Source organism: Hordeum vulgare, chromosome 4H (assembly GCF_904849725.1).
Source record: "Hordeum vulgare subsp. vulgare chromosome 4H, MorexV3_pseudomolecules_assembly, whole genome shotgun sequence".
In the NCBI taxonomy this organism is placed as follows: Eukaryota; Viridiplantae; Streptophyta; class Magnoliopsida; order Poales; family Poaceae; genus Hordeum; species Hordeum vulgare.
Genome location: NC_058521.1, coordinates 496828001 through 496900089, shown reverse-complemented (window position 1 = coordinate 496900089; position 72089 = coordinate 496828001). Strand labels below are relative to the sequence as shown.

The window sequence follows — 72089 nt, the reverse complement described above, 5'->3', positions numbered from 1 at the left end:
GGGTGTCTGGATGAAGCAGTTCACGACGGATCTTGGAGTGGTGCCAAGTGCACTAGATCCAATAACCTTGTTCTGTGACAACACTGGTGCCATTGCCTTAGCAAAGGAACCTAGGTTTCACAAGAAGACCAGACACATCAAACGACGCTTCAACCTCATCCGCGACTACGTCGAGGAGGAGGACGTAAATATATGCAAAGTGCACACGGATCTGAATGTAGCAGACCCGCTGACTAAACCTCTTCCACGGCCAAAACATGATCGACACCAGAACTGTATGGGTGTTAGATTTATTACAATGTAATTCACATGGTCATGTGAGGGCTAGATTATTGACTCTATTGCAAGTGGGAGACTGTTGGAATTATGCCCTAGAGGCAATAATAAATGTATAGTTATTATTATAATTCCTGTATCAAGATAATAGTTTATTATCCATGCTATAATTGTATTGAATGAAGACTCATTTACATGTGTGGATACATAGACAAAACACCGTCCCTAGCATGCCTCTAGTTGGCTAGCCAGTTGATCGATGATAGTCAGTGTCTTCTGATTATGAACAAGGTGTTGTTGCTTGATAACTGGATCACGTCATTGGGAGAATCACGTGATGGACTAGACCCAAACTAATAGACGTAGCATGTTGATCGTGTCATTTTGTTGCTACTGTTTTTCTGCGTGTCAAGTATTTATTCCTATGACCATGAAATCATATAACTCACTGACACCGGAGGAATGCTTTGTGTGTATCAAACGTCGCAACGTAACTGGGTGACTATAAAGATGCTCTACAGGTATCTCCGAAGGTGTTAGTTGAGTTAGTATGGATCAAGACTGGGATTTGTCACTCCGTGTGACGGAGAGGTATCTCGGGGCCCACTCGGTAATACAACATCACACACAAGCCTTGCAAGCAATGTAACTTAGTGTAAGTTGCGGGATCTTGTATTACAGAACGAGTAAAGAGACTTGCCGGTAAACGAGATTGAAATAGGTATGCGGATACTAACGATCGAATCTCGGGCAAGTAACATACCGAAGGACAAAGGGAATGACATACGGGATTATACGAATCCTTGGCACTGAGGTTCAAACGATAAGATCTTCGTAGAATATGTAGGATCCAATATGGGCATCCAGGTCCCGCTATTGGATATTGACCGAGGAGTCTCTCGGGTCATGTCTACATAGTTCTCGAACCCGCAGGGTCTGCACACTTAAGGTTCGACGTTGTTTTATGCGTATTTGAGTTATATGGTTGGTTACCGAATGTTGTTCGGAGTCCCGGATGAGATCACGGACGTCACGAGGGTTTCCGGAATGGTCCGGAAACGAAGATTGATATATAGGATGACCTCATTTGATTACCGGAAGGTTTTCGGAGTTACCGGGAATGTACCGGGAATGACGAATGGGTTCCGGGAGTTCACCGGAGGGGGGCAACCCACTCCGGGGAAGCCCATAGGCATTTGGGGGGGTCACACCAGCCCTTAGTGGGCTGGTGGGACAGCCCACCAATCCCCTATGCGCCAAGAGAGAAAAAAATCAAAGGAAAGAAAAAAAAAGGAAGAAGTGGGAAGGGGGAAGGACTCCCTCCCACCAAACCAAGTAGGACTCGGTTTGGGGGGGGAGAGTCCTCCCCCCTGGCTCGGCCGACCCCTTGGGGATCCCTTGGACCCCAAGGCAAGGTCCCCCTCCCTCCTCCTATATATATGGGGCTTTTAGGGCAGATTTGAGACGACTTTCTCACGGCTGCCCGACCACATACCTCCATAGTTTTTCCTCTAGATCGCGTTTCTGCGGAGCTCGGGCGGAGCCCTGCTGAGACGAGATCATCACCAACCTCCGGAGCGCCGTCACGCTGCCGGATAACTCTTCTACCTCTCCGTCACTCTTGCTGGATCAAGAAGGCCGAGATCATCGTCGAGTTGTACGTGTGCTGAACGCGGAGGTGCCGTCCGTTCGGTACTAGATCGTGGGACTGATCGCGGGATTGTTCGCGGGGCGGATCGAGGGACGTGAGGACGTTCCACTACATCAACCGCGTTCTCTAACGCTTCTGCTGTACGATCTACAAGGGTACATAGATCACTCATCCCCTCTCGTAGATGGACATCACCATGATAGGTCTTCGTGCGCGTAGGAAAATTTTTGTTTCCCATGCGACGTTCCCCAACACATTAGACTATGTTCATGACAATTAGTTCAATTAATCATATTACTTAAGAACTCCCACTCAAAAAGTACATCTCTCTAGTCATTTGAGTGGTACATGATCCAAATCCACTATCTCAAGTCCGATCATCACGTGAGTCGAGAGTAGTTTCAGTGGTAAGCATCTCTATGCTAATCATATCAACTATACGATTCATGCTTGACCTTTCGGTATCATGTGTTCCGAGGCCATGTCTGCACATGCTAGGCTCGTCAAGCTTAACCCGAATGTTCCGCGTGTGCAACTGTTTTGCACCCGTTGTATGTGAACGTTGAGTCTATCAAACCCGATCATCACGTGGTATCTCGAAACGACGAACTGTCCCAACGGTGCACAGTCGGGGAGAACACAATTTGAGCTTGACATTTTAGTGAGAGATCACCTCATAATGCTACCGTCGTTCTAAGAATAACAAGGTGCATAAAGGATTAACATCACATGCAATTCATAAGTGACATGATATGGCCATCATCATGTGCTTCTTGATCTCCATCACCAAAGCACCGGCACGATCTTCTTGTCACCGGCGCCACACCATGATCTCCATCAACGTGTCGCCATCGGGGTTGTCGTGCTACTCATGCTATTACTACTAAAGCTACGTCCTAGCAATATAATAAACGCATCTGCAAGCACAAACGTTAGTTTAAAGACAACCATATGGCTCCTGCCGGTTGCCGTACCATCGACGTGCAAGTCGATATTAACTATTACAACATGATCATCTCATACATCCAATATATCACATCACATCGTTGGCCATATCATATTACAAGCATACCCTGCAAAAACAAGTTAGACGTCCTCTAATTGTTGTTGCATGTTTTACGTGGTGACCATGGGTATCTAGTAGGATCGCATCTTACTTACGCAAACACCACAACGGAGATATATGAATTGCTATTTAACCTCATCCAAGGACCTCCTCAGTCAAATATGATTCAACTAAAGTTGGAGAAACCGACACTCGCTAGTCATCTTTGAGCAACGGAGTTACTCGTAGCGATGAAACCAGTCTCTCGTAAGCGTACGAGTAATGTCGGTCCGAGCCGCTTCGATCCAACAATACCTCGGAATCAAGAAAAGACTAAGGAGGGCAGCAAATCGCACATCACTGCCCACAAAAACTTTTGTGTTCTACCCGAGATAACATCTACGCATGAACCTAGCTCATGATGCCACTGTTGGGAAATGTCGCATGGGAAACAAAAAATTTCCTACGCGCACGAAAACCTATCATGGTGATGTCCATCTACGAGAGGGGATTTCCGATCTACGTACCTTGTAGATCGCACAGCAGAAGCGTTAAGAAACGCGGTTGATGTAGTGGAACGTCCTCACGTCCCTCGATCCGCCCTGTGAACCATCCCACAAACCGTCCCGCGATCCGCTCCGATCTAGTGCCGAACGGACGGCACCTCCGCGTTCAGCACACGTACAGCTCGACGATGATCTCGGCCTTCTTGATCCAGCAAGAGAGACGGAGAGGTAGATGAGTTCTCCGGCAGCGTGACGGTGCTCCGGAGGTTGGTGGTGATCTATCCCAGCAGGGCTCCGCCCGAGCTCCGCAGAAATACGATCTAGAGGAAAAACCGTGGAGGTATGTGGTCGGGCTGTCGTGGCCAAGTTGTCTCAAATCAGCCCTAAAACCTTTGTATATATAGGTGGGAGGGGAGGGGACTTGCCTTGGGTCTCAAGGATCCCCAAGGGGTTCGGCCGAACCAAGGGGGGAAGTCCTCCCTTTCCAATCCTAGTCCAACTAGGATTGGAAGGTGGAGTCCTTCTCCACTTTTCCACTTCCCCTTTTTTTCTTTGATTTTTCTTTCTCCTGCGCATAGGTCTTCTTGGGCTGTCCCACCAGCCCACTAAGAGATGGTGTGGCACCCCTAAGACCTATGGGCTTCTCCCGGGTGGGCTGGCCCCTCCCGGTGAACATCCAGAACCCATTCGTCATTCCCGGTACATTCTCGGTAATTCCGAAAACCTTCCGGTAATCAAATGAGGTCATCTTATATATCAATCTTCGTCTCCGGACCATTCCGGAAACCCTCGTGACGTCTGTGATCTCATCCAGGACTCCGAACAACATTTGGTAACCAACCATATAACTCAAATACGCATAAAACAACGTCGAACCTTAAGTGTGCAGACCCTGCGGGTTCGAGAACTATGTAGACATGACCCGAGGGACTCCTCGGTCAATATCCAATAGCGGGGCCTGGATGCCCATATTGGATCCTACATATTCTACGAAGATCTTATCGTTTGAACGTCAGTGCCAAGGATTCATATAATCCCGTATGTCATTCCCTTTGTCCTTCGGTATGTTACTTGCCCGAGATTCGATCGTCAGTATCCGCATACCTATTTCAATCTCGTTTACCGGCAAGTCTCTGTACTCGTTCCGTAATACAAGATCATGTGAATTACACTAAGTCACATTGCTTACTAGGCTTGTGTGTGATGTTGTATTACCGAGTGGGCCCCGAGATACCTCTCCGTCACACGGAGTGACAAATCCCAGTCTTGATCCATACTAACTCAACGGACACCTTCAGAGATACCTGTAGAGAATCTTTATAGCCACCCAATTACGTTGTGACATTTGATACACACAAGGTATTCCTCCGGTGCCAGTGAGTTATATGATCTCATGGTCATAGGAACAAATACTTGACACGCAGAAAAACAGTAGCAACAAAATGACACGATCAACATGCTACGTTCATTAGTTTGGGTCTAGTCCATCACATGATTCTCCTAATGATGTGATCCCGTTATCAAGTGACAACACTTGCCTATGGTCAGGAAACCTTGACCATCTTTGATCAACGAGCTAGTCAACTAGAGGCTTACTAGGGACAGTGTTTTGTCTATGTATCCACACAAGTATTGTGTTTCCAATCAATGCAATTATAGCATGGATAATAAACGATTATCATGAACAAAGAAATATAATAATAACTAATTTATTATTGCCTCTAGGGCATATTTCCAACATGTGGTGACCCCAAAAAACAACGTCAATCGCGTAAACCTAGGAAAACACTTAAATGAAAGAAATCTACCAATGCATGAACAACTTTAGTTGCATAATCATTAAATTAGGAGGCTTAGCTACTCCCTCCATCACGGTTTAGAAGGCATGTTTGGAAATTTTCTTGAACCTAGGTGGTTTTTGATTGGCCGTGAGATGGGCTGAAAAATAGCATTCACACCACGCATGCATATGGAAGTAGTACAACAGAGTACTAATTAGCTGCTAGAAGTAAATGCAATGCACCTTAAACCTTGCCTATTGTGGATATGCACGTAAATTTAGCCATGCCTTCTAAACTGTGACATAGAGAGTACAACAAACTAAACACCAATGCATTGGGGGCTTTAGTTGCTTAACTATTTAATGTGCTTAACACCTTATCTTAGCACCAATGTTCCTTTCCCTTATTGGATGTGGAGCCACCATCACAACTTGTGTATTTCGTTTTCCTAGGATATCCGGGATACACGTCATCCTCTGTTCGTTGAATTTTGAGGGTGTAAGTTGATATTTTTGTCAAAACTGATGGAGCTTGATAGAAAATAGTAAGGTGGGACTATTTACTTTGCAGGAAGATCCTTTTTCTTGCACAAACATGAGTTAACTCGATTGTGTTGGAAATATGCCCTAGAGGCAATAATAAAATGGTTATTATTATATTTCCTAGTCCATGATAATTGTCTGTTGTTCATGCTATAATTGTATTAACCAGAAACCGTAATACATGTGTGAATACTTAGACCACACCATGTCCCTAGTGAGCCTCTAGTTGACTAGCTCGTTGATCAATAGATGGTCATGGTTTTCTGACCATGGACATTGGATGTCATTGATAACGGGATCACATCATTAGGAGAATGATGTGATGGACAAGACCCAGTCCTAAGCATAGCACAAGATCGTGTAGTTCGTTTGCTAGAGCTTTTCTAATGTCAAGTATCATTTCCTTAGACCATGAGATTGTGCAACTCCCGGATACCGTAGGAATGCTTTGGGTGTATCAAACATCACAACGCAACTGGGTGACTATAAAGGTGCACTACATGTATCTCCAAAAGTATTTGTTGGGTTGGTACGAATCGAGACTGTAATTTGTCACTTTGTGTGACGGAGAGGTATCTCTGGCCCACTCGGTAATACATCATCAGAATGAGCTCAATGTGACTAAGGAGTTAGTCACGGGATCATGTGTTATGGAACGAGTAAAGAGACTTGTCGGTAACGAGATTGAACAAGGTATAGGGATACCGACGATCGAATCTCGGGCAAGTAACATACCGATGGACAAAGGGAATTGTATACGGGATTAACTGAATCCCGACATCGTGGTTCAACCGATGAGGTCGTTGTGGAACATGTGGGGTATCCAGATCCCGCTACTGGTTATTGGCCGGAGAGGTGTCCCGGTCATGTCTGCATGGTTCCCGAACCCGTAGGGTCTACACACTTAAGGTTCGGTGACGCTAGAGTTGTAATGGGAATTATATGTGGTTACCGAAAGTTGTTCGGAGTCCTGGATGAGATCCGGGACGTTACAAGGAGCTCCGGAATAGTCCGGAGTTGAAGATTTATATATGGGAAGTCCAGTTTCGATCACTGGAAAGGTTTCGGGGTTTATCGGTATTGTATCGGGACCATCGAAAGGGTACCGGCGGTCCATTGGGATGGGCCACCTGTCGCGGAGGGCCATGTGGGCCGAAGGACGGTGGGAACCAGCTTCCTGGTGGGCTGGTGCGCACCACCCAAGGGCCCAAGGCATCTAGGGCTTGGAACCCTAGGGCGTGGGGGTGCCTCCCACCAACTTGGGAGGCAAGCCACCCCTTGGCCATCGCCGTCCCCTCTAGAGGGATATAGGGTGTCCGGCCCACTCTCCCCTTACTCCTATAAATTGTTGTGGGTGAGAGGGCTGCACGCAACCTGAACCCTCTCCCCCTGGCACAACCCTACCCCCTACACCTCCTCCTCTGTAGTGCTTGGCGAAGCCCTACCGGAGAACCACAAGCTCCACCGCCACCTCGCCGTTGTGATGTCGGAACTCTCCCTCAACTTCTCCTCCCCCCTTGCTGGATCAAGAAGGTGGCGACGTCCTCGGGCTGTACGCGTGTTGAACGCGGAGGCATCGTTCGATCGGTGCTTGGAACGGATCTTCCGCGATTTGAATCACCGTGAGTATGACTCCATCAACCATGTTCTTTGCGACGCTTCCACTTAGCAATCTTCAACGATATGAAGATACTCTCCCTCTCTCTCGTTGCTAGCATATCCTAGATTGATCTTGGTAACACATAGGAAAATTTTGAATTATTACTATGTTCCCCAACCATGGTATTAGAGCTAGGTTTGTGCGTAGATTCTATGCACGAGTAGAACACAGGTAAGTTGTGGGCGATGATTTGGTCAGTTTGCTTATCATTACTATTCCTATCTTGATTCGACGGCATTGTGGGATGAAGCGGTGTCACGCCCAAGATGCGACCCTATCCTCAATTTGGCACGAGGGCCTCGTCAGGGATAGAAGCGCATCTCGTCGTGTTGCAAGAATGGATATCGTTACAAGTACATGTAGTGAAAAGAAGAGATATATAAAGAGTTGGCTTACACTCGCCACAAGCTACATCAGAGTCACATCAGTACATTACATAATCATCAAGAGTAAGAGCAGGGTCCGACTACGGACGAAAACAAACGACAAAAGAAGAACGACGTCCATCCTTGCTATCCCAGGCTGCCGGCCTGGAACCCATCCTAGATCGATGAAGAAGAAGAAGAAGAAGCAACTCCAAATGAGCAATCAACGCGCTCGCGTCAAGTAACCTTTACCTATACCTGCGACTGGTGTTGTAGTAATCTGTGAGCCACGGGGGACTCAGCAATCTCATTTCCAAAGGTATCAAGACTAGCAAAGCTTAATGGGTGAGGTATGGTTAAGTGGTGAGGTTGCAGCAGCGGCTAAGCATATATTTAGTGGCTAAACTTACGAGTACCAGAAATAAGAGGGGGAAGATCTACGCATAACGGACGTGAACTACAAATGATCAAATGAATGATCCTGAACACCTACCTACGTCAGACGTAACCCCATCGTGTCCTCGATCGGAGAAGGAACTCGCGAAAGAGACAGTCACGGTTACGCACACAGTTAGCATATTTTAATTAAGTTAACTTCAAGTTATCTAGAACCAGTGTTAAACAAAGTTTCCACGTTGCCACATAACCGCGGGCACGGCTTTCCAAAAAGATTTAACCCTGCAGGGGTGCTCCAACTAGTCCATCACAAATTACCACAAGCCGCATAGAAATCCTCAATCACGAAGCTCGCGATCTCGTCGGATTCCCTAGTGGAAAACCTCAACTCTGAGATTACCCAAAGCATCACCGGAATCCCGATGCACAAGATATCTCGTCAAAGGTAAAACTAATCCAGCAAGGCCGCCCGACGTGTCGACGATCCCGATAGGAGTCGCGTACCTCGTTCTCAGGACTCGACGGATGAGCGATGGTTACCACGCCAAACGCCGAGTTGCCCCAGGTAGCGTTAATAAGCTGCTCTGTTTTGGACCAACACTCATGAGGAGCACTCGCCCGGGGGTTGATTAAATTATCCTCGGGGCCCGGGAAGTCCCTATGCAAGTTTATTAGGTGATTAGGCAAATGTAGTACGAATGTTGGGCCTTGCCAGACCAACTTTAATCTAAAACGAATTATCAAGGGGGTCCCATAACAACCCCGATCGTGTTAGGAGCGCTCAATTATGGAACATAACACCGGTAGCCGAAACTAAGGGGGCAAAGGTGGAAGAAAACACCAGGCTAGAAAGGCCGAGCCTTCCACCTTTTACCAAGTATATAGGTGCATTAAATTAAATAGCATTTAATATGGTGATATAACAAGGAACCCATGTTTTCACATGGAAGCAATGCACCTGCAACTAGCAACGCTAACAACATGGTTAAGCAAGCAGTAACATAGCCAATCAGTGGTTTGCTAGGTTGAACAGGTTGATGGTTTTCATGGCATTGTTGAGAGGCTCATATTTAACATGTGGTAGGCAACGAGACATAATCGATAGCATCGAAATAACTAGCATGGCAGTGATAGTAATGGTATCTGGGGAAATGATCATCTTGCCTGAGATCTCGCTTGGAAGAAGAATGCCTCCGTGAAGCAGACGAACTGACGTAGACGAACGAGTCCTCACAATCCGGCACGCTGCGGAACTCTATCGAGACGAAGCAAACCGGAAACACAAATCAACACCCGAAATTCACCACATGATGCACTACACATATGATGCATGAGCTACTGAATACATGCAAGTCACGGCATGACAATTCACACAATCAAACACTACACATTAAGTGAAGTTCAATATGCAATGAGTTGCATATTGACGAAACTCCACGTTTAAGTATTTCGTTCTATCCCGATTAGATACACGGCAATATTAAATGTGGTTAAACATGGCAAGAGGTGAAGCGCAACTAAACTACCTATCTAGGCATTTTAAATGAGGTCGGAAATGACGTATAGCACCTCCGAGACGACCTCACATGTTAATTTACAATTCTGTCCAGATCTGAACTAATGCATTTAATTAGTTGTTAAACAGCAAAACAAATAGGTTCACGTGATTCTACGCGTCAAGGCAAGCAGTCTACACATAAAGATCATCTCCAACGGAGCTACGGATCAAAAGATACAAGCATCGCAAGATATGATGGCATGAATGCAATATGTGTGCAACGACGGTCACGAGCACTTCAGCACATGCAACCAGCAAAAGAAAATGAAACTACACGAGATTCTAAGCAAGTTTCATGTAGGGCACGACCAAAATTGAGCTACGGTTCAAAAGATACGAGCAAATCAAGAAGTCACTACAATCTGCCAAAATCAGCCACATAGCATTTTCTACGCCCCACAACTATGGCTACACAACTCCGATATGCTCAAGCAAGGCATGACACGAAAGAGGGAAAGAAGCACTACTACAAACAACTAACAACAACTATCATGGCATCATGGAGCACTAGGACAGGAAGACACAAAATGGCATCTCACACACTATTTCAGACTTAGTGAAAATTACACCTCATGAAAGTGCAGTTTTCGATCTGAAGCAATATTGACAGCAGCAAAATCCTAAGCTACAGGTCTCCAAATGGCATGAAAATTTACAGCATGCTAGAGAAACGCAAGGGGTACAACTAACTCCATTGGGCCAACCTCAAAAGAGCTACACATCACAAGATGCAAGCAAGACAAGACAGCAACAAAATATAACAGATTCCAGACTTAGAAATATTTCAGCACGTCCAAAACAGCACTATTTCTAGCAACTTGAGAGCAAGCAAAACACACCTAAACATGCATTTCTATTGCAACTAAAAATACCAGGGGCTAAACCAAACATCCAAGAACAACTCTCTAGTTGACAACTAATTCAAACGAGGCACAGAATAAATCCTACGAATTAAACAAAAGGGCAACTTAGAAAAATATCTCGCGAACTAATGCTAAAAACTAATTGCACAGAAAAATCCATGGTATTTTTCTACCCCGGAAACATATAAAATATGTGGGGTTTGCAACACAAAATAATGCCACACAAATATGCGGGAAAATAACCTATACACGGAAAAATAAACTACCCGCAATTCCCTACACACAAAAATACAAATGACCGCTCTAAAATGCATAGAAAATGGTCCCTAAAACATGGGCATTTCTAAAACGGCATACGGGCAATACGGTCTAGCGCGAAAAATAAATACGGCCTAAATCCTATTGGGACAGCACGCTAATCTATGCATTTGGCACGTTAAACTACGCCGAAAAAGTTATGCAAGTTGCACCGACGTAATCTACGCGTAAAACTACAGGAAAACCGTATACTACACGTTCCGATCCGACTAACGGAATAAAAGTTACGGTCGTCTAAATATACGTCTAAAATCTGGAATTTAATTAAATCCAGAGAAATTCCCTAAAAGGAAAAATACTACCGGGCCTAATCTAAATGCTAATGGGCCACAGGACCTGGGCGCAGCCAAACTAAAATGTGCTCAGGCGAGGGAATAGAGGTGGCTCACCCATGGGCTCGGCCCAAGTGCTGGGGAGGAAGAGGCAGGCCAGGCGTTGGGCCGGTCGGGGCGCTGGCCTGGGCCGAGGCGAAGGCCGGCTGGCGCTGGAGGAGGCCCAGGAGCGGGGCAAGCCAGGCCGGCTCGGTCAACCCCTCGCCCCGATCTAGATCGGCATGGGGAGGCGACGGCGAAGCAGGGACAGCGACGGGGCCGGACTGCGGCGATCGGCGGCGAGCTGGGGCGCTTCGGCGCGGCGGCGGCGAAGCACAGGCGATGAAGGGGCGCGCAGAGGACCTCGATCGGCGGCGGCCAGGGAAGATCGAGGTTGGCGCGCCATGGCGGGGCTGCTGCTGCTGGCGGCGCGACAGGGTCCGAGGCAGCGGGGCTCCGACCGGTGGTGGCTCCGGCGAGGCCACTGGCTGATGTGGGGCGGCGCGGTGAGGCACTCGCGGCGGCTGGCGGCGGCGCGACGGGAACCAGGGGAGGCGCGAGGGGAGGCCTCGGGCAAGGCGGCGGCGGCGGGTGGGCTCGGCTGGGCCCGATCTGGGCCTGGCGGGCCGACGGCGCGGGGGAGGAGAGAGAGAGCAGGTGGGAGGCTAGGGTTTCGGGTAGGTGGCACGGATTTCGAGGCACAGGGGGAGTGGCTCTCTAATTAATGGCATGGGGGCTATATATAGACAAACGGGGGGGCTCGGTTAACCGGAATCGCGTTCCGGATCCAACCGCGGGGTCGGATTCGGACGATTCCGAACGCGGGTATGGGTATGCGGCCGTGTAGAGGGGATATCCGGAGACGAGAGGGAGAACGGGCGGCGCGGCACGAATTTTAAAACACCGACAAACGTCCGATGGTAGCCCGAATACGGTGCTGCTATGGTTGACCGTTCGGGTACCAGACGGTCTCCGATCGCGACGAAATTCGACAGGCGGCCTAGCTATATATAAATAATACCGCACGACAAATTCCAGCTCAATCGGAGAAAGTTTTATACACGCTTTAAAAACCGAGTTACGACGGTGCCGCGGGCGCGTGCGTGTGCGGTCGGGCTCAGAACGGGCAATGACGAGAGCCGGCAACTACTAACGGATGCAAGTTCGAAAAACGGGCGACAACAGGATGCCGATGCAATGCTGATGATGCGCATGATGCGATGATGATGCAACAAAACAAAACTAGACACACGACGAAAACGGAAAGAGAGGGGAATCTTCTGGAACGTCGGTCTCGGGCTGTCACAAGCGGCCCGAACCGACTTTACACGTACGCTTACGTGAGACTGGTTCCACCGCTTGACATGCACTTGTTGCATAAGGTGGCTAGCAGGTGTATGTCTCTCCCCCTTTAGTCGAATCGGATTCGATGAAGAGGGTCATTATGAAGGGTAAATAGCAATTGGCATATCACCGTTGTGGGTGTAACGTAGGTGAGAAACGTTCTTGCTAGAAACCCATAGCAGCCACGTAAAACTGGCAACAACAATTAGAGGACGTCTAACTTGTTTGTGCAGGGTATGTTGTGATGTGATATGGCTAAAAGGATGTGATGAAATATTTGTGATGTATGAGATTGATCATGTTCTTATAATAGGAATCACGACTTGCATGTCGGTGAGTATGACAACCGGCAGGAGCCATAGGAGTTGTCTTGATTTATTGTATGACGTGCGTGTCAATCAAAAATGCCATATGATTACTTTACTTTATTGCTAACCGTTAGACATAGTAGTAGAAGTAATAGTTGGCGAAACAACTTCATGAAGACACGATGATGGAGATCATGGTGTCGTGCCGGTGACAATGGTGATCATGTCGTGCCCCGAAGATGGAGATCAAAGGCACATGATGATATTGGCCATATCATGTCACTTTATGATTTTCATGTGATGTTTATCATGTTTTTACATCTTATTTGCTTAGAACAACGGTAGTAAATAAGATGACCCCTCACTAAAATTTCAAGAAATGTGTTCCCCCTAAGTGTGCACCATTGCGAAGGATCGTTGTTTCGAAGCACCACGTGATGATCGGGTGTGATAGATTCTAATGTTCGCATATAACTGGTGAAAGCCAGATTTACACAGGCGAAACACTTAGGTTGACTTGACGAGCCTAGCATGTACATACATGGCCTCGGAACACGAGAGACCGAAAGGTCGAACATGAGTCGTATAGTTGATGCGATCAACATGGAGATGTTCACCATTGATGACTAGTCCATCTCACGTGATGATCAGACACGACCTAGTCGATATGGATCATGTATCACTTAGATGACTAGAAGGATGTCTATCTGAGTGGGAGTTCATTAAATAATTTGATTAGATGAACTTAATTATCATGAACTTAGTCTTAAATTGTCTTTACAATCTGTATTGTAGATCCAATGGCCCATGCTAATGTTGCCCTCAACTTCAACGCGTTCCTAGAGAAAACCAAGTTGAAAGACGATGGAAGCAACTATATGGATAGGGTCCGTAACTTGAGGCTCATACTCATAGCTTCCAAGAAAATATATGTCCTTGATGCACCGCTAGGTGACGCACCTGAATTCCCGGCAACTCAAGACGTTATTAATGTCTGGCAGTCGTGTAGTGATGATTATTCCCTGGTTCAGTGCGGCATGCTTTATAGCTTAGAACCAGGGCTCCAAAAGCGTTTTGAGCAACATGGAGCATATGAGATTTTCCAAGAGCTGAGAATGGTTTTCCAAGCTCATGCCCGAGTCGAGAGATATGAAGTCTCCGACAAGTTCTTCAGTTGTAAGATGGAGGAAAATGGTTCTGCCAGCGAGCACATACTCAAAATGTGTGGGTTACGCAACTGCTTGTCTCAGCTGGGAGTTATTCTTCCGGTTGACTCGATTATTGACAGAATCCTCCAGTCGCTTCCACCTAGCTAGCAGAGCTTTGTGATGAACTACAATATGCAAGGGATGGAGAAGTCCATTCCTGAGTTATAATCGATGTTGAAATCAGCGGAGGTGGAAATCAAAAAGGAACATCAAGTGTTGATGATGAACCACCAGTTTCAAGAAAGGAAAGGGTAAGAAGAACTTAAAGAAGGACGACAAAGCAATTGTCGTGCCCGGTAAATCAGTTTCCAGGAACAAGCCCAAGAATGGACCCAAGCCTGAGACTGAGTGCTATTATTGCAAGGGAACCAGTCACTCGAAGCGGAACTTCCCCCAAGTACTTAATGGATAAGAAGGTCGTCAACATCAAAGGTATATATGATATACATGTTATTGATGTGTACCTTGCCAGCGCCTGTAGTAGCTCATGGGTATTTGATACCGGTGCAGTTGCTCACATTTGTAACTCAAAATAGGAGCTGCAGAATAAGCGGAGACTGGCGAAGGACGAGGTGATGATGCGTGTCGGGAATGGTTCCAAGATCGATGTGATCGCGTCGGCACGCTACCTCTACATCTATCTTCGGGATTAGTTTTAAACTTTAATAATTTTTATTTAGTACCAGTTTTGAGCATGAACATCGTATCTGGATCTCGTTTGGTGCGAGATGGCTACTCATTTAAATATGAGAATAATGGTTGTTCTATTTATATGAGAAATATGTTTTATGGTCATGCCCCGTTGGTCAATGGTTTATTCTTATTGAATCTCGAATGTGATGTTACACGTATCCATAGTGTGAGTACCAAAATATGTAAGGTTGATAATGATAGCCCCACATACTTGTGGCACTTCCGCCTTGGTCATATCAGTGTCAAACGCATGAAGAAACTCCATGCAGATAGACTTTCGGAGTCTCTTGATTATGAATCATTTGACACGTGTGAGCCATGCCTCATGGGCAAGATGACTAAGAGTCTGTTCTCCAGAACAATGGAGCGAGAAACCAACTTGTTGGAAATAATACATACCGATGTATGCAGTCCAGTGAGAGTTGAGGCTCGCGGTGGCTATTGTTATGTTCTCACCCTCACTGATGATTTAAGCAGATATGGGTATGTCTACTTAATGAAACACAAGTTTGAAACCTTTGAAAAGTTCAAGGAATTCCAGAGTGAGGTAGAGAATCAACGTAACAAGAAAATAAAGTTCTTACGATCTGATCGTGGAGGAGAATATTTGAGTCACGAGTTTGGCACACACTTAAGGAAATGTGGAATTGTTTCACAACTCACGCGCGCCTGGCACACCTCAGTGTAATGGTGTGTCCGAACGTCGTAATCGCACTCTATTGGATATGGTGCGATCTATGATGTCTCTTACTGATTTACCGCTATCGTTTTGGGGATATGCATTGGAGACTGCCGCATTCACTTTAAATAGGGCACCGTCTAAATTCGTTGAGATGACACCGTATGAATTATGGTTTGGGAAGAAACCCAAGCTACTGTTTCCGAAAGTTTGGGGATGTGATGCTTATGTCAAGAAACTTCAACCTTAAAAGCTCGAACCCAAATCGGAGAAGTGCGTCTTCATAGGATACCCTAAGGAAACTATTGGGCATACCTTCTATCTCAGATCCGAAGGCAAGATCTTTATTGCCAAGAATGGATCCTTTATAGAGAAAGAGTTTCTCTCGAAAGAAGTGAGTGGGAGGAAAGAAGAACTTGATGAGGTAACTGTACCCCCTCTCGAACTGGAGAGTAGCGCAGCGCAGGAAAATGTTTCTGTGGTGCCTGCACCGACTAGAGAGGAAGTTAATGATGATGATCATGAAACTTTGGATCAAGTTACTACTGAACTTCGTAGGTCCACAAGGAAACGTTCCGCACCAGAGTGGTACGGCAACCCTGTCCTGGAAATCATGTTGTTAGACAACGGTGACCCTTTGAACTATGAAGAAGCCATGGCGGGCCCAGATTCCAACAAATGGCTTGAAGCCATGAAATCCGAGATAGGATCCATGTATGAGAACGAAGTATGGACTTTGGTGGACTTGCCTGATGGTCAGCAAGCCATAGAAAATAAATGGATCTTTAAGAAGAAGACTGGCGCGTATGGTAACGCGACCGTCTATAAGGCTCGGCTTGTCGCTAAGGGTTATTGACAAGTTCAAGGTGTTGACTACGATGAGACTTTCTCACCCGTAGCAATGCTGAAGTCTGTTTGAATCATGTTAGAAGTTGCCGCATTTTATGATTATGAGATCTGGCAAATGGATGTCAAAACTACATTTCTTAACGGCTTTCTTAAGGAATAATTGTATATGATGCAGCTGGAAGGTTTTGTCGATCCTAAGAATGCCAACAAGGTATGCAAGCTCCAGCGCTCCATCTATGGGCTGGTGCAAGCATCTCGAAGTTGGAACGTTCGTTTTGATGAGGTGATCAAAGCGTTTGGGTTTGTACAGACTTATGGAGAAGCATGTATTTACAAGAAAAGTGAGTGGGAGCTCTGTAGCATTTCTCATTTTATATGTGGATGACATATTGTTGATGGGAGATGATATAGAACTTTTGGAAAGCATAAAGGCCTACCTGAATAAGTGTTTTTTAATGAAGGACCTTGGAGAAGCTGCTTACATATTAGGCATCAAGATCTATAGAGATAGATCGAGACGCCTCATTGGTCTTTCACAAAGCACATACCTTGACAAGATATTGAAGAAGTTCAATATGGATAAGTCCAATAAGGGGTTATTGCGTGTATTGCAAGGTGTGAGATTGAGCACAGCTCAATGCCCGACCACGACAGAATATAGAGAAAAGATGAGTGTTGTCCCCTATGCTTCAACCATAGGCTCTATTATGTATGCCATGTTGTGTACCAGACCTGATGTGAAGCTTGCCATAAGTTTGGTAGGGAGTGATGTCTACTATGCAACCTTCTCCTTATAGACGTTGTTGGGCCTCCAAGTGCAGAGGTTTGTAGGACAGTAGCAATTTTCCCTCAAGTGGGTGACCTAAGGTTTATCAATCCGCGGGAGGCATAGGATGAAGATGGTCTCTCTCAAGCAACCCTGCAACCAAATAACAAAGAGTCTCTTGTGTCCCCAACACACCCAATACAATGGTAAGTTGTATAGGTGCACTAGTTCGGCGAAGAGATGGTGATACAAGTGCAATATGGATGGTAGATATAGGTTTTTATAATCTGAAATTATAAAAACAGCAAGGTAACTAATAGTAAAAGTGAGCATGAACGGTATTGCAATGCGTGGAAACAAGGCCTAGGGTTCATACTTTCACTAGTGAAGTTCTCTCAACAATGATAACATAATTGGATCATATAAATAGCCCTCAACATGCAACAAAGAGTCACTCCAAAGTCACTAATAGCGGAGAACAAACGAAGAGATTATTGTCGGGTACGAAACCACCACAAAGTTATTCTTTCTGATCGATCTATTCAAGAGTCTGTAGTAAAATAACACGAAGCTATTCTTTCCGTTCAATCTATCCTAGAGTTCGTACTAGAATAACACCTTAAGACACACATCAACCAAGACCCTAATGTCACCTAGATACTCCATTGTCACCTCAAGTATCCGTGGGCATGATTATACGATATGCATAACACAATCTCAGAATCATCTATTCAACCAACACATAGAACTTCAAAGAGTGCCCCAAAGTTTCTATCGGAGAGTCAAAACATGTGCCAACCCATATGCATAGGTTCCCAATGTCATGAAACCCGCAAGTTGATCACCAAAACATACATCAAGTACTCACATGAATACCCCATTGTCACCACAGATAGACACATGCAAGACACACATCAAGTGTTCTTAAAGACTCAATCCGATAAGATAACTTCAAAGGGGAAACTCAATTCATTACAAGAAGGGAGAGGGGGAAGAACATCATAAGATCCAACTATAGTAGCAAATCCCGCGGTACATCGAGACCAAGACATCTCAAGAACACGAGAGAGAGAGAGAGAGAGAGATCAAACACATAGCTACTGGTACATACCCTCAGCCCCGAGGGTGGACTACTCCCTCCTCGTCATGGAGATCACCGAGATGATGAAGATGGCCACCGAAGATGGTTTCCCCCTCCGGCAGGGTGCCGAAACGGGATCCCGATTGGTTTTTGGTGGCTACAGAGGCTTGCGGCGGCGGAACTCCCGATCTAGGTTTCTTTTTGGGGGTTTCTGAATTTGTAGGAATTTATGGCGGTGGAATTACGTTGGTTAGGCCCACAAGGAGGTCACAAGCCTGCTAGGCGCGGCCTAGGGGGGCGCACCTCCTGGGCTTGTGACTCCCTCGTGGCTCTTCTAGGCATCTTTCAAAGCTTTGGGGGTCTCTTTTGGTCCAAAAAATCATCGCGAAAGTTTTATTCCATTTGAACTCTGTTTGATATTCTTCTCTGAAAAAGGTAAAAAAATACAGAAAAAACAGAAACTGACACTTGGCACTGAGTTAATAGGTTAGTCTCAAAAAAGATATAAAATAGCATATTCATGCATATAAAACATCCAAAGTTGATAAGATAATAGCATGGAACCATCAAAAATTATAGATACGTTGGAGACGTATCATGGAGGTACCAAAGTGATCCCGGAATGGAACATCGGACAACGGTCAAGAATACCCTTAAGTACGTGAAAAGGACTAAAGATATGTTTCTCGTTTATGGAGGTGCCGAAGAGCTCGTCGTAAAGGGTTACGTCGATGCTAGCTTTGACACAGATCCAGATGACTCCAAGTCACAAACCGGATACGTGTATATTTTGAATGGTGGGGCAGTCAGCTGGTGCAGATGCAAGCAAAGCATCGTGGCGGCATCTACGTGTGAAGCAGAGAACATAGCTGCTTCGGAAGTAGCGCAAGAAGGAGTCTGGATGAAGGAGTTCATCACCGACCTAGGAGTGATTCCCAATGCGTCGGGCCCGATGACTCTCTCGTGTGACAACACTGGAACTATTGCCATTGCCAAGGAGCCCAAGTTTCACAAGAAGACCAAGCACATCAAGTGCCGCTTCAACTCCATTCGTGGTTACATTCGGGATGAAGATATATATATATTTGTAAAGTACATACAAATCTGAATGTCACAGATCCGTTGACTAAACCTCTTCGACGAGCGAAACATGATCAGCACCAGAACTCTATGGGTGTTCGATTCATCATAATGTAACTAGATTATTGACTCTAGTGCAAGTGGGAGACTGTTGGAAATATGCCCTAGAGGCAATAATAAAAAGGTTATTATTACATTTCCTTGTTCATGATAATTGTCTATTGTTCATGCTATAATTGTATTAACCGAAAACCGTAATCATGTGTGAATACATAGACCACACCATGTCCCTAGTGAGCCTCTAGTTGACTAGCTCGTTGATCAATATATGGTCATGGTTTCCTGACCATGGACATTGGATGCCATTGATAACGGGATCACATCATTAGGAGAATGATGTGATGGATAAGACCCAATCATAAGCATAGCACAAGATCGTGTAGTTCGTTTGCTAGAGCTTTTCTAATGTCAAGTATCATTTCCTTACACCATGAGATTGTGCAACTCCCGGATACCGTAGGAATTCTTTGGGTGTATCAAACATCACAACATAACTGGGTGAGTATAAAGGTGCACTACAGGTATCTCCGGAAATATGTGTTGGGTTGGTACGAATCGAGACTGGGATTTGTCACTCCGTGTGACAGAGAGGTATCTCTGAACCCACACGGTAATACATCATCATAATGAGCTCAATGTGACTAAGGAGTTAGTCACGGGATCATGTGTTACATAATAAGTAAAGAGACTTGCCGGTAACGAGATTGAACAAGGTATAGGGATACCGACGATCGAATCTCGGGCAAGTAACATACCGATGGACAAAGGGAATTGTATATGGGATTAACTGAATCCCCGACATCGTGGTTCATCCGATGAGATCGCCGTGGAACATGTGGGAGCCAATATGGGTATCCAGATCCCGCTATTGGTTATTTGCCGGAGAGGTGTCTCGGTCATGTCTACATGGTTCCCGAACCCGTAGGGTCTACACACTTAAGGTTCGGTGAAGCTAGAGTTGTAATGGGAATTGTATGTGGTTATCGAAAGTTGTTTGGAGTCCCGAATGAGATCCCGGACGTTACGAGGAGTTCCTGAATAGTCCGGAGTTGAAGATTTATATATGGGAAGTCCAGTTTCGGTCACCGGAAAGGTTTCGGCGTACCGGGACCACCGAAAGGGTAACGGGGGTCCACCGAGATGGGCCACCTGTCCCGGAGGGCCACGTGGGCTAAAGGAGGATGGGAACCAGCTCCCTGATGGGCTGGTGCACACCACCCAAGGGCCCAAGGCGCCTACGAATGGGAACCCTAGGGCATGGGGGTGCCTCCCATCAACTTGGGAGGCAAGCCACCCCCCTTGGCGCCGCCGCCCCCTCTAGAGGGATCTAGGTTGGACGGCCCCCTCTCCCCTTCCCCCTATAAATAGTTGGGGGTAAGAGGGTTGCGCACAACATGAATCCTCTCCCCTGGCGCAGCCCTACCCCCTACACCTCCTCCTCCATAGTGCTTGGTGAAGCCCTGCCGGAGAACCACAAGCTCCACCGCCACCACGCTGTCGTGCTGCCGGAGCTCTCCCTCAACTTCTCTTCCCCCTTGCTAGATCAAGAAGGAGCAGATGCCCCCGATTTGTACGTGTGTTGAACGCGGAGGCGCCGTTCGTTCGGTGCTGGATCCGATCTTCCGCGATTTGAATCGCCGCGAGTATGACTCCATCAATCGCGTTCTTTGCAACGCTTTCGCTTAGCGATCTTCAACGGTATGAAGATGCTCTGCATCTCTCTCGTTGCTAGCATCTCCTAGATTGATCTTGGTGACACATAGGAAAATTTTGAATTATTACTACGTTCCCCAACAGGTTGGTCCTGTGCTATTGGTTTTAACATGAGGCCACGTGTTCAATTCCACTTGAAAAGTACTTCTCTTTTTGATTTAGAAAGGCCAAGTCACATTACTTCCAGGCCCACAAGAAAAATTCTAATACAACATGCCGTATAGCCTAGTACGACCATCAACTGTAAATTAAAGAAAGATTGATCAACCGTGCAGTATGTGGAGATGTGAGATTGCTCCCTCTATTGCTAAAAAACAAAGGACACGGGACGAAACCAAAAATATCACCTTGCTTTACTAGTAGGTATAGATATAGATATCACATAATCCAACAAAGGTATTAAGATGAGTAGCGGGGTCCTCATTAGGACTACCCAAAAATTGCTCTTTCATCACAAGATTGAGCAAAGCAACATTTATATCATAAAACTCCGCACTAGTGGTGGGTGGTATAGGAGTACTAATAAAGTGATTGTTATTTTTATTTAAGAATTCACACAACTTAGTGTTGTCTTGAGACATGGTGACCGAGCAAGCAAAGTAAGAAACATAACAGGTAAACTAGCAAGTAAACTAGCAAAGGTAAATATTTTTATATTTTTGATTTTTTTTATAGCAAGTAAAATACAAAGCAAATAAAAAGTAGAACAAGTGAATGATAATTTATGAGAAGTACTTGATAGTAAGTTGGTGATACTCCCCGACAACGGCGCCAGAAATCCTTCCTGATACTTGTGATCTGCGTTGGGTTTTCCCCCAAAGAGGAGGAGATGATGCAGCACATTATAGATAACTATTTATTTTAGTGAGAACTAAGGTTGTCGAACCAATAGGAAGACCACACAACTCCCGTCTTGAGCACCTACACACAAAAGAGCAAACACTTGCACCTAACGCGGGCAAGAGGGATGTCAACACCCCTGAACTCGTTACTTCCAAGTAATAAGTAATGATAGATAGATGGCTGAAATATATTAAATATAAAAATTAAATGCAAATAATAAAAGGTAGTGAGGTATTTTGTATTTTTGTAAATATATATGTGAATAGATCCAGGGGCCATACTGTTTTCTAGTGGCATCTTTCTCGAAGAAGGCATATGGTGGGTAAACAAATTATTGTTGAGAAATTTATAGAAAAGAGCATAGTTATGCAATTTTTATTCACATCAATGAGCATGTCTATATAGTAATCACATCCATAAGCAAGTAGACTCACTCCTGCCTGCATCCACTACTATTACTCCACCCATCGACCGCTATCCAACATGCACCTAGGGGAGTAAAACAAAGTAATGCTTGGAGACCAATGGCATGATGTAGACAAAGAAAATCCAACTAATATGAACCAAACCCATCGTTCCATCCTTAGTGCAATAATACAAATACGTGTCATGTCCCTTTCTATCATTGGGATTGAGCACTGCAAGATTGAACTCACTACAACGCACCCTCCCAGTGAAGATAGATCAATCTAGCTCGCCAAACCAAATCAATAGATCAGAGAGATTTACAAATCTATAATAATCATGCAAATAAGAATCAAATGGTAATTCAGAGAAGACTCGAAATCTTTATCATGAATAATCTGGACATAAACCCACAATTCATTGAATTCCAACAAACGCACCACACAAAGTGATTACATCGAATAGATCATCATGAAGATGCGATGAACTTTGTATTGAAGGACACACACACACACACAGAGAGAGAGCCATCTAGATACTAGCTATATATGGACCCGTAGGTCTGTGGTAGACTACTCACACATCACCATGGGAACAATAAGGTTGATGTAGAGGTCCTCCATGACCGATCCCCCCTCCATCAGGGCACTGGAATAGGGATCCAGATGGGCACACGACGGAACAGAGAATTGTGGTAGAGGATAAAAGTGTTTCGGAAGATTCCCAAGGGTTTTTGGAATATATGAGAATTTACAAGCCAGAGAAGGAGGCGGGGAGAGTCAAGGGGTCCCATAAGCTAATAGGGCGCGACCACCCCCCTTAGACGCGCCCTCTTGGCTTGTGGGGCCCTCGTGCAACCTTCGTTCTTCTCCCCAAACTTCGAGGTCTTCTTTTGGTCCAGAAAAAATCATCAAAAAGTGTCTTGGTATTTGGACTCCGTTTGGTACGGTAACCTGAAAAAGACCAAAACATACAGAAAACAACGACTGGCACTTGACACTAGGTTAATAGGTTAGTGGTCAAAGATAATATGAAATCAGTAAATAAATGCCCAAAAAGCATCCTAGAATGATAATAATATATCATGGAACAATAAAAAATTATAGATATGTTGGAGATGTATCACATCCAAAGGCCAAGCTCTCTCTCGGCGGCAGGCCGACGAAAGCGGAACAAGATCCGATCAAAGACTGGTCTCTAGCCTGCACATCCCGTGCGTGGTGTGCCAACTAATGGAACGGAGGGCACACGAGGGGTCTATCCATGTCCAGGCCTCCGAAGAGTAATACCCTACGCCTCGCTAGTTTTTTGATTTATAGTGGAGGGATACCTCATGCGAGGGGGTACAATGGTGTATGAGATTGCTACCGAGAGTTCTCCTATCAGTGGATATATGCAAATGAATGCCCTAGATCTCCCTTTATTTAGGTAGGAGAGGTCCAGGTTTTACACAAAGATGCCATCCAGGCACCGCCACCCTCTTTTCTTGGAGACCACGAAGATTCTGGCCTTAGAGGGTTTCCTCTTTGCCTTGGGCCTGCTGGGTCCAGTGTTTTGTAGGAGCCCAGACTCATCGGCGTTGGTCACCCTTGGCATAGGACCCCATCAATTTTGCAGTTATCTATTTTTAGGTTTATATCAATCCTTTCACAACGAGTGTGTGTGTGACAATACGCGTTTGGAGTGTGGTCCTTAAAAAAAGTACCAACGAGGGATATAAATAACAAGTTGACGTGGGTACATGCGTCGCAGTAGAATCCTGGTTTCCTGCATTACAAATCGATCGAGCGCATGCGAGATTCCAACGAAAACATAAAAATAATCTCATGCAAAAAGGGAACAAAAAACTTCCTATTCCACGTTCTTTCCTTTTTAAGGAAAAAGGGCTATGGTATCGTATTTTTTAATGATCGGATAGCCCATAGCCTGTCTTATGGATGTGAAAAGAAGATTTGATCAATGTACAAGGTTTTCCTTTGTCGGACTAACTATTTACAGGGTACTCATGTCCGTCTAACTATCGGCCCGACGGTGACGCCCGGGAAGGTGCAAAGAACCGTTTGAAAGGGTACCCCACCTGGCTCGATACGACAAGACGGTTCCCGGGAAGAGGTTCCTGGGAATACCATCCAAAAATCCCTCGCTGCCCTGAGGGACCAAGAGGTGGGTTATTGAAAAAGTGTCTTGTGTGGAGTTCGGACGAAGGCCACATCAGAAGACAAATGAAGCTAGTGTTGTGATAAGGCCTGACTCAAGGCTGCATGATGACGCTCTGTGCTCTCATATCATCCACACTATGGTTGAAGGACCCGCACGAGCATGCTAGAGGGCTGTCCTATAACATGGTACATGGGATGGTTAAAAGGGTGCCCCCTTTGGCCATCACGGAAAGAGGCGAGTCTGCCTTTGCCACCATGGTCTCTCTCTCTCCCCCCCCTCTCTCTCTCTCTGTGAAGCGGGAACATGACGATGGCCGCGGAGAGAGGGGAGAGGTGAGAATAGTATAAATGTGAGGGAACCACGATACATTGTTAGGAGGATCTTTGAAATATCAAACGCAAAGAATGAGTAGGGTATTACACCAACACGGTGACCTCAACCTCGGTACTCCGACACGTTCTACTCTTTATTTTTCCTCTTTCGATCGTCCATGACTTATGAAGCTAGACGCGTCCATCCCTGTCCGAACTCATAAAGGTTTGTAGTCGACAACCCAATGTGTGGTCCTTAGAAACCGACAACCTTCTTGTGAGAAGGTGGGTTCTGAGTTGTGTTCTCATTTCTTAGTGTAAAGGAAGGTTTGAGAAGTTTCCTTTTTCTAAAGAGAGAGAAGTTCAGTAGAGCAGTCCTACAAAACGACGACAATGATTAAACCAAATAAGCCCACCATACGACATGGTTCACATTGGACTCACAGGAAACCGACGACACAAGAAGAATTCGAAGCAGCCCAGTACATGGAGAGGACTAGAGTTTCCAATGAACCATGTTGACATAGTTGCACATCGGATTGATTGAACCTGATGACTGCATGACCTAGCTCTTGATGCCAATGTTGGAAATTGCAGGTTATGCGGTCAAAATAAATTCAAAAGGTGCTATGCTAGCAATGTTTTTTTCTTCGTGTGTTTTTCTTTTGGCTGGGAAAAAAGACGTGGGATGAGAACCGTGGGATGAAGAATGAGCGGGCGGGAGCACCGATGGGACATGGGAGCACGTCCAGGGTGGCCCCCGCGCGGCGGGGGGAGCAGTCAAGCCGCGTCCGCGCAAGTCCTTTCTACCTCACCTACTGGTCAGCCTGTCACCCCCGATCTCCGCAATGGCGGATCCCGGCGATACCGCGACACCCGCCGCCGTCGTCTCCTCCCCGTGGGACGATGTCCCCGATGATTTCTTCCTCTCCGCCTCCATCTCGCCCCCTACACCTCCGCCAGCCCCTGATCCCATCCCTTCCACCTCCCCGCCCCATCCATCGGCTTTCCGCTCAGCATCCCTCCCGGTCACCTCCATCCCTGCTGCATCCGCCTCCGCTTCCTTCTCCGATTCCCTCCACCGCGCTGTTGCCCCTCAGCCCATCCACCCCAGCCACTCCCTCCCGGCCTTCTCGGCCGCTTCTCGCCCCGCGGCAGCGGACGTCTGCCCTCCGCCCCCGGGCCCCCACCATTCCAACTCGCTCTCGGAGTTCGCCGCGTCGGCATCCCAATCCCGCGTCCACCGCCCGCCCCCTCGCGCCGCCGTGCGCGCTGACCGCCCGCCCCCGCTGGAGCTGCGCCCGAGGCCACCGAGGGAGTCACAGTCTGGCATCGCCCTCTCTGCTCTCGCCTGCTGCGCTGCTCCCGGTGCCGGGACCTCCACTCACCTCTGGGCGGCGGGCGAGGCCGGCGTCAGGGTTTGGGACCTCGCGGATGCCTTCCGATCACCCACGTCTCCGCGGCGGTGGGGAGACGAGGCCAGCGCGCCCTTTCGGGAGTCGCGCAAGACACCGCCTGCACTCTGCCTCGTGGTTGATCCCGGCCGCGGTTTGGTGTGGAGCGGGCACACCAACGGGCGGATCATGTGTTGGGGTGCTGACCCAAGTCCGGAGGCCGGGGAGTGCATTGGGTGGGATGCACACCCTGGACCGGTATTTGCAATGGTCATCTCTCCATATGGTAATTCCCCTTGGCTCAGTTTCATGTCAGTCAGTATGATCTTCATGCAACCTTGTGACATACTACATTGCAATTGATCACCGTGGTTAATGACATTCATGCCTACACTACCACCATCTGTAAACAAGTGGCTGACACATATCTATTCAAGGAAGTAAAAAATATCAGCAGGAACGCACAATTTACTAATTTATATCAACATAGAAGGGACGCTGAATAGCTTAAATTTATCGTAGAAAATAGTAGTGTCTATGATGCCCAATTTATTTTTTACCTGAAACGTTCTAGTTAATTCTTGAAATGTTGAAACAAATAGCTATCTGACTTAAAGCCATGTCCGAGCATTGCAATGTATCCTGTGAAATCAGTTATCTACATCTAGCTATCTAGTCACAAGGACTGCAGACCTCTCCATGTGGTATAATGTAATAAAGTTGTCCACCTGATTGGTTTAAACAAGTGTTTCTACGCGCTCCCACTTAAAATTTGCATGAATCAGGAAGCACCCAGCGTTACTAATCTGTGAGGGCAGACTACTAAGACCCATGGATCCAAGTCCAAACCCATGCCCTCCCTGTGTTGATGCCGTTATCCTCTGACCCACATCACGACCAACCGCCACTTCAACATGATCTGCCTCGAGCTCATACTTTTATCATCAACCCCATGGATCTGTGCGTTGCACGCCACTGCAACCAGCCTCCAACACATCACTCCTGTCAGGAATATGCAACTTGTATTCCCACGAGGTATCACGGTCTGATTACGAAATTCAACATGGAAGCAAGGTCGAGACAAGAATATGCAGAGAAGTAGCTACTTGCTCCATTATTAATTTACATAGGCAATAACAAGAGCAAATAGGGGCCAGATGTCGAGCAGAGGTGGCTAGGGTTTAACGCAAAGTGAACAAGATGGCTTCTAGGGTTTTCCTTCCTGGTTTATATAGTCTGGAAAGTAGGTAAAGTGAAAAGTAGAACAGGTAAATGCAAGGGATGGTAAAGCAGCTTGTCTGACAGCACGTTCGTCCCCGAAATAGTATTTTGAAGGTAGCCGTTGGATCACAGACGAGGGCCATATGTTGATCAAGATGGGCGCGAAACAGTAAGTGAGTTACAGATAATGTAGCCGGTGTTAGATGAAGTATTCAAAGGGAACGCTTCACTCGTCAATTCCCCCTACTGAAGTTTAGACTTGCCCCTTAAGTCTGAAACGCTTCCAGGTTGCCATTTCCAGTGGCATGTTCCTCCATTTGACGCTCCACTGAATCACGGGAATAGTGATGTTGCCCTGGACATGCGGGTGAGCTTGCTCTCAAGTAGTTCTTTTGGTTCCACCAATATCTGGCCATCAACATTCAGTAAGGGTAAAGTTGGGTTTGGAACTGCTTTGGGACTTAGCTGTTTCTTCAGCTAGCTAACATGATATGTTGGATGCAACTGGCAGCCCAGGAAGTATCAACTTGTAGGAAACATAGTCCACTTTCGCCAGCACTGAAAATGGCTCATAGTATTTGGAAATGCCTATGGATGCGGCTGTCGGAACTCGAAGGGGGAAGAACGCCTCTAGGCAGCAGCAATGCCGGCGACAACTCCACCGCCGCTGACCGTGACAAATGCCGCTACTGCGGCAAGCCGGGCTAGTGGCCCCGCGGCTGTCAAGTGGAGAAACGTGAAGAGGCTCACATCGTGTTGGCGGACGAGAAAGATCTTGTGCTGCTGATGATCGAGGAGATGTCGCTGACATTTACAACCAAGCCGGCCGGCATCCTTGCCATGGCAGGGGTTTTGGGCCAGATCGTTGCCACGACAGCCGAAAATGCTGTCACGGCAGCCCCTGCCACACCAACGAAATACGCTGCCATGCAACTAGGAGGAGCCCGTCTACCTTAATGAGGAGCACACATGTGTGGTCCTGATGCAATCACCTGAGGATGCTGACGCCATGTGGTACCTCGACACCTGGGTGTCGGACCATATGACCAGCAATATGGTGGCGTGCGGAGCCGAACCAGACAGTGCCCGACAACATCAAGTTCGGTGATGGCTCGACTGTCGTGATCAAGGGACGGGCACGATCCTGTTCGCCATATCCAGCGGGCAACACCTCGCGCTGGCAAACGTGTACTGGATACCGCGGCTCAAGAGCAACATCGCATAAGGCAGCTACATGAGATCGGCTGCCTCATCCACATCGAAAACGACTTCATGATGATCCGCACCCGACATTGTAGTCTCCTCCCCAAGGTGCTTCACCCCCACAACTGTCGCGTGCGTTGTACTTCTGTAGCTTGTCAAGTCAGTGTGCTTGGAGGTGCATGCTGGTGACGAGGTGTGGCGATGACGCGTTTGTTTCGGTCACCAGCACTTCGACGGCCCGGAAAGGTTGGTTCCGCACAATATGGTCCAAAGCATGCCTCTGATCAAGCATGCCGAGCAGGTGTGTGATGCGTGCCTAGCGGGAAAACAACAACGGGCGTCCTTCCCCAATAGGCCAGCTACTGTGCGTCCGAGCCATCGGAGTTGGTCCATGGCGACCTCCGCGGCCCCATCTCTTCGCTAACACCAGGAGGGAAGCGATACTTCCTCCTTTTGGTGGACGATCACAACAGGTACATGTGGCTGTCGTTTCTGAGAAGCAAGGACAAAGCGGCCGAGGCGGTCCAGCGCATCCAGGCCACCTTCCGAACCCGAGTCCGGAATGTGCCTCCAGACATTTCACACAGACAACAGCAGGGAGTTCACTTCCAGTGATTTCATGGCATATTGCGCTGACCGCAGCATGCAGCGCCACCTGACCGCACCCTACTCGCCGCAACAAAACATCGTGGTGAGCGGCGAAACCACCATCGTGGGCACGTCATTCAGCATGTCGAAGGTGATGGCGATGCTGGTTGAGTTCTGGGGCGAGGCCGTGACGACGGCCATCTACGCCCTGAACCGGTCCTTCACAAGGATCAGTGTCCAACCAATGCCCAAATTCGCTCTGTTTTGGAATCGGATGAGATGAAGGCGTCATGCCAAGAAGAGGGAGGGGGGGGGGGTACTTGTCTCCATCCACATGGAAAAGGACCCATGACAGGCTTCTGCGTTCCCTATCTAACCTGATGTGTGGTACCTGGTTAGTGAACCAGGCAGGTTTGCCTGGTGCAAACTGTGAATTAAAGTGGTCCCACTGGTGTTATGTGTGTGACTTGAATATAGACGGAGCAAATTGAAACAGTAGTAACAACACATGATCCAAATTGTAATTTACTCACTAGAATATTCTTATTGGACTCTTGAGTTGCCCTTGGGAGGGGTAGGTTAATTCACAAAATTTGTTATGATTTGACATGCTTCCATTCTTCTTTTTCCGAATTGCTAAAAGATTAACAAGTCCTGAACTATTTTTTTAGTTATTGTGCTATGCTAATAAAGCTATCCCATTCATCTTAACACAACCAGATATTGATAGTGAAATCTACAAGGCAGATAAGGCATGCAATTATTAGATCCGCAGCATGAGCTGCTGAAATTTGTTGTTCAGGTAGCCTATATGTTTTAGATGGTGACTTGCTGCTTGCAATTTTATGATTCTTCTTCATAGTTATACTATTTTCAGCAGTTGAATTCATATTGTTGAACAAGCTAATTGCAGCCGGACTAGTTCAATTCTGATCTTGTTTGCATCAATGATAGGTGATTTATGGTCTGGATCTGAAGGTGGAATAATTAAAGTATGGAATGGAGAAGCAATTGAGAAATCTCTTGCTTTAGAAAGAGAAGAAAAGTGTAAGGCCTCCCTTGTAGTGGAAAGATCATTCATTGACCTTTGGACCATGGTCAGTGAGGGAGGGGCCTGCCCCTTACCTACCGTAGATGTAAAACTTCTATTGTCTGACAATTCCAGATTGAAAATATGGAGTGCTGGCTACCTCTCATTTGCACTCTGGTACACTTCATGTGTCCATTTACCTGTTACTGTTGCATTTGGCTTACATTACTCCAGCTGTTCATATATTTGTGTTTATTCTTGTTCTCTATTTTGCCGTATAGGGATTCTCGTACTAAGGAGCTTCTGAAAGTGGTAAATGTGGATGGCCAAGTTGATACTCGTTTTGATGTCTTATCTGCTCAGGTTCCATATGGCTGTGAAACAAAACAAAACCTTTTCTCCTCACCAAAGAAAGAAAAAGCTCGCAGTCCTGTTAATTTTTTCCAGAGATCACGGAATGCTTTGATGGGAGCAGCTGATGCAGTTCGGCGAGTTGCTGCTAAAGCAGGATTTGGAGATGATACTCGAAGAATAGAAGCATTAGTAATGTCAATGGATGGGATGATCTGGACAGGATCTGCAAATGGCTCAGTTGCTCAATGGGATGGTAGTGGTAATCGTTTGCAAGAGTTTCAGCATCATTCCTCTTCTGTTCAAAGTATTTTCAGCTTTGGCACAAGATTGTGGGTGGGGTACATGGATGGCAACATCCAGCTCCTTGACCTGGATGGCAACTTGCTGGGAGGATGGATTGCACATAGTAGTCCAATTCTGAGTATGGCTGTCGGAAGTTCATATATATTTACATTAGCTGGTCATGGGGGAGTTCGTGGATGGAATTTATCATCTCCAGGGCCTGCTGACAGCATTCTGTGTTCTGAATTGACGGAGAAAGAGACATCATACAAAAACATTGAATACATGAAGGTGTTAGTATGTTCTTGGAATGTTGGGCAAGAAAAAGCATCTTATGAGTCACTAAGAGCTTGGCTGAAATTCCCAACACAAGAGGTTGGGGTAGTAGTAGTTGGATTGCAAGAGGTGGAGATGGGCGCTGGTTTTCTTGCAATGTCGGCAGCTAAAGAAACGGTAAAAACGATGAGTTCAAAAACTTAGGTTTTTGTTGTTTATTACATCATTGTTGTTACAGGTAATCATCTATTACCATGATATGTGCTGTTTTAGTGAGGGCTAGTCAGATTGTGGCAACGTGCACAAAACCAGAATGTTGGAACATTTTTTGATCAACTGGTTAGTTGGCAATTTCTGTGGCATGAATAGTTGAATATTTTGCCTTGTTGTGCAATCTTTTGAGCGTGAATAAAAATTTACTCGCAATCCTATTTGATGAGCTGCTATTCTATATGAAATGACTTGCTTTCAATTGGAGGTATGCAAACCCTGTGCCACAAAGCCACTAGGAAAAGGTGGTTTGTTTACTACTCCATCTGTTCCAAAACATAGTGCATATTTTTTTTGCCAAAAAGTAACTTTCATCAAGTTTTACCAAGTTTATAGAGAAAAATATCGACGTCAATAATACCAAATAAATACAGTATACAAAGATACTTCACGCTGTATCTGATGATATTTGTTTGGTATTGTAGATGTAGATATTTTTCTCTATAAACTTTACAAAGCTTGACTTCTGAAAATCTATATGCCATATATTGGAACGGAGGGAGTAACTGTTAAGAGTTAATTCTCATGCTATTTTTTTAGAATATTAATTAACATAAAAATAGAAAAAAAATATGCTATTTTTTGCTAGCTGTAATCCTGATATAATTTCCACTGGCTTTAGGTAGGGCTAGAGGGAAGCCCAAATGGGGAGTGGTGGTTGGATGCAATTGGGCAAATCTTGAAAGGCCACTCTTTTCAGCGTGTTGGTTCGAGGCAGATGGCTGGGTTACTTACTGCTGTATGGTAATCTGTTTAGGACTATTTTTCGGTATTCATCCTTTTTTCTCTTCGTAATTGTAGAAGTTATTGATTTTTTTTCTTTCCTCAGGGTAAGAACAAAGCTTAAGCATTTTGTCGGTGATATCGACAATGCTGCAGTAGCATGTGGATTAGGGCGCGCTATTGGCAACAAGGTACTTTTGTTGTTTTGTTAATGTATTCTTTCTGGAAACAAGGTACTTTTGTTGTCCTATTAATATATCATTTCTTATTCATAGCAGGTAACTTAGACATGTTGTTTGTAACTTAATGTCAAATGTCAATATAGTTTTTATTTCAGCTCACCATTTTTCCATCAGACTCATCAGCCATTTATTTTTTAGTGTTTGATTTAAGGGAACGTTCTCTGCTGGCTGTTATATATGCCCAACTCCTTTCTTGTGTAAATACAACTTGCTCTAGATATTAGGCGTGAAGCCCCAAAATCTTGCTGTGAACTATGTGTTCCCTATACCATGTCAAACCCGCCTAATGGGATCGCATAGAGATCATGGCGATAGCTTCACGATGATGAAGAGATTATGGTAATAATATATAGGCTGGTGCGAGCCATTTGCTTGCTGTTGACCATTGGGACGCTTAAGCCTTTGCGCGGGATTGGCCCCCGCTGAGTGCTGGCAAGAAATTCCCAGTGCAGTTGTGGACCATAGCATGTGGTGCACTGATTCTAGTTTCTGCACCTCCCATGACAGGTGAATTGCCCAGCCTAGCAGCGGGTTGTTTGTCGATGACTATTGCTTACCAGACGAGAGCCCACTGTGGCAGGCTTAGCAATCATGTTGACATCCTTATGGCCATTTCTGAAGTTCTGGTTCTTGTACCTTGATATCTGTTCACAGCAGCTCCTGTGATCTAATGGTGAAGAGTTGGATCTGCTTCTTTTCTGTCAGAGAATCTGCCATGTAGCAGTGTCAGAAATTGCTCCTGAAACTGACACAGCAAGCCACTTCGTCATAGAGACACCAATTCCATGAGCGAATTGCTAGTAAGGACAACCTGGAACTGGTGTTGAAGTGCTTCCAGTTTGGACACTGTCATGTCAATCCATGTGGCGGTACCATGTTTGTGCAGTCCCCGTCACGTGGACACTAGCCACACCTTCCTGTCCATCATCTCCTAAAGGTTGCTTGTAGCAGTTATATAGGGTACAATCTTCCTTGCCATCGAACATCGAGAAGTGCTTGTAGATGTGGTGCAGTCCAGTCTGCAGTGTGTTCTATGGAGGTGGCAGCAGTGACTGGTAGCAGAGAGAAGCCATGCACAGCTTTTGGATTTGCCAGGATGCCCCCAGGGGAACAAGTTTTGAATGAGAGGACACCTGATCTCGGCATGTGCCTTCTATTCAGTTGATAGCAGCTGTGCGTACTGCTGCTGGTCCACCCTTCTGATCTTGGCATTGATCTCGTTAGTCTGGTTCAGCCTCCCCGATAGCAGCCATGTCGCCAGCGAGATTGTCTCTGCCATCCATACGTTGATCTGACCAGGAGCCGCCACAGCTGTATCAGGGGCTGCGCCTATTGCCAAATTGTCACAAGCATAGTTTTTTAGTGATGGAAGAAGGTCGAGGCTGAGGTCCTCTACATGCAGGTGTAACAAGATCTGTGTAGAAGAGATGATAGGGGCATGGAGAGTACTTATAGGTTATAGGCACCTCATATATACTCCCTCTGTTTCTAAATATAAGTCTTTTTAGAGATTCCAGTATGGACTACATACGGATGTATAGACATATTAATATACATCCATATGTAGTCCATAGTGAAATCTCTAAAAAGACTTATATTTAGAAACGGAGGGAGTAGATGAGGCAGCTCTATTAGCATACTGACTCCATCTCTACTTCTAACAGATGCAATGAACTAAAACTAGGGATATAATCTTGCGATACCTGATCTAAACTTAACTGGAACCGAATTGAGTCGTATATCCTCCTACTCTGATGTATTCTGCAGCCGATGTATCCCTCCTGGACAGGACTGTGCACATTGCTCATGCTTCCTGGTTGGGCATGGTTGCCTTTGGGCAGTTGTTACGGGATGCCGAGTAGGCATGGCACAATTTTGCTTAAATATTCCCGTAATTTAGTTGCGGGGGAGTATAGAAGCAGCATTATGGATTCATTTTAGTTCAGCTCAGTGCCTCAGTTTACTACATTTTGTAATGTACTTCACTGTCTCAGGGAGCAGTCGGATTGAGGATGAGGATACATGATAGAAGCATTTGCTTTATAAATTGTCATTTCGCTGCACATATGGAAGCTGTGAGCCGGCGGAATGAAGACTTTGACCATGTCTTTAGAACAATGACCTTTGCCACCCCTTCAAGTGGATTATTGACAACATCAAGTAATTGTTCAATCTTCTTGTTAACTTTTCTGCATGATGGCATTCAAATTTGTAAATGTCTGGCCAACCTTGCTAATCACAACGAAGAATCGTGTCAAGAATTCAGAACTTCTTAATCTTACACACCATTACTCAGCTTCTTTTCATGTTGCAGTTTCTGGTTCTGCCAGTCAGCTTCTTCAAGCAAATGTATGTTGTTGCTTCCCTTCATTTTATTTTTTCAGTGGATAGAGTTGTTTCTAGATCTATTATCTGAGATTGTAAACATTACCAAAATGTTGCTATGATAGGGATCAAGAATGCCTGAGTTGTCAGACACGGACATGATTGTCTTTCTTGGTGACTTCAATTACCGGCTTTACGATATTTCGTATGAAGAGGCGATGGGGTTGGTTTCCCGGAGACGTTTTGACTGGCTGAGGAAGAACGACCAGCTGCGAGCAGAAATGAGATCCGGGAGAGTCTTCCAGGGATTACGTGAAGGAGATTTCCAATTCCCACCTACTTACAAATTTGAGAAACACAAAGCTGGCTTATCAGGTATAGTTATTCTGATGATAGTTGTATGAGGCCTGCTTCAGTAACCCCCACCCTGCCCTTTCCTAGAAAACTTTGAAAATGGCATTTTTGTTCAATAGAAGATTAAATGGTATCCTTATTTTTTGTGCATCCGGTCTTCATGGTTAGAGGTGCTGATTTGCATGGAGAGGATTTCTTTTTGCGAGGTTGGAGGCGACTTTATGTACTAACATTATATAACATGCATGTAGATGAATGAGAATGTTAAATTACAGTTTCTAGAAGGGTACGAGACTGTAATCTGGTAACAACCGGAGGAAGTTGATGTAAAGATAAGTGAGGCTAGCTCACTTGGTTTGGGAGTGGATGTATAACCCAGCCACTGGTGTATCATTGATCTGCATCAAAAGTAGTACACTTCTTGGGGGGTGTACCAAGGCAAACCTGTAGTTACATTAGTGTGTGCTTAACGCAGCGATAATGTTTCATACGGTACCAATTTGATCCTTATGAGTTGATAATACTCCTGAACTCCTGATTTCTGAGCATTTTATTTGAAGAGACTTCTCTCTTATTGTAGGGTATGATTGTAGTGAGAAGAAACGCATACCTGCCTGGTGTGACCGAGTTCTATACCGTGACAGCCGAGCTAGTTCAGGAACTGAGTGTTCTTTGGATTGTCCGGTGGTTTGTTCAGTATCACTGTAAGTCATTTGTTGTTTGATTATCTCACTGGATAAAGAATATTGGTAGGGCACAAATAATGTGTGAGCATGTGCTTGATTGTCCTAGAACACAACGTTTCCTCCACCAGTCCATCTCTCATTTTGCTATTTGCATGCATGTAACTCGAAAGTTAAAACATTTTAACTTCTAAATATAAATTTGATTTATGATCCTTCTTCACCTTTGGCTTTGTTTTGATGAGAGCTTAAAAACTAGACCCCATGTTGGTATGTTTCGATGACTTTTCTTTTTTGCCTTCAATGTTACCACCTTACAATTTATAAAGTTGCCACTGGATTAGTCTAAAGTTGCCATGTGGTGACTTGTTACAAAATACGGAGGCAACTAATGCGTTACTGCCGGGCAACAAAAGAGTCCAAAAAAGGTTTCTCGAAACATAGTGAACTGAGATCTTATTTTAAAGCACTCGTCGTTATGAAGTCAGTGGTGAAAACAGATGTCCAATTGGACCGATGGTTTGAGCTATACAATATTTTTTGTTTCCAAAATCAGGTTTTATTTCTAGTTGTCTTTTTGTCCTGTGTACCTAGCATCCATTTTTCTGTTAGTACATAGAAACCTTATGCAGCTGTATTATTCTATATTTCAAGGTACGACTCTTGCATGGAAGCAACCGACAGTGATCACAAACCTGTAAAATGCTTGTTCAATTTGGATGTTGCACGTATCGACAAACACACAATGAGGCAGAAATATGGGGAGATAATGAGTTCAAATAAGAAAGTGTTGCACTTCCTTCAGGGGCTAAGAGCATTCCCTGAAGCAAATGTGAGCACTAATGACATCATTCTGCAAGACCAAACTCCCTATGTTTTGAAACTACAAAACAGAAGTCCAGAAGACCGAGCTTGCTTTGAGATCACTGGCCAAGCACCAAGTTCTTCTGGCACAGACTCTGCTGGTTTCCCTACTTGGCTTAAGGTGGGTTAATGCCTTGTCCTGACTCTCCTTATATCAGTTCACTTCATTTTAGAACAGTATAATTACTGTAAGATGGTTCTGCTAATTGATGCTTGTTCAACACTGCGAGCTTAATGCTTGAACACTGAGTGAAACATGTCTTCAACACAGGTTTCTCCAGCAGCTGGTATAATCTGCCCTGGACAGACGGTAGAGGTCACTTTGCAGCATGGAGACCCGCGTGGAACATCATGGAATAATCTGTCTGGAGCTAACCAAGAAAAGGCAGCACAGTTATCCGTGAAAGTAACTGGAGAGTGTTCTACCGTTGCCAAATGTTACGGAGTACGTGTGCAATGCCAGAAGGGCAGGAGCACATTTCCTTTCAAGAAATAACTGGAGTGTATTAACTTTATAGATCGTTTTTTTTCTGTTGTGCGTTGGTGACATGTGAGGTTAGGTTTTAGGTTGATTGAAGTGTGCATAGAAAATGTTTGTTGTAGCAAATGTTATTATTTGTGGTACCGAAGTACAAAACCGAGGCTTTTGTACTCGATATTCCAGGACATTTTGTACAGGAAATTAATTGAAATCATGTAATACTACTGAAGAGATCTAATTTTTTACCCTGGGGTTGTGATGCGGTTAAGAAGTTGTGTGTTTGCTGTATCCATGATTTTGATTCTAACTACGGAGATATGTGTGTGACATATTCTTTGTTATGTAGGGTATCGGAACTGATATATTCCCTCCGTCTTATACTAGTACATCCCATATACTTACATATTGGATGTAAGTATGTCTTAAATTATACTTTCTCCGTTCCTAAATATAAGTTTTTTTAATGATTCTATTAGTGACTACATACCGAGCAAAATGAGTGAAACTATACTTTAAAATACATCTATATATATTCGTATGTAGTCTGCTAGTGAAACTTTAAAAAGACTTGCATTTAGGAATGGAGGGAGTAAGACATAAAGTTAGCAGTTTGGAGTTTTGAATATGGTACTTCATTTTCTTAGCGCGTTTTAAGATTTCTGTAAACTGGTCACTGGAACAATTCCCTTGCATTATCACAAAGCCAAGGGAAAAAAAACAAAGTTAGGCCACCACCTAGCCGCCTTTGGTTTGTAGGATATTTGTGAATTGTGTAAGATAGGATATCAAAGGAAAAATTTCATTGGAGCCATTTGATTTGTAGGAATTGATTTGGAGTGTTTAACACAAACAAATTCGTACGGGCGCTACGGTTGTGTTGGCCATGGTTTAAGTGGAAAGACGCGACCAAGCTATGGGTGGGCATGGAACACAAACTGGATCTCGATTTCTTCTATGCATGCACCATCATCATGATGGGAAATGACACGAGAACACCCTTTTTGGGACTTCCCATGGCTCTTGGAACATCCTTTTGGAGCATCCTTTATGTTTCTAGGCATGACTTACTCCCCGATGGAGCAGATGGTATGGAAGGACTTGGCTCCACTTAAGGTTAAATTCTTTGCATGTCTAGCCTTGCAAACCGGACTTGGACCGTCGATTGTTGGCCAAGCGTGGATGACCAAATTACGGTCTATGTCTGCAAGAGGAAGCAAGAATATGGGACGAACCTATTCTTCCAATGCTGCTTCACCATAAGATTGTGAAACTTGATCACAAACAAACCTGGGCTCGCTCACATGGATACTTCTACTTGGCTACCGGATGGTTCCGTCATGGAGTGGTGGGCCAAGAGCACATGCGCCAACATCCCAAATAGGAAGGTCATGACTCCTCTAATCATGCTTGTTTCCTGAATTGTTTGAAACGAAAGAAATGACAGGTCTTTCATCAAATTACGTCATTGACAGTTTTGCTAAACAACCTTCTAGTGAAGGCTAAGCTTTGGAGCACGGTGGGGGTGAGAACTATGTCCCCTCCGTAAGAGGGAGCAAGAATAGGGCTGGACCTATTCTTTTCAATGTCGCTTTCCCATAAAACTAGAACTTGAATACTTTTACTTGGCTAGAGGATGATTCCATTTACTTGGCTAAAGGATGATTCCGTCATGAAGTGGTGGGCCAAGAGGACCGGCGCCAACACCCCAAATACAAAGTTCATGACTCCTCTAATCATGCTTGTAGTCGTGTATTTCCAAAAGACGAAACCTCATAGATAAGAGAGGGATCTCTTTGGACTTGATTACAAGAATAATTGCCACGTTGCATATTGTATGTCTGACGGTTGTAATATGGACAAACTCTACTCCCTTTTAATTAACTAGCACAAATGCATGTGCGTTGCAACGGGGACTTTTATTTTTTTAATGAAAATTGTATATGCAAACAACACTCGTCGAACATGCAAGACGCTTAGTTGTTGCCGAAATTGATCCCCGTCCTGGTGATGCATTTGTCCCAGCAAGTTTTAGTCAGTTTGACTATAATATCTTCTATATAGACAAAATGTATGTGGTGATTAGATTTTTGTTGAACTACTTGTTGAATTAGGGATTGATTCGTCAAATAGAATTTAAATGTACAAATCTTAGTCACAAATGATACTAAAGATGCAAGGACTCTACTTCAACATATTACGAGATATTGGCTAATTGTCTAAACCTTTTGAGATAGAGGGAAAGAAGATTCAAGTAAAGTAACACAAATTCAACCATGTGGCCCACTATGTTTCCTCTTAAATTAGTTGCACCTATGAGATGTGTCATTTAATGGGAGCAGAGTTTGTAAACCCCAACTCAAATGAGCTCAGGTGAACAATAAAATCGAAAGTTCAAAACAACTGAAGATTTATCCGTGACAAAGATTGACAAATGTTTCGAGTTCTCGCAAAGATTCATCATGGAATCACATTTGTGGAAGGCGTGGTAAAATATTAAAAAAAAATGATACTTCTGAAATTTTACTTTCGAAAGCATTTTGGAGCAATGATTTTTTTCCACGACTTCCACAAATCAGATTTCATGCTGAAATTTCACAAGCTCTTAGAACATTTTTCAAAGTTTTCCGTATAAAGAAGTTATATTTTTTGAACTTCTTTTCAATGTTTTTTGATTTACTGTTCATGCCGAACTCATTTGAACTCGAGTGTAGAAGAGGACTTTCACATTTCATGCTATTTCTAAGCAAATATATTGCCTTTGCATAATTGACCCGATATCTGCTTGCGATATACGACAGCAAGTTGCGTGTGTTACCTTTATTTCCGTGTAAGGATAGTTTCTTATAGGCCTTGTATAACAAAAGATTCTGAAATACCACTACGTGTTGCATCTGTTACCTTTTTTTCATTAGGTTATGTAATGCAAAGTCCTATTATATCCTAAATCTTGTGATTTACAAAGTTACCATCCTAAAACCATCAGCAAGCTCTGGGCGTGAATCACTTGAAGTTAAGTATTATAATCTCCCAGGGAAAAATATGCATATATAATTTGCACATAGCAAAAAGGTAGCTCCACTATAATAATAATCACATACGCACTTGGTGTTCAGAGCTATTCTAATTTCAGTGGCTACCTAATGACCTAACTATATATATATTCATTAACTATAGGTTGCCACAAAACAAAAAGGCACGATTTGAAGCTTCCTTTATGTCTGAAACCCTCCAAGTAAAGTTGTTCTAGCCTTATATAGAAATGAAACAGTAAATCGACTAACGGACCTCGACGGTCATGTGATGTGTGAAACCAGATTCATTCCAGATGGATTTAGGATCAGGGCTGGAGTAGTTCTTCCACAGAAGGAATTGGTCAAATTATACTTCGACAAGCTCGACAACCTTCAGTTCGATGATGGATTTGGGATCTTTTAAACAACTGGACTTGAAGCTATAAGAACAAGAAAATCGCTTGGGGAGTTGAGGTTCAGTCTCAATACAACCTGCAACACAAATCTAAACCCCAAATTCAGGAGCACTATTCCTCCAAAGTTTACTTTTATATTGGCTTTCTATGTCATGAAATTATAGTACCACATATGAATTTGCATAACAATGAAAATAATCAGCATGAATTTCACATCTCAAACTAATCTATAAAACAACTGAGCACAAAATATGTACAACACAAAGAGATGAAAGGAATGTCAGATCATCAATTTTCTCTCCACTGCAATGAAAAGATAACACAAAAGTACTAAAAAAGCATTACAAGAAACACTGTAATGCAAACGAAGGTGAGGTGCTGATGTGCTGACGAGAACTACAAAAATCAGGAATAGAGGATTCCGCTGTTACCCCGACCATGGTGTGCTTTAGTAGGTTTACCTCTAGGAGTGCATGCAGTCGTTGAGTCATTGAGGCCTCATGTGGTTAAGGGGGATTGGGGATGTTTTGAGAGGAAATTCCCCGGGAGGGCCAGAAACCCCACAGATCCTCGGGCGCCCATTTGGTAGGAGGGGTTTGCTTAGCCCAATCCTCTCCGTTCCCCTTCAATCCCTTCCTATCCATGTGTTTCAAAATCCTCCTCGGGGGACTAGTGGAAGCAAAGCCCCGGGAATTTGAGAGGATTGGGTGGAAGAAAGGGATTCACCCAATCCCCTGAAATCCCTCTCTCTCAAAAACTCCCAAATCCCCCTTAACCAAACGAGGCCTGAAGCATGGGGGGGGGGGGGCGAGATTGAGAAACAATAGGAGGAGGTCGCCTTCGTGCCTGGCGAAGCCTCAACCTAGTCCACGTCCTCGCCCAGGAGATGAGGACGACCCCATGGTCCTTTCCCCTCTCTCGTGGCTCTGTTTTCCCATGTACGGCTGTACCTCGCTCGATCTCGAGCTTCCACTAGAGCTCCAGTGCACGCCGCACAACGTTAACGTAGCCACCGCCACCGTCTCGGTGCACCGATGTGTCCACGAGCACTGCCACGACTCGCCCACCTTCTCCGAGGAATATCACGAGCCAGGACGCTGCAGGACGACCGAATCGACTGCGTCTTCAAGCTCAGATCCGCCGGCTGCCATGGTCGATTTCATCACCTTCCGAGCACCTCCAATCTGCTAACCTGCTCTTCCGCATCCCCATGAGCTGCTCTTCCTCTCACCTCATCCCTAGGGCTTGCGCCCGCCCTCTAGATAGCCTCCCCACTTTAGCCGAAGCTCGCCGCCGCCATGTTGCATAGGCGCCGTAGCCAGAGCACGTTGTCAACCCGTTCAAGCACGTAGGCGTGGTCCTAGTATCTCCAGGAACCGAACGCGATAGCTAGCTCGCTTTGCCTAGAACTGCTTGACCGTCGCTGCTGCAACCGAGCTCCTCCACCGTTGTCACTGCAGGCCGCCTTCTCATCCACCAGCACGGCCGTAGCCGTCTCTGCCGCCGACAAGCGCGCGCCCCTCACCCGAGCACGCGCCGCGCCCCGGCAAGGTGTCCTCCATCCTCCCGCACGAGCACGACGACCGCCTTCTCATCCTCCCCCGTCGCCGCTGGATCTGTGCAGAGGGGCGGACGCGATCTGCCAAGGAGTTTTTTTACAAGAAAAAGAAACGTTCTTTTCCCACTAAATGAAGGATTGTGGGTTAATTTTGATAAAAGCCAGGGGATTTTTTATAAAAATGCGACGACGGACGACAGAAGCTGACGGTGCTTTATTATTAATAATAGGGAAAGATTAACGAGGCAAATCTTTCCCCTCCTATTTCTTTGTAGGAGATGAATTAATCCTTCACATTTGAAAAGAACTGTTCTAGCATGTGGACATCAAACTTTCACGCATCCCTGTCCATCGCTAGTTTTTTTATGGTATTCCAATCCTAAGAGCAACTTCAATGGAGCGACCCATTTCCTTCGTCGCCGTTCGTTTGGGTCGACGCGGACAAAAATGATGGCCCAACGCACCGATCCATTGCCAAAACGCGTCCGCTTCGCGTCTGCGCCGACCCATTTTTGGCCCAAATTTGGGACTGAAATGCGTCGGCACGAACGCGTGCGCCCCCTCGGTGTCCGTCCCCAACCACCGCGGTCAATATAATTTATGACGGCCGCCATCCTCGGGCCCACGCGTCGGCGACCGTGGCCGGCCTTTTTTAATCCGAGCGTGCGGTGGGTTCCGCCATCTGCTTCCAGAAGCCCGCCCGTCCATATCTCGCCACCCCTCTGTTTCCTCGTCGACGACCCAGCAACCATGGACAACGGCGAGAACCGCGTTGTCTATTCCAGTGCGATACTGCCAGAGGAGGTCGCCTACCTGCAGGATATGAGGGCGATGCACCTGGCGCACCAGCGCGCCCGTGCTACGCCCGACTTCTTCCCGAACACCCTCGTCGTCCGCGCCATCGCGCTTCTTCCAGAGGAGGCCACCTACCTTGAAGCTCAGATGGCGATGCAACAGGCGCGCGAGCGTGCCCGTGCTGCTGTGCCACCGCCGACACTAGCACTACCCGCGCCGGCAGAGCCCGCCCCTGCTCCGGCACATCCCGACCTCGCCCCCGCGCCGGCAGAGCCCGCCCCTGCTCCGGCACATCCCGACCTCGCCCCCGCGCCGGCAGAGCCCGCCCCTGCTCCAGCACAACCCGACCTCGCCGCCGCTATCGAGGACGCCTAGGTTTTTTCTTCTTATTATTTTTCATTAATAATGTAACGCGTGGACTCTCGTCGGCCTTCGTGGCCGGCTTTTTTAATATTTAAGCGGACATTTTTGTTAATATTATGCATGTTTGGTGCACGCCGGCAAAAATGGGTCGAGCCAGCGTTGGGCGCATGCGCCGACCCAAACGTCGAAACGGACGTTCGTGTCTGCCTCGCCGACTCAAACGGACAAAAGGCGGACAAAATCGCTGCCCGTTTGGGTCGGTCCGTTGGAGTTGCCCTAATACCTCTAAAAAATAAAAATATTATTGAAGATATGACAATATTTCTCTCATTTGCGAGGGCCATTGTGCTAGCTTTTTGAAAAGAAAAGAAAGACATGCCAGGACAGGTTTTAGAAGGAAAAAAAGGCATACACATCAGCCAGGAGGCTACATTCAATATTGATTCTTTACTTTAACTAGTAAGCTTGCATGTGCAACACACGATAGGATAATAGAAAAAGAAAATCACATTCATCTATATAAACTTATGAACCAACAAAAAACATCATATATAAATTTGCAGATGCAAGATTTAACCGAATGGTTGTTTTAAGTAAGATTTATGAACCTATGAGGTTGCAAATTGCAGACAGAAACATCTGATCATTGTAATAGATGCTTGATCATCCAAAAATCAAATAGTCAAAATGAGTTGTAATCATCTAAACATTATATAAAAGTATTTTCATGTGAAGCAAGTTGATTACATAAGTACAATGTTTCGTTAACTATCAAAAAAATACAATATTCAATTCACGAAATCCTTAAGTATGCAAACACAGAAATATCAAGTATATCCACATAACATCACAAAAACAAGTATTTTTGTACTATGTCTTAAAGGAAGTATTTTTATGAAATTGTTTACTAAAGGAAAAAAGATTGGTGGTTCAGTTTAGAAACAAGAAGTCTTTTTGTTATATGTGTGTGTGTTGTGTTGTGTGGCTCCACTGAATATTCAGTAGTAAATACGCATTATGAAATCAATCATGTAATGAAAAAGATATCACAATTAATTATTTAACTTTCCCACTTGTGTATCGATTGAAATGTTGCTACAAAAATTAGTTGTAACCAGTAGGTCTACCTCTTGTTTCCTCAAAACTTATATATAATAAAACTGGGGATGAGTGAACACTTCCGGTAACTAAACTATAGCATTCCCGAGATGGCCACCGCCATGGCTTGCCCGCAAGCTTCACCCATTTCGCTTCCCCAAATCTCCTGACCAAAGTGCTCCTTAGCTCAGAAGAGCTATGGCGCAATGCTACCACCTTTAGTTTGGGTGAGGTCTCATGTGCGTATCCTGGTCGTGTTTCAATGTTATGACCAAAACATATCATCTTCACTTCAAGTTGATGCCATCTCTAAAATTATCTATGGGATTCTTCAGAATTTTAAATCTAGTCATGACTTGGTATGAGCATCATATGGTATTCTCTGAGATGGCAATTTCAGTAGAGATACTTATGAACAAACATGATAAATTACCTTCTCTACAAACCAACCCAAAATATTTCTCCAACTCCACAATGGCTATCGCTGGTGCTCCATTGGTAACCTCACCCAAGATAATTGAATAGTAAAATTACTTCCAAGTAGCTGAGAACTGAAACATTGGATAGAAATAATGAATAATATATATGAATTCAGGTACTCCAAAATAATATATGGATTTAATTACACATGATCATTCAAGCTAGCTTTCTAGAGATTGTTTAGAAAATCATTATTCAAAGCAGTACAAAGAATTGTATAATTTTTTACAAAACGCATGATGTGTGACATTCATACAAAGTTTGACCATATACTTTAAGCATGTTCAAGGTATATTTGTCCAGATATGAGATTTACATTCATGATTATAAACTAAAACCTACTATTCTGCTTTAACACAACTCATCAGAAGGATGACTACAACACCTGGATCATGGAAAATTAGGAGCTTGATGACGTACACACATAGTGCTCGTGGGGTTATTGTTCATGCACATCTTTGGCGTCCGAAGAGACAAGAGGCCTCCACCATCGGCGTGGCTCCGTGAGGCCATCACATGTGACATTGTTGCTGCTGGAATGTGATCCTAGCGACAAAGGGTTTGTGGGTAGGAGGGGGTGCTGATGCCATACCTACGTTGATACTTCACAAACCAAAAATTACATGTTATTACAACATATGAAAACATAATGAAGGAAAGAGGAACATAAAAAACATAAGATGCAAATTGAATTCAAATTCACATCAAAAATTGTAAGAAAGCGGGTGACATCGAGTGACTGAAACATGTGCCGATTGATCTCAATGCAAAATAAATACCGGTCAATGTAAATGACTGTTAGATATCGAGTTTCATGAATATGAAAATATTTTTGTCAGCTGATTTGAGAAATAACAAATAACATAATTACAAGCATCATTTTTGTGTCGTAACTTATACTAAAATTGGATTAGAAATGATTGATTACACAAGCTAGTATGTCATAACTGAACACATGAATAATATAGTGCTCAACGTTGACAACAACCATCAAAATCACAACCCTCGCCAGCCAGCCCTACCAACGGCAAGGTATATATTGCAGACTTTTATATTGGGAAGAATAGTATCAAAATGTCATCACAACATTGAATTGCAAACTATCTTGATGGATTAGCTAAAAAGATAAGAAACGTAGAAGGAGTGCTTCACCTGAATAAGCAGTTGGAAGTCTGAAAGATGTGATGAGTGGTGAACAAAAAATTATCTCCATCGTCTAGCACACCATCGCCTGTTGGAATTAAAAAAGACATGTTTTCCTGTCCATCCCACTTTCATTAGGTCATAAGTTGTTGCACTATAGATATGCATGTATCTCAAAGTGTTTCATGTGTGTGTTGGCTACTGCGCATCCAGCCGAAATAGTTCATGACAGCCAACGATCTGTCTTTCTGTAGGAAATGATAACATTCGCTGCAACAGAGTTTCTACCTGAAGATATTGTTAGAACATGTTCCATAAAATTTGTCTCATGAGTATTGTTAGAACCACTATGTGGATAATAAAGGCAGATAACATACTTGTTCAAGTAAACATCTGCAGTATATCCAAATCATTGTACAAATACGATAAATTATTCGTGGGCCATCACATATGGATGAAGTTTCTTCCAGCCTACAAATCATACCTCTGCGTTCAAGCCAAAAATCATATTTGATGAAATACCATCCCGTGCATTCTAAATTCCCAAAGGATTAAAAATTACAATTATGAAGGAACGATGACACAATTCGAAGGGTAGCAGCAGTAATGCAACCTTTTGATGGTACCTATCAGCACAAACCCAAACCCACAGGGTGATATGAGTCTACCATCTTTTATATTTAACTCTGAATCCTATCCGCAGCCACACAAACCCAAAGGATGATACACACAAGATTCATAATTGTGTAGAGAAAGGAAACATTTGTGAACCTGAAAATTTCCCTTCCACGCCGCATGAGGGTTTCGTCGTCGAAACAAGCACAGGGCCCGCCCGCGAGTGCATGGCAGTGAGCCTCCTGGCCAATGACGTGTCGGACCTCTGCATTGGCAAGCCGGTCGTGAGGTCCCTCCCGCTCTCCGCGGCCGCCGGCGACCTCGCCGCCACGGTCCGCAAGGGGCCCCATGCCGCCGCCGCCTCCTGCATCGCCATCGGCCCGGCGCGCGGCGTCGTCGCGGGACGCGCCGGACTCGCCGACGTCCTCTGCCTCCCCTGCTCCTCCCCCGACGCGCTCGCGCCAATGACGTGCCAGACCTCTGCATCGGCAAGCTGGCCGTGAGGTCCCTCCCGCTCTCCGCGGCCGCCGGCGACCTCGCCGCCACGGTCCGCAAGGGGCTCCGCTCCGTCGCTGCCGCCTGCATCGCCGTCGGCCCGTCGCTGCCGCCTGCATCGCCGTCGGCCCGTCGCGTGGCGCCGTCATGGGACGCGCCGGCTTCGCCGACGTCCTCTGCCTCCTCTGCTCCTCCCCCGACGCGCTCGCGCCAATGACGTGTCGGACCTCTGCATCGGCAAGCCGGCCGTGAGGTCCCTCCCGCTCTTCGTGGCCGCCGGCGACCTCGCCGCCACGGTTCGCAAGGGGCCCCGCGCCGCCGCCACCGCCTGCATCGCCATTGGCCCGGCACGCGGCGCCGTCATGGGACGCGCCGGCTTCGCCGACGTCCTCTGCCTCCTCTGCTCCTCCCCCGACGCGCTTGCGCGCCCCGCCGCCGCGCTCGACCGGCCCGTCTCCGCGCTCCTCCCCAAGGACGGCGCCGGCGAGGTCCGCCGCGTAGATCCTCGTTCAAGGTACTCCTCCTCCCCCTCTTGGCACGTTTTTACGGTGATTACTTTTTCGTGGAAACGGACGCGTCTTTGGTCTTTGCGGACGCCTTTTTCCTGCAACTATCGCGCGATGGGAGGGGCTGCGGATGCGTGATTTTCCTCTTGGTGGAGTACGGTCAGCCAAGATAAAATGCTAAATGTACACCAGACTATGATTAGATTAATGATAACGGTTAGATTTTGATTTATCGGACTAATCCTGTGGTGCTGGTTGGTTGTGGGTCAATTTATTGAGTGCACTTAAGAAAGTTCTTGTTTGCTTATTTAATAGTACTCCCTCCGTTTTTAAATATAAGTCTTTCTAGAGATTCTACTAGAGGACTACATACGGATGCATGTAGACATACTTTATATTATATATTCATTCATTTTGCTTCGTATGTAGTCACCTAGTGAAATCTCTTAAAAGACTTATATTTAAAAACGGAGGGAGTAGTATAGATTCACAACCGAATACAAGAAATCCAAAACTTGGGAAAGGAAACCCAAACCAATTACTCCCAAAAATCACATGTATGCTTTGTTCGCTGTTCCTGGCCATCCTCCCTCACTCGACTTATTTATCACCCACCACCATCATCATCTATACTACTATTAAACAAGCAAACTATTTCTTTCTTAAAACCACACAACAATTGTACCCAAGTTGATTAGCACCGTTAGATTAAATCCATTAAATAAAATCTAATGGTTATGATTAATCTAATCCCATGTCAAATGTGTAGTTAGCAATTTAGAACGACTGAACGCAATCCACCACAGAGGAATATTCTACGCGTTGCCTTCCGCTAATCCTACCAATCAAGCTAATCCCTTGGCTCCCTAAAAAGAAAGGTAATCCCTCCGCTCCTCTCGCTCTCCACACCCACGCGATGTGGAATCACGCGATGTCGCCCGGATCAGAGGAATCAGAGGTCGCCGCTCTGTCCTGTTGAGTTCAGGAGCTTGCCAGAAGCGCCTCGCCGGTTCTCGAGGTCTTTGACCGGAGCCAAAACAAGAGGCACCGATGGCCGCTCCGTAGCCGGGGCCAACAGAGGTCAGCCACACATTCGCCTGGCCGTGGAATCTATCTTTCTCTGCGTGTCAAATGGAGACCAACCGCTGTAGTGGCTCCCGATTTAGTCCTCCTTGTACGCCGTTGGGTTTCTCTCTCAATCCTTGTTCATACAACTCTATTTGCCAAGATCTAATTTCTATCTACGTTTCCAACTAGGGCAATCTGATGCGAATGAGTTTCTTGCCGGATCGGTGCGTCAAACAAACAACTCCTTGATCTTTACTTATGTTTCTTTTTGGTGATGTTCAGGTGTTGCGGTACCACCAGGGGAGCTCAAGGCAGCCCTCGCCGGCGTCAGCCGCCCTGGTGCGGGAGGAAACATGCACGTGATCGGGACATTGGCAACGTTGTCCACGACAGGTAAGAAAATAAACGCAAGGAATTAAGGCCCATCGTGTTTTTCTTTTTCAGTTCTTTGTCCATTCTTGGTCCTGAACTCCCGTCTTGTTCGCTGCAACAGCAAGATCCAGCTACCGGCAGGGACCAATCGACCACTCACCAGGAGGTTGGGCGCTCAGCTCTTGAAGAAGGCCCAAGCCAATCCATGCAAGGTACGAATACCATCCCGATTCTTATTGCATGCGTTGTAAAGCAATTTCTTGATGATGGACCCTAAATTGCTCTGGTGGTTTGCAGAACAGCGTAGTTGTTCCTCCAGCAGCGCGGGTAACCCTCAAGCCAGTAAACAAGAAGCAATCCAATGCTGGGGATGGTGAGGAATGCAGTTTTTCATTTTATTTTTGTACACAAATGAGGCAATGCATTTGGGGCTACTACTCGCTGGCCTCTCCCGGAGCGTGGATTGCAGCTTCGACGCTCGGCTGCTGCCCCACGGACACATTCGCCACACCCCTACAGCCGACGCTTCTGTCCTCCACTCTGTGGCTATCCTTCACGCATTATTTTGACGCCCTGCCGATACTAGCACCACGCTGGCCGGGCTGATTTTCCTTTGTACATGTAGGGAAATTAATTATATGCATGTTCTGTTCTGTTTTCTTTTGCCCACAACAACGTGAGCAGTGATATTATAGTCTAGCTAGCCTCTTTAGTAGGTGCAATGGCAATAAAGCTTATGAGCTCATTTTTAACATGTACGGGAGCAGTTGACATGCTGGTGTGAAGCAGGTATGATAATCCTGTTAGCTATGGGTAAATAGGTATGTGCCTTACTTATAGATAAAGCCTTGCATAATTTGCTCTTTAATTGATGGACTGAGGAGGAGGTCAGAAATGTATAACAACCATCCTTGTCCAAATGAAAAGTATGTCAGTGCTAACATGCTTACCACATCCTAAGATTTACAAATCTATACAATAGGAATGGCTAGCTGTTTTGTGGTCTACAGCCCTGACATATAACATCATCGCTCACCATGTCTGCATGTAGTGTTCCCACATACTGTCGACGAGGGCACGGTGTATTTCATTTTTTTGTTGCATAATGGTTGAACTCGGTTTCAACTTCTGTCGAGTAGTTGATAGGCAGGCCTGATGCAGACATATGGAGGTCATGCAATTCCATTAGCTCTAGAATTGTCCAGTATACTGATGAGGCCTACATATTTTGTTGATGCAGGTTGCAGGGAAACATGAACTCTGGATCCAAAATAGAAGATACAAAGTATAAAATAACTTCATTTCAGGTCATATATTCTATAACAACTAGGAACATGTATGTTTTCTATATCTGATCTCGGCCAAGCCATTTAAGCTTATATGGGTACTCTCTACTTTTTTACAGGGGCGTGTATTGGGAGCCCCCATGATTCAGGGCAAGTGGTACTTGAAGCCAGTGATAAACCATGAAGGATGCTAATTGTGGTTATCCTACTTCAACAACGTGCTTGTCAGTTGCCACTCAAGAGTGACAAAGTACAACATGCCATTTTCTTAAAGAAACCACTTCAACTTTTGTATGTAGTATGTTGTGAAGAATAATGACAGGGCCTTGTTTGTATGCATATCTAATGTATTTTCATGCTGAAGCGGGTAATGTACTCTTGCAAGTCTCGCACGACACCGCCTTTGCACTTGTACTCTTGGTCACGTGTTGCTCAATCAGGTGAGTCTATTTTATATTTTTTCATTCACAGTTATTGAGAATTTGCCCGCGCATTTGGTCCTAGCACTGACAACAATTTGAACGCGTCAATCGGGGAAAGATATACCCATCATCAGTTCTCCACAGTTGGGATGTTGATATGACAAGTTTAATTCTTCTTTAATCTTTACGGAACTAATTCTGCATACCATGTATGTTATATAGAAATGTTAACTTACCATCGTTTTTGTTCACAAATCTCGCACTATACAGGTGATGAGAGAAACTCAGAATGGCGAAAAAATGGTCTTACCACGGGCGGACTCTTCTATCTTACCGACTCCCACTAGCGGCGTTGTATTGGAATCCAGCGATTCAACTTACAAAGATAACATGTAGACTGAACCCCAAGAGAGATAAATTACACCTATTTTTTAAGTATATTTATTATTCAAAGTTTGCATCTCTCTCATATTTACATGGACAATGACTATACCTATTATAAGTCCTTTCAAGTTCACACAAGAAATTAGGCATCCTGCATTCTTTACCACTCCCTCCGTCAGGAAATACTTGTTTGACGAATGGATGTATCTATACGTATTTTAGTTCTAGATACATCCATTTTTATGACAAGTAATTTCGGACGGAGGGAGTATATGACTCTGATTTTTTGTTTTGGGATTTCTTTATTTACTAGAACTTCACATGACATCATCAAAAGATAAGTCATGGGTTTGTATTAAACTTCATGAGAGACACGGGGATCATCAGACACTACATATATTCTACTCCCACCGCCACCGCTCATCAAATTTCTGGAATATGAATTCAGAATTGCCTTGATCTAGACAACACTCGTACACACTTAGTACTTGCTCCATTCACGGATATAAGATGTTCTAACGTTTGTATGGATTGGATGTATATAGTATATACACACGTTTTAGTGTGTTTGTTCACTCATTTTAGATTGTATATAGTCTATATTAAAATATTCAAAACATCTTATTTTGTGGATGGAGGGAGTAGTATACATTGAGCTTCGTCTCAGAGAGTTGCCATTACATGAAAGTTAATTAATTTCAATATGAATTCAGAATTCAATACCCTTATGAATTTCATAGGCTGCTTTGATTAAGACGGATGTATGTAGACGTACTTTAGAATATATATTCACTCATTTTGTTTTGTATGTAGTCACCTAGTGAAATCTTTTAAAAGACTTATATTTAAAAACGGAGGGAGTAGTATAGATTCACAACGGAATACAAGAAATCCAAAACTTGGAAAAGGAAACCCAAACCAATTCCCTTGTCTTCTGAAAATAAACTCCCAAAAATCACATGTATGCTTTGTTCGCTGTTCCTGGCCATCCTCCCTCACTCGACTTATTTATCACCCACCACCACCATCATCAATCAAAGGGACCAAAGAGGACGCGCCAAAACCCCAAATTCGGTGTGCGCGAGGGCCTCAGAGCAGCACCGGAACGAAGCATGCCTTGACGTCGTCGCTCGCCCACTGCAGCCCGTTCCACCAGTGCTTGTCTCCCTCCACCCTCACCCTGCCCTGCCCGCCGGTCACCGGCCGCATCGGTATGCGCCTCAGCCGCGAGCACCCCCTGACCTGCAGCCTCCGCAGCTCCGGGAACGCGCACTCCCCGCCGCCGCCGCGGATGTCCTCCAGCCTCGGCAGCCCCAGCAGCGTCAGCAGCCTCAGCCGCGGGAACGTCACGACCTCCTCCGCCTCGCTGCCCCCCTCCGCGGCGCCGCCGACCAGCCTCGTCATGCCGTTGCACCCGCTGAGGTTGAGCGACTCGAGGCACGGGAGGTGCTGCACCCAGGTCATGTGCGTCAGCGCGTGGCACGCGCCGATGGCCACCTCCCGGAGGCTGGACGCCGCGCCGTGGGACCACTCCATGACGCGGAGCCTCGCCAGGAACCCGAACTTGACCACCTCCAGCCTCGGCGCGTGCGCGTCGGCCACGATCTCCTCGATGTCGGACGAGTACACCGCCAGCTCCCGCAGGCCCTCCTGCACGCCCCCGAGCTCTGCCGCGTGCTGCGCCGACAGCAGCTCCAGGGTCCGTGCCCCCTCCAGCTTGCGCAGGTGGATCGACCGGGCGCACACGCCCGGCGCCAGGCGCGCGAGCCTCTGCGCATCGCCGGTGTTGTCCATCCAGATGCCGAGCCACGGCATGCGCGCGCCGCTGCTCTCCAGGTCGTCGATGACCGGCGCCACGTAGTCGTCCGCCACGGAGACGATGCTCGCGGTGAACAGGTCCAGCACCTGCAGCTTCGCGAGCCGCGAGATCAGACCCGGAGGCACCGTGATCTGGATGTAGTAGTTGTCGCGCAGGTGGAGGTACTTGAGCTGGCTCAGGTTGCTCAGCTCCATGGGCAGCGACAGGATCCGGTTCCTGGACAGGTTGAGGAACTCCAGGTTGACGAGGCAGCAGACCTCCATCGGGAACGCGTCCAGTATGCCGGTGTCCTCCAGGTCCAGGTACGTCAGACTGGTCAAGTGCTGGATCGCCTGCAGCATCCTCCGCGGCAGGGCGCGGTTGCACTGCAGCATCAGCGACACCGGCCGCGCGTCCGAGAGCGCGCTGCCGGCCTTGGCGGGGGCCTCCTCGATGGCGTTGTGCATCAGCGAGACGCGCTCTGCGTCGCGCCACAGCGCCTCCTCGCGGGGCGGCTCCCTCAGCCCGACGCCCGCGCGGACCAGCCACTTGCCGGGCGCGAGCTGGAGTGCCGCGTCGCGGACCACGTCGTGGAGCCGGACGTGCGTGTCGGACGGGCACATGTTGTACCGGTGGTTGTCGCCCTGCTCCAGGAGGCGCGCCGACTCCAGGATGGAGACCACCGTGTGCCCGAACCGGAGCGACTCGTCGACGTCGTCGTACTTGGGGAGGAGGCCCAGGCCGATCCAGCACTGCACGAGCTCGTCCTTGGAGATGTTGTAGTCCTCCGGCCAGAGGGCGCAGGTCAGGAGGCACTCCCTCACCGTGTCACTCTCGAGATTGTCGAAGCACAACTTCACGAGAGCGTGCGCGCTCTTGTCCTGGCCGGGCGCAGTGCTCGTGAGCTGCGGCTTCTTGAGCTTGTCGAGTGCATGGCACCACTCCTCTGCTGTACGTTTGTTGGACAAGGCACGGCCGACGGTGGCTAGGAAGAGAGGCAGGCCATTGCATTCTGCAGCCACCTGTTTAGCAGTAGAGCAAAACTATTAGAGATTTAGGAAGAAATGATTTCGAAGAAAATTAAGTGCTCATCTGAACAAATCTGAACGTCTCAGTCGCACATAAAAGTCACCAGCTGATTGGAAATTACATGACGTATAGCAAGGATCATATATTCTTGAGAACTTCTAAACACCAAAGACAATAGGAGATGTGTACATAATATGCTGCCGATGTAAACTTCTGTCATGTTTGTCTAAGAAAAAACTTCAGGAAATCCGGAACCTCGGCCCAGGCGGTTCCTTGGCATAACCTCCAGCTAGGGGTGGAATCGCTAACCCTGATGCAAATTCAGAGCTTATTATAAGCAGTTTTGCTAAGTCTCAGTCGACTGAGATTTAACAATGTCTCAGTCGATGCTATAGTCCTTTGATCTTGCATGGATATTCGTACATAAAAAATTCAGTTTTTTTATGTACTACATTACTTGACTGAGCCTTGATTAAGTCTCAATCGACCGAGACCTAAGCACACCCATAAGAGCAAAGTCACACGATCCTCCCAGCTCAGAAATGGAATCTTATTTTTGTTCGTGCTATCTGATTGTCCGGTAATTATATTCATCCTACACCAGTGCTTGGTAATAAAATCACAAGATATTAATTCTATGATAGCTCGGGAGGCGGCCTACCCAATTATTGGCTGACCTGGGGTATGATCTTTCGTGGGCTTGGGGTACCACCCTCCTCGTAACCATCCAACTGTAAGTTGATTTTCTGCTAACCAATAGACTGATGTTCGTTTGGATAACAACCAATTTTTGATGGTTGTTGGTAAACCTGGGCATAGTCCAGGCCAGACCGGGTTTCAGGTCGGGCTTTAAAAAGCCCGAACGGGAAAACTCAGGCCCGAGCCCGGCCCGGCCATCGGGCCTAACAAATCGGGCCCGAACCCGGTCCGAACATGCAAAGCCCGGTAAAGCTCGACAGGCCCGGCCCGATCTAGGCTTAAAAAATACGTTTTGCAAGCCCGAGCCCAGCCCGGTCTGCTTTTCGGGCTTACTTTTCAGGCCCGAGCCCAGCCTGATGGCACGATCAGGCCCGGCCCGGCCCGAGATTTTCGGCCCGGGTCAGGTCGGGCCGGGCTGCCCATGCCCAGATGTAGTTGTTGGTAGTGGAGGAAATTCATTTGCCAGTAATACACGCCCACGTTTGGTAGGGGTTTGGTAGGGCCGGTGCGGGCGCAACCCAAACAGCCCCCATAACTCCAACGGTTCCTCTCTCCTTCCTCCACAACTAGGATCCTGTTTGTTTAAAAAGTCCTAGGACTTTTTTTAGTCCCAACTAAAAAGTTCCTAGTCCCTATCTGTTTGGTTCCAAGGACTAAACATGAACTAGAGGTTATTAAATGACATGTTAAAAACCATGTTACCCCTACTAATGAACTAGAGGTTATTAAATGACATGCTAAAAGCAGGGACACTGTTGGTAAAAGTCCAAAAAAGCCCTAAAAGAGACTCTCCCTTAGGGACTTCTTTGTTTAGTCCCAAATACCCATTTTTAATTCCTAAAAGTCCCTTCTGTTTGGTTTAGATGGGAGTAAAAAGAATTTTTTTAGTCCCTACATAAAAAAATCCCTGTAAATAAACACCTCTTAAGGCTTTGTTCGGTTAATCCCTGTCCTAAGGGGATTTGGGGGGAATTTGAATTGCATGGGATTCAATCCCCTTCAATCCCTGTCAAACCCTCTTCTAATCCATGTCAACCGAAAGCAACCTAAGACACCAAGGTTCGGGTGCCAAACTCCTCTGTTCATCTCTTGACTTTCCTTTTGGATGTCTGGTCTTTTTTGGGGAGTCTTTCGAAGCCAAGACTTAGCAATGCCCGATGGTTGGGGTGCATCAATGCATGTGTTTTGGAGCGTTTTCATCTTTTCAAAAAATAAGATGTGTGCACGGCCACACCCTTCTCAAGCTTCTACATGTGTTTCAGGTTGATTGTTGGGAGATATAGTACATCACCAAACCACCTAGGATTGAAGGCCTCATAATCGACTAAGGCCTTCAATTGAAATTTGATAATCCAATTTTAACCGGATCAACAATCTCTCTCCTTTATTTTGTTGACATCATGCTTCCTAATTTTTAAATCTTCATAATTAATTGAGGCTTTAATTTAGAATTAGGTCACCCGATTTTAACCGGGTCAACAATTTTTCAAGGAGATATCCATTTAATATATTTTAAGTCTCTATCTTTCATAATTTTAAAGCTTTTTTATTGGATTGAGGTATTCAATTTTGGATTTGGTTTATAATTTTGATCGGGCCAACGTTTTTTTAAATCAATCAACAACAACTTGTCTATAAAATATATTAACCCCTCTGAGACTCCTGTCACCATGAAAAAAGTGTCACTATGTGATATTATAGCCGAATAAAGTACACGCAACCAACAATGAAAAAAATATCCCCACATAACCGCATTAGAAATAAACATAAAACACACTCCACCGTCTCCCCCACCGGTCAAAATAAATACTCCATCAATTTCAAAATATAAAGATTTTTTTTGGAAAGTCAATTTTTCGTAATTTTGACCAAGTTTAGAGCCAAAAATATCGACTTCCACAATACTTAAAAAATGAAAATTCATTTCGTGATGAATCTAATAACACCAATTTGATATTATGAATTTTAGTATATTTCTCTACAAATTTGATCAGATATAAAGAGGTTTGACTTTAAGAAAAAGTAATACACCATATATTTTAAAATAGAGTGATTAAAGAAATTTGTGAATCCCAACAAATTCGATGACGCAGCAAAGCACGTCCAACCCTTCTAGTTTGTATACTAATTCTTGCATAACCCTATGGGGGAATAAGCTCGTTCACAACCTGGTAATTCTCAAGGTGTGATAAGAATGGATTCATATAACGAGATATTTCAAAGTAATAAAGCTAGCTAACAACACTAAAACCCATGTGATAAGATATGTTCATGTTATTCCTTTTGGGGTGAATTTGTAACTTTTAAACCAGAGTCACTATTGGTTTATAAAGTGGGGAGAAAGCTTGGGCGTACACTGGGGCAACTCATAGTCGGAAGTATCATATGATACCAATGTTTACCATTATGGTGCTATTTCCGAGTGCATGATACCGGCTAAAGTGCATGATACCGGCTAAGATACCACCGCTATGACCAGCCTGATTAATTTGGCGTATAAAATGTGGATCTGTACATTTTGGTCCAAAAGTATGTCGAATTGTTCATACTACTTTGTAACAGATAGTATGAATTTTGTGTCATTTGCATGTCACAAAACAGATATATCTTTTCATCAAAATTCACAACTGACGCTTCATCTTACAATTTTTCATCAAAATCTTGTTTGAAATTTTAAGACTTTGAATTTATCAAATCAAACGTGTGCGTGCCCCATATCCATGTGCACAAAAACTACACTTGCCCCACGTCCATGTGCACAAAATCTGCACCCCTGTTTCAGGAGAAAGCAGATAACTGACAGAAAAAAAGGGGAGGAAATCCGAATTTTCCCAAAGTAGGCAAAGATAGATCGATTGACTGATTACCTGTCTTGCAAGTGTGGAGATTTGGGCGTTGCCGCTAATGGCCTCCTCGCCGGCGTTCGCTTCGAAGAGGCTCCACGCGTCGTCTTCGTTCATGCACTCCATCTTCATCTTCTTGCGGCAGCCCATGTCCTCGCACACCGCCTCGCTCCTGGATGCCACGACCACCTTCCTCACCCGGCCAGCCACCACCCCCAAGGGTTGCGGGATGCCGACCCTCTCCAGGTCCAGGCGCTCCCACACGCTGTCCAGCAGGAGCAGGAAGCTCTTGTCCCTGAGGAAGCTCAGGATTCCGGCGGCCTGCGCCTGCTCGGTCGGCGCGTCGCGGAGGCCGAGCACGGCCACGACCTCCTTCTGGAGATTGGCCACCGTGCAGTCCCTGGAGGCCGCCAGGAGGAGGACGTGGTCGAAGAAGGGTGCGACGCGGCCGCACACGTCGCGCACCTGCTTCAGCACCGTCGTCTTGCCCACGCCGCCGGCGCCCCAGACGCCAAGCGCGGAGTCGCAGTCGCCGAGGAAACGGAGCGCCTCGTTGAGGTACGCCCTGGTGGAACCTGTCTCGGGCGGGAGCTCCAGCTCCTCGGGCTGGAGGAGGAGCGGTGGCGGCGCCTGCGGCGTGGCCAGCGCGGCCTCCAGCAGAGCCGCGCCCTGCTCCTGGATCGCGCGCACGACCTTGAGCTGCTTCTCGGCCAGCCCGGCGACGGGGCCCGTGGTGAGGAAGTAGTGCAGGAGGCGGACAACGTAGAGCTGCCCCGCGTCGTGCCGCGCCTTGATGGACGCGACCTCGTCCTGCGCGTCCTGCACGCGCCGCAGCCACGCGCGCGGCTGCTCCGGCTCCGGCGCGCCGTCCAGCTGCTTGAGCAGGTCGGCCCGCAGCTGCAGCAGGGCCTCGACGGCGTCGTCGAGCTCCTTGACGCGCTTGTCGCCGTCGGCCAGCGGCTGCCACCACTTGCCGAAGAAGAGCACGACGAGCGCGCCGCCGAGGGCGAGCGTGGCGAGCACGGCCGCGAGCTGCATCTCCATCTCCGGTCAGCAAAGGTCAAGCGCAAGCACGGTTCGATCAATGTTCCCCCGCAGGTTGCAACGCGGCGGCGGATCTAGCTAGCTAAGAAGGTCGTGGAAGGCTGCTGGCTAGGCTGGCAATGGAATCGGTGCGCGCGCAGTGGGAGGGACGGGAATGAGGGGAGGCCCAGGCCGGAGGGGGGGTTTAAGTGGAGGAGCGGGGAGTGAGTGAGCGAGTAGTTGAGGTGGTGAGGCGGAGTTAATGGCGCAATGAAGGCGTGAGAGAAATCGGTTGGAGGAGCTTGCGCTTGCTCGGCTCGGCTGTGCTGCAGCTTCGCCGGTGGGACTCACGGAAAAGGAGCTCTCCACGCTGGCCTGGCCATGCAGCCGCGTTGCACCGTCCATAATTCCACATGGCATTCACGGCGCCATGGCCGCATATCCGCTGCCCGCTCAGCTGCTCTCATTTAGTGAGGGAGGACAAACGGGGGGACGCGCCCATTGATTTTGCTGTCTCTTGCGGGGAGGGGTCGCCTGGCTAGGGGTTTTAGGGTTAGGGACAGGAAGCATACAAATGGCGTGCAATAACCACTCATCGTCTTCACACATTTTTTCTTCTTCGTTCGATCGCTTGGGGTTTGAGATGCGTCGTCGACTGTATGAACTCTGAGTGGGGCACCGATAATAGGCATGAAAAACAGGGCCACCGTGGGGGAAGAAGAAGAAGAATAGTGGAGTACTGATTGAAGGATTGAGCAATTGATGAGGCTACGATCATGTTTTCCAAACCCATTTTCTCTTGTTCCAAATTGATATATGACCCTTATTATATTAGGGGTGTCGACCAACGTGCACATCTAAATACGAAAAGAGATCGTGTATGAAAACGACGAGTCAAAATGTGCATTCACTGCATCCACAGTGCAGTCATATCCACAACTGCCGACTGAAATGAAAATTTATGTGGGACAATTAGCACTCCTGATTTCATCTAGAAGGACATGTACTCGGTGCAATCCGAGATGACTTTTCTGGGTTTGACGGGTCAGTTTAATAATTAAACTAATTATATTTTTGATAAACATAAACAATACTCCCTCGCTAAGAAGGAGCATGCAATGGGACCCAAGAGCCAACAAATTATGCGAACATATACAAAAGAAATAGTAAAAGAGATGACACATAAAATTGCGAGCGGATTGATAGAAATTAATCAATTAATCACTAGGCATGTGAGTTGACTTTCCATTCATCGAGGCTCATCGTGTTGTATATATATCATGAACTCTCTTTCAGGATGTTTCGACCGTGGGTGATTGTCACTATTGTACTTTCCCTCCTTTACTATCATCTCAGAGAAGGAGAAGTACAATAATGACCCCATACTACAAACAGTCGGCATACTTCAACCAACTCTCAACAATCGGCCACACGGGTATTTCAACATTCGGTGATGGCCGTTCCTTCTTTTCCTTCCTTATTACCAAGGTCGGTAAAGGAAGAAAAATAAAAGAACGACCACCTACGATATCATTCCTCTAAAAATATCAAACTATCGTAGAATGAGCCCTATTGGACTAAAAGTCAACACACAAATTGGACAATGGTGACACATGGCCCCTAAACCCTAAAAATTCCATATTATAAGAGGTGCTAACTTTTATTACACTGGTTTTAATTTCACGGTCTTAATATACATTGCAAATCAAATAATTCTTACTCAAAAATCAAACCATTCAATTTAAAGTTGCTAAGTTTTATTACACTTTAGCTTAAATTTTATAGTCTTATATACATTGCAAATCTAAGCAAGAAAACAAATATGGTAGTAATTTTAACCTAAAAGACGAGCGACAACATGATGAGGAACAAGCCCCGAGCGACTTGGTAGCCCATGTGAAGGCGTGACATGGGGCTGGAGCAAAGGTGCGATGTAGCGGCGCCTGCGCGTGAGGCTCATCCCCCGCTGTCCTCCCCTTCGTTGCCGCAGGGCAAAGCCCGGTAGGGGAGGTGGTGATGGGGCCCTTTTCCTTCCTCGTCGCCCCCTATAGCGCGGGATGCGGCAGTCACGTTCAATGCGAGATGTTTTAAAAATCCAGAAAAATGCACTAATTGTAGTACTAGCATGACATAATTAAATTAATTAGATTTTAAATAGACATAAACAATATTAGAGTAAGAAGGAGCACACAATGAGACCAGGAAGCCAACAAATTATGCGAACATGTACAAAAGAAATAGTAAAATAGAGGATAGATAAAATTGCGAGTGGATTGACATAAATTAATCCATTAATCACTAGACATGTGAGTTGACTTTTGGTTCATCGAGACTTACTTCAGTAACTCTCATCTCTCACATGGTGTTGTATATATACTGTGGACTCTCCTGAGGGATATTTCAACTTCCAATGATTGTCACTATTGTACTTCAGAAGGAGAAGCGCAATAGTGACCCCGTACTACGACAGTCGGCATACTTCAACCAGCTCTCAACAATCGACATCATAGAGTATTTCGACAATCGATGATGGTTGTTCCTTCTTTTCCTTCCTTATTACCATGGTCGGTAGAGGAAGAAAAAGAAAAGAACAACCACCTACGACAACCGTAGTTACCATTCATCCAAAAACATCAAACTATCATAGAGTGAGCCATTGGACTAAAAGTCAACACATAAATAACCCTAAACATTCCGTAATATAAGAGGTGCTAAGTTTTATTACACTGGGTTTAAGTGCACCGTCTTAATATACTTTGCAAATCAAACAATTCTTACTCAAAAATCAAAAGATTTCATTAAAAGTTGGTGAGTTTTATTACACTTCAGCTTTAATTTTATAGTCTTATATACATTGCAAATCTAAGCAAGAAAACAAATATGGTAGTAATTTTAACATCAAAGATGAGCGACAACACGACGAGGTACGATCCCCGAGCGACTTGGTAGCCCGTGTGAAGGCGTGACATGGGGCTAGAGTGAAGGTGCGAAGGAGCGGCGCCTGCGCACGAGGCACGACACTGCGGCACCTATCGTGAAGGTGTGATGTGGCCGCCACTAAGGCAAAGGCGCGTCACCACGGCAGCCGCTGGGGAGAATGTGGGTCGCGGTGGCGGCTTGGGCGAGCTTAGGGTCCGAACAGAGAAAGGATGAGATTGTGAGAATTTGCATATGCGTGTTGAGTACTATGTTGAGGGCATTACTAGCGGAGCTACAACCACACCAAATGGGTCGTGGCCCGCACAACTCATGGCCAAAACTATGAATAGTAGAGAATAAACTGGCCTTTTGAGATTAAAAAATGTGTTTCCTTTAACTTGGCCCATCTTGGCCCGCCCAACTAGTTTTTTGTAGCTATGCCGCTCAGCGACACTACATGTACATTTCAGCAAATGAAAATAAATAATCAAGCAGTGTTGGTGCACTAATAACGGGGTACCTAGTGGCGTTGACTTGTGCACAGGCGAAGACGCACTCATCCTCACCAAGACCCGTCAAGGTGCCTCCCCGACAGGGGTGAGCTAGCCTGCCACAACTCCACCTCATCGCTACACCAACTACTTGTCGATGAGGTTCGAGCCCCCAGATGGCTAGGTGGCTCTCGCTAGCTACGTGGCGTCGCGCCGGAACACAGGTTGCAATCTGTAGACACCTGTCAACAAGCGTGTCAAGACCTCAAGCCATGGCTAGCTCATAGGTGGCAGAGGCCTGTCGAGAACGCACCCCCGCTCGCCACCTAGGGCCGCATTTATGACGCTCTGTCTTAAGTGCCAGAGTTAGGTATGATATCACTGTTAGCTATCTAATCATGTCAGTTGCCACCGTGGACGCCCCTTGAGCTATAAAAGGAGGCCCTAGGCAACCTAGCAAAGGATTTAGATCTTTGGGCATCCGAGCACTTAGAGGTTCGACCCTTGGTAGATTAGGTACCCGTGGGATTAGAGCCAAGTGTAAGTGTACGTGCGTGCTAGCTCTCCCCGGCAACCCTTGCCGGGGTATAGCTCCATGAAAACTTCATCTTCCCCAATCAATCCACCAAAGTAGGAGTAGGGTTTTACGCTTCACAGCGGCCCGTACCTCGGTAAAACCCTCGAATCCCATCATCGTGTTGTTTTATAGTCTCTGCTCTTTGTGTGATAGACCTCCCCGCCGAACCACAAGGGGCCCAAGGCCCCATATGTGACTGTGTGCACACCTGCACCGACATCTTTGGCGCGCGAGACAAGGGGCTTCCTTCACGCAAACGGGAGGATACAAGCAGCGCGCCGATCTTCATCGTGACTTTCTTTTTCTCACGATGACTCCCAAGAAGAAGACCGGTGCAGACCCTCGCTCTTCTACTTCGAAGGCCGCGACGCTTGCAGCCGCGGATGCCGCTGGCACCGCGGGCAACGCAATCGGCGCAGGAGGCGCCGCCATCGTGTCCCCTGCGATCGAAGCCAGAATGAGGGGCGCTGGAGGCGAGCAACAACGACGTCATAACGAGCTTGCCCCTGGTGTCGCGGGCGAAAGAGACACCCAAGCCCCACGCATTCGCCGCATTAGTGACCGCGCTCACAACATCGGCGCCCAGTCCAAGGGAAACCGTGGTCCACGAGCTGCGCCGGCCATGGGCGCGGTTGCTGGGCGCGCGCCTCGTCTAGAGCAAGATGGAGTGCCGAGCGGAGCCACAGATCCGCGTGCCCAACCTCCCACACGTCAGGCCACCAGGTGACTGGCGCACGGCGACAAGGACGTGACGAGGCTTCTCTTGGTTCCACCAGGAGTCGAGCCACGTCGCGGTCCGCCTCTTTGCCCATGCCAGACACGGCCGCGGTGGCGATGGCGCGGGCTGAGCTGTTGTTAAACTTTCCCCCAACGACTGACAAGATGGACGAGTGGAGAGCCACCATCCAAAGTTTGATTGGCTTCGCCGAAGCCGGCAAATCACAGCAAGCACAACTGTCCAGTCGTCCACGGACGACAACGGTGGCCCGAATAGACGGTCTTGTTGAGGGGTCACGCCTACGGTGTGACATCCTCAACTTTTGCTACAGTAATCATTGTAATTAAACTACAGTGATGACCATGATCAGTGCTTAATAATTTTGCTAAGCAAGATATGGTCCAGTTAAAAATTCATATCTCAATTTAATTTTCACTTCAAGAGCCAATTGAATTTTATGGTAATAAAATTAATTCCCCAAACAGCATCGGAAAAATGTTGCACAATTGTGGAATAATCCGAAACAATTATTATTAAGGAAACAACATCACCTTTGATGTTGGTGTGGACCCCACCTAAATACAATACCATTTTGCAATTTAAAGTGCTATTAAATTCAAATATAAAATGAAAGCACTTTCCAAAATTCCTCAAACTTGATATGGCCATGTGGAATATTGCAATATAATTATTGGGCCATGTGGCACATTTTTGCTAGGAATAATTATTGCAAAAATAATACTAATTAACAAATAAAACTAAAAATAAAATCAAAGATAAATAAATAAATAATTAAAAACGCTAGGCCAAACTGGCCCAACTAGCCCACCCCGTCGCCCCACCACTAGCCCACCTAATTTGGGGGTATTTAACCCCCCACTTTCCTCCCCCAAACCCTAGCCCACAACCCCCACACCCTCCACCCCGCCGCCAGAGGAGCCCCAGTCACGAGGGACTGGCTCCCCTCGTCCCGCACCCCATCGCTCCCTCACCCAACCCCCTCGCTACCTCCTCCCCTCGCACGAGCCAGCGCTCACCCAACCACCCCACCAGCGCTCCCCCGATCCCACCCACCACGAGGGAACTGGCCCCCGTTCCCTTGCCCCGCTTCCCCTCGCGCTCATCCTCTCGCTCGCTCCACCCCCCGCCCCACGTCGCGCTCCTCACCCCTCGTCAGCCCCCCCCGGTCGCCCCTACAGCGCCTCGCCCAGCCCCTCGTGGCCCATCCCCCGGACCGAAGCCCTGATGACCCACAAGTATAGGGGATCAATCGTAGTCCTTTCGATAAGTAAGAGTGTCGAACCCAACGAGGAGCAAAAGGATCAGACAACTGGTTTTCAGCAACGAAAACTCTGCACGCACTAAAATTGTCGGTAACAAGTGATTGTGTGGTGAGATGATTCGTAGCAAGCAACAAGTAACAAAAGCAGCAACGGTGCAGCAAAGTGGCCCAATCTCTTTTGTAGCAAGGGACAAGCCTGGATAAAGTCTTATAGGAGGAAAAACGCTCCCGAGGACACACGGGAATTTCTGTCATGCTAGTTTCATCATGTTCATATGATTCGCGTTCGTTACTTTGATTGTTTGATATGTGGGTGGACCGGCGCTTGGGTACTGCCCCTACTTGGACAAGCCTCCAACTTATGATTAACCCCTCTCGCAAGCATCCACAACTACGAAAGAGGAATTAAGACAAAGTCTAACCATAGCATTAAACTAGTGGATCCAAATCAGCCCCTTACAAAGCAACGCATAAACTAGGGTTTAAGCTTCTGTCACTCTAGCAACCCATCATCTACTTACTACTTCCCAATGCCTTCCTCTAGGCCCAAACACTCGTGAAGTGTTATGTAGTCGACGTTCACATAACACCACTAGAGGAAAACAACATACAACATATCAAATTACCGAACGAATACCAAATTCACATGACTACTATTAGCATGACTTATCCCATGTCCTCAGGAACAAAAGTAAATACTCACAAAGCATAATCATATTCATGATCAGAGAGGTAATGAGTAGCATAAAGGATCTAAACATAAACTCTCCCACCAAATAATCCAACTGGCATCAACTACAAAGAGTAATCAACACTACTAGCAACCTTACAAGTACCAATCGGAGTCGCGAGACGGAGATTGGTTACAAGTGATGAACTAGGGTTTGGAGATGAGATGGTGCTGATGAAGATGTTGATGTTGACGAGTCCCCTCCGATGAGAGGAGTGTTGGTGATGACGATGGCGACGTTTTCCCCCTCCGGGAGGGAAGTTTCCCCGACAGGATCATCCTGCCGGAGCTCTAGATTGGTTCTGCTCAAGTTCCGCCTCGTGGCGGCGGCGAAACCACGAAAAAGCTCCTCCTTGATTTTTTTCCTGGACGAAACCCTCCATATAGAAAAAGAGGGGAGCAAGTGGGCCAGTGGGCTGCCCACAAGCCCCCATGGCGCGGCCTGGGGGGGGGGGGGTGGCCACGCCGTGCAGGCTTGTGGGCACCCCCTGGTGCCCCTCTGGCACTTCTTCGACCCAGTATTTTTGATAAATCGGGAAAAAAATTCCTCGTTGATTTTTACGGCGTTTGGAGTTGTGCAGAATAGGTATCTCAACTTTGCTCCACTTTCAGGCCAGAATTCCAATTGCCGGCATTCTCCCTCTTCATGTAAACCTTGCAAAATAAGAGAGAAAAGGCATAGGAATAGTACCGTGAAGTGAAATAACAGCCAAAGAAGCGATAAATATCAACATGAAAATATGATGCAAAATGGACGTATCAACTCCCCCATGCTTAGACCTCGCTTGTCCTCAAGCGAAAGCCGAGCTCAATAAATATGTCCACATGTTTAGGGAGAGAGGTGTCGAGAAAACAAGATACGAACATGCATGCATCATGGTCAAGCTCAGAACAACAATACCAACATATAATCTCTCATGCTAAAGTGATAATTCCTTCACAAAGTAAAGCATGGATCAAGAACCTTACCGAGAAGTCACAACCGATAGCCTTTGGTCATTGAAGCAATTGCAATTTATCACAACATCAGAAAGAGTCAAATAAGAGCTTGTAAAGCAAATCCACATACTCAATCATTCTTTCGTTCTCTACAATTGCTACAACTCACGTGGTACTCATGAGATCAAAGTTTCAGCTGGACACAGAGAAAGATAGGGGCTTATAGTGTTGTCTCTCAACTACTTACCTCAAGGGTGATGTCAACAATAATGATTCATGAATACCTACCTCCAAGTTAACATATGAATATAGATCTTTCCTTAGCATGTGACGTTAGCCAAGATAAAGGCGAGATAAGGAATTGGTGAAGATCACCATGACTCTTTCAGGGACAAAAGGTAAAGGTACAAGATAGGCCCTTCGCAAAGGGAAGCAGAGGTTGTCATGCACTTTTGAGGTTTGGATGCGTGTCTTCTTAGTGCGGAGGAATGTCACTTTATATTGCCTCCTGTGATAAAGAACTTTATTATGCAGTCTGTCGCTTTTATGTCTTCCTCATCACAGGTTCGTACAAAGCTTATTTTCCACACACTAATAGATCATACATATTAGAGAGCAATTTTTATTGCTTGCACCGATGACAACTTACTCGAGGGATCTTATTCAATCCATAGGTAGGTATGGTGGACACTCATGGCAAAACTGGTTTGAAGGTTTATGGATGCACAAGTAGTATCTCTACTTGGTGCGAGAGTTTTGGCTAATGTGAGGTGGAAGCAATCGTCATATGCTAAGGGATCTCTAAACATATAACATTGTTCGGAGCCAAGCAAACACAATTCATTACGTTGTCTTCCTTGTCCAACATCTACTTCTAGGCATGTAATAGTTTAGTGAGTGTTCACAATCATAAATGGTGTCAGAGATGATATATTTATATGTGAACCTCTCCTTCTTTATCACTTCCTATTAATTGCAAAAATGACCAAGGTCTACGTTTGCCTACCCTCAACAAGTTTCAATCCTCATTATTTTTATATCTGAAGCCATCACTTCCCATAAGATCATTACATGATCTTTCATGCTTTTGTTCTATTCTCACTCTTTTGATCATGGCAAGAGGCAAAGCCCTTCAACTAAGACACTCTTTATTATATGGCTCACGAGCAAGAATACATCGGGGGTGACACAAAGCAAAACTCAAAACTAAAACACTAAGACTTTTAAACTACTAGAGAAAAAGAAAACTGAAAAGGAAAACTAGAACAAAGGTAAAGGCAAAAGATGTGATGGTGATACGATACCGGGGCAACTCCCCCAAGCTTGGCAAAAGCCAAGGGGATTGCCCGTACCAATGCTCAGTTGTATTCCTTTGGTGGTGATGGTGGAGGATTTGTTGAAGAGGTCTTGAGCTTGTTTAATTTCCACTTGAGCATAAAATTCTGCTCCCTCAGATCATCATTTTCCTCTTCAAGCTTCAACACCCTTTGGCATAATTCCTGCTTACTCTCCTGCAAGAAACGAGAAGGAATAAACAAGGTCTTAGACTTCTTCCTTGAGCCAGGGAGGCTCGACTTCTTGAACTCCACATGCGTGTGTCCAGGTTGAGGTAGAGGAGCCTCCTCTTCATCAGAACTTGTTTGTTCCTTCCCCTTGGGATCATAGTCTTCTTCCTCATCAGTGGTCCAACCATATGGATCAAAGTCCCCATAGACCTTGGGGTTAGCAAGGTAATAAGCCACATAGCTCTCCCTCTCTGAATCCTGAGAAGACATCTTGACCTAGATCTGCGGCAGAAAATAGGCTCGAAACGAAAAACAGAGGAAATCTGCGTGATGCAGGGGTCAGACCAAACGGAAGTATATATAATGATTTTTTTAGACCAGAAGGAGTACCCTGCACGAAAATGGAGTCCGGGAGGCGCACGAGGTGGCCATAAGCCCTCACGGCGCGGCTAGGGGGTGGGCCCGCGCCGTGCAGGCTTGTCGCCTCCTCGCGCACTTTCCGGACTACTTCCAATTTTTGTATTTTTTCAAATATTCCAAAACGGAGAAAATTTCCTACTGGAAAAGTTTTGGACTCTGTTTTCTTACCGAATCACATACCTCTTCGTTTTTGGAGTCTGAAACAGGCTGATAAATGTCCCTTAGGTATTCTTCTGGAGTTATGGTATTGATAATATTGCTTTCAACATTTACGGGAGTACCTGAGATATAATGCTTGATTCTCTGCCCATTTACCACTCTCAGACAATTACCTTCCGTGTTGTTGATCTTGATAGCATCGGAACGATATACTTCGTCAACAACATAGGGACCTTCCCATTTAGAGAGAAGCTTGCCCGCAAAGAATCTTAAACGAGAGTTATATAGCAAGACATAATCACCTACATTGAACTCACACTTTTGTATCCTCTTATCATGCCACCTCTTAACCTTCTCTTTGAACAGCTTGGCATTCTCATATGCCTGAGTTCTCCACTCATCAAGCGAGCTAATATCAAATAACCTCTTCTCACCGGCAAGTTTGAAATCAAAGTTGAGCTCTTTGATTGCCCAATAAGCTTTATGCTCTAACTCAAGAGGCAAGTGACATGCTTTCTGATACGTCTCAAACGTATCTATAATTTTTGATGGTTTCACGCTGTTATCTTGTCTTCTTTGGTTGTTTTATGTATCTTTTTATATCTTTTTGGGACTAACTTATTAATTCAGTGCCAAGTGCCAGTTCCTGTTTTTTCCGTGTTTTTGACTCTTTTCAGATCTGATTTTGGAACGGAGTCCAAACGGAAGAAAAACCCCGAAATGATTTTTTCCCGAACGAAAGAAGTCCAGGGGGCCTTTGGGCCAAGCCAGGTGGGCTCCAGGGAGCCCACAAGCTCTCACCACGCCACCAGGGGGGAGGCGGCGGTGGGCAAGCTTGTGGCCACCCTGGCTGCCCCCTGACCTAGGTCTTGTGCATATATATTCCCAAATATTCCGCAAAAAATCGGGGGAGCCTCGAAAATATTTTTCCGCCGCCGCAAGCTTCCGTTTCTACGAGATCTCATCTGGAGACCCTTCCCGGCGCCCTGCCAGAGGGGACTTTGGAGGTGGAGGGCTTCTTCATCATCATCATCGCCCCTCCAATGACTCGTGAGTAGTTCACTTCAGACCTACAAGTCCGTAGTTAGTAGCTAGATGGCTTCTTCTCTCTCTTGGATCTTCAATACAAAGTTCTCCATGATCTTCATGGAGATCTATCCGATGTAATCTTCTTTGGTGGTGTGTTTGTCGAGATCCGATGAATTGTGGACTTGTGATCAGATTATCTATGATATATATTTGAGTCTTTGCTGATTTATTATATAAATGATTTGATATCCTTGTAAGTCTCTCTGAGTCTTGGGTTTTGTTTGGCCAACTAGATCTATGATTCTTGCAATGGGAGAAGTGCTTGGTTTTGGGTTCTGCCATGTGGTGACCTTTCCCAGTGACAGTAGGGGCCGCAAGGCACACATCAAGTAGTTGCCATCAAGGGTAAAAAGATGGGTTTTTTATCATTGGTTTGAGATTATCCCTCTACATCATGTCATCTTGCTTAAGGCGTTACTCTGTTCTTATATACTTAATACACTAGATGCATGGTGGATAGCGGTCGACGTGTGGAGTAGTAGTAGTAGATGCAGAAAGTATCGGTCTACTTGTTTCGGACGTGATTCCTATAGAAATAATCATTGCATAGATATCATCACGACTCTGCACAGTTCTATCAATTGCTCGACAGTAATTTGTTCACCCACCGTCTACTTGCTTTCATGAGAGAAGCCACTAGTAAACACTACGGCCCCCGGGTCTATTCACATCCATCGTTTACAACTCCGCTTTTACTTTGCTTTGTTATTTTGTTGCTTTCAGTTCTCACTTGGCAAACAATCTATAAGGGATTGACAACCCCTTCGTAGCGTTGGGTGCAAGCTTTTTGTGTTTGTGCAGGATCTTGAGATACTCTTCCGCCGGATTGATACCTTGGTTCTCAAACTGAGGGAAATACTTACCGTCGCTGTGCTACATCACCCTTTCCGCTTCGAGGGAACACCAACGCAAGGCTCCAAGGCCGCGGGGGAAATCCTTTGCATACTTGCCTAGGAAGTGCCTTAAGGCGTAGCCGTTGCTGAAGGATTCCTGGTGCCGTCGACACAACTATTTCTGGCGCCATTGCAAGGGATACACAGCAGCCATCAGAAGCATTTCTGGCACCGTTGCCGGGGAGGATAAATCAAGATCTATCCAAGTAGGTCTCACAAACTCTTCTCTTGCATTTACTTTTGTTGCCAGTTGCCTGTCGTTTTCCTCTCCCCCACTTCACATTTGCCGTTTTCATTCGCCTTTCGCCGTTTTCTTTTGCCTTTTTCCGTTCGCCCTTCTTCCGCTTGCTTTCTGTTTGCTTGTGTTACCATGTGCCTTCTATTAGCTTGCATCTTTGCTTGCTAAAAATCCATTGATATGGATCCTCATCCACTAGCTAATCTCTTTAAGAGACCCACTCGTGTGGAACAAATTGCTAGTGAGTTGAGGGCAATTGACTATTTCTTTGGAGTTTTGCGTAAGATGCGTGAATCTGGAAATTGTGAGGAAGAAATTCATGAAGTGATTCACGAGGGCTCCTTGGATGAAAAGCATGATTGCAATGGTTTCACTATAAATTCTATTAGTGATAATCATGCTAAAATTATGCAAAACCCTAAGCTTGGGGATGCTAGTTTTGCTTTATCCACTACTTGTTGCAATAATCATGATTGGGGTGATGATCTTTCTTATGATCTTGAAAATTTTTTCAAACCTCATGATGAATAGGATATTTGCAACAATACTGAAAGTGGGATTGGAGAAGTCATGACTTTATTTGATGATAATCCCACTATTTTTGTAGAGCGTCAACTTTGCATGCATGTGGATCAAGAAAAGAATATCCTATGGGATAGCTATATTGTTGAATTTGAATATGATCCCACATGTAATTGCTATGAGAGAGGAAAATATTTTGGTAGAAACTTTCATGTTACCAAATCACCTCTCGTGATGTTGAGATTGCTCTTGTCTCTTTCTTCTTCCTTGCATATGGCAGCTATTCGTTGTCTTGACAATTTGTTTTCCTATAAAATGCCTATGCATAGGAAGTATGTTAGACTTAGATGTGATTTTCACATGCTTTAGGATGCTCTCGTTGTGCTTCAATTCTTGTCTTTTGGGAGAGCATCATTGAATGCCTAGCTAAGGGCGTTAAACAAAAGCGCTTGTTGGGAGGCAACCCAACGAATCTATCATTTTTCTTTCTGTTTTGTGTTTTCCACACTTTTATAATTCTGTTATGATTGTGTTTTTTGTGTTTCTTTTTGCGTTCGTGCCAAGCAAAACCGTTGTGATTAGTCTTGAGGATGATCGTTTGGTCATGCTGGGAAAGACAGAAACTTTCTGCTCACGAAAAGAATTTTTTTTTCCGTAAGCTATTTTGAGTTGATTCTTTTTGCTGCTGATTGCTACGCAAATTCGTCAGACTGTCGTAATGTTTCAGAATTTTTGAAGTACCATAGGTATACGAAACATACAGATTGCTACAGACTGGTCTGCTGTTAACAAATTCTGTTTTTGTCGTGTTGGTTGCTTATTTTGATGAAACTATGGATAGTATCGGGGGGTATTAGCCATGGAAGATTGAAAGTACAGTAACCCAACATCAGCACAAGTAGAATTTAAGTTTGCTACAGTACCTAAGGAAGTGGTGGTTTGCTTTCTTGTACTAATGATATCATGAGTTTCTGTTTAAGTTTCGTGTTGTGAAGTTTTCAAGTTTCGGGTGAAGTTCTTATGGACAAAAAGATAAAGAGTGGCAAGAGATCAAGCTTGGGGATTCCCAAGTCACCCCAAGAGATTCAAGGATGCCTTAAAATCCTAAGCTTGGGGATGCCCCGGGAAGGCATCCCTCTCT

The 72089-nt window shown here is 45.9% G+C and overlaps 3 protein-coding genes across 3 annotated transcripts; 2 read left to right on the top strand and 1 right to left on the bottom strand.

Moving 5' to 3' along the window:
* Nucleotides 1–25570: 25570 nt before the first annotated feature.
* Nucleotides 25571–37330, top strand: LOC123449131 (type II inositol polyphosphate 5-phosphatase 15-like). The gene is made up of 11 exons (XM_045126228.1): nt 25571–26452; nt 30133–30385; nt 30490–31297; nt 32013–32134; nt 32220–32304; nt 34350–34515; nt 34670–34704; nt 34806–35055; nt 35615–35738; nt 36372–36702; nt 36853–37330. The coding sequence occupies exons 1-11, from the start codon at nt 25621–25623 to the stop codon at nt 37075–37077; spliced, it is 3231 nt and encodes a 1076-aa protein (XP_044982163.1). The 5' UTR covers nt 25571–25620; the 3' UTR covers nt 37078–37330.
* Nucleotides 37331–46684: 9354 nt separating this feature from the next.
* LOC123450658 lies at nt 46685–50663 on the top strand. Its single transcript, XM_045127799.1, has 9 exons — nt 46685–46998; nt 47033–47207; nt 47249–47584; nt 48528–48622; nt 48893–49003; nt 49104–49194; nt 49280–49355; nt 50223–50289; nt 50388–50663. The coding sequence occupies exons 1-8, from the start codon at nt 46769–46771 to the stop codon at nt 50237–50239; spliced, it is 1131 nt and encodes a 376-aa protein (XP_044983734.1). The 5' UTR covers nt 46685–46768; the 3' UTR covers nt 50240–50289; nt 50388–50663.
* Nucleotides 50664–51918: 1255 nt separating this feature from the next.
* LOC123449130 (disease resistance protein RPS2-like) lies at nt 51919–58572 on the bottom strand. The gene is made up of 2 exons (XM_045126226.1): nt 57468–58572; nt 51919–53894 (listed from the first exon to the last, which is right to left on the bottom strand). The coding sequence occupies exons 1-2, from the start codon at nt 58485–58487 to the stop codon at nt 52164–52166; spliced, it is 2751 nt and encodes a 916-aa protein (XP_044982161.1). The 5' UTR covers nt 58488–58572; the 3' UTR covers nt 51919–52163.
* Between the last annotated feature and the right edge of the window lie 13517 nt (nt 58573–72089).

Bases quoted from the DNA above. Each gene is read 5' to 3' on its own strand.
- LOC123450658 (XM_045127799.1), top strand. From the start codon at position 46,769: ATGGCAGTGAGCCTCCTGGCCAATGACGTGTCGGACCTCTGCATTGGC. The intron at 48,623-48,892 runs GTCAGCCACACA...GGTGATGTTCAG, and splicing joins CGTAGCCGGGGCCAACAGAG to GTGTTGCGGTACCACCAGGG. The intron at 49,195-49,279 runs GTACGAATACCA...GGTGGTTTGCAG, and splicing joins CCCAAGCCAATCCATGCAAG to AACAGCGTAGTTGTTCCTCC.
- LOC123449131 (XM_045126228.1), top strand. From the start codon at position 25,621: ATGGCGGATCCCGGCGATACCGCGACACCCGCCGCCGTCGTCTCCTCC. The intron at 34,516-34,669 runs GTAATTGTTCAA...TTCATGTTGCAG, and splicing joins TGGATTATTGACAACATCAA to TTTCTGGTTCTGCCAGTCAG. The intron at 36,703-36,852 runs GTGGGTTAATGC...TCTTCAACACAG, and splicing joins GTTTCCCTACTTGGCTTAAG to GTTTCTCCAGCAGCTGGTAT.
- LOC123449130 (XM_045126226.1), bottom strand. From the start codon at position 58,487: ATGGAGATGCAGCTCGCGGCCGTGCTCGCCACGCTCGCCCTCGGCGGC. The intron at 53,895-57,467 runs GTAATCAGTCAA...ACTGCTAAACAG, and splicing joins TCTCCACACTTGCAAGACAG to GTGGCTGCAGAATGCAATGG.